The sequence below is a fragment of the Arachis stenosperma genome, chromosome 4, assembly GCF_014773155.1.
Source record: "Arachis stenosperma cultivar V10309 chromosome 4, arast.V10309.gnm1.PFL2, whole genome shotgun sequence".
NCBI lineage: Eukaryota > Viridiplantae > Streptophyta > Magnoliopsida > Fabales > Fabaceae > Arachis > Arachis stenosperma.
In genome coordinates, this window is record NC_080380.1 from 95,474,856 (window position 1) to 95,546,944 (window position 72,089).

At 37.4% G+C, this 72,089-nt stretch overlaps 1 protein-coding gene across 1 annotated transcript; it reads right to left on the reverse strand.

Moving 5' to 3' along the window:
- Positions 1-22,186: 22,186 nt before the first annotated feature.
- On the reverse strand, positions 22,187-25,868 carry LOC130973719 (uncharacterized). The gene is made up of 2 exons (XM_057898355.1): positions 24,852-25,868; positions 22,187-22,745 (listed from the first exon to the last, which is right to left on the reverse strand). The coding sequence occupies exons 1-2, from the start codon at positions 25,352-25,354 to the stop codon at positions 22,520-22,522; spliced, it is 729 nt and encodes a 242-aa protein (XP_057754338.1). The 5' UTR covers positions 25,355-25,868; the 3' UTR covers positions 22,187-22,519.
- Between the last annotated feature and the right edge of the window lie 46,221 nt (positions 25,869-72,089).

Below are 72,089 nucleotides of genomic sequence, written 5' to 3' on the forward strand. Positions count from 1 at the left end.
TGATCTACGCATGCGTGTTGCCTAACAGTATGGCAACTATAAAAATTTATATATCGTTGCGAAGCCCCGGACGTTATCTTTCTAACGCAACTAGAACCGCCTTATTTTGACCTTTGTAGCTCAAGTTATGACCATTTGAGTGCGAAGAGGTCAGGGCTAACAGCTTTGCAGTTCCTTCAGCTTCTTGTATTCCTTCCACTTTTGCGTGCTTCCTTTCCATCCTCTAATCCATTCCTGCCCTGTAATCTCTGAAAACACTTAACATACATATCAAGGCATCGAATGGTAACAAGAGAGGAATAAAGTTAGCAAAATTAAGGCCAAAGAAGCATGTTTCCAATCATAGCACAAAATCAGGAAGGAAAATGTAAAACATGCGATTTATATGAATAAGTGTGAGATTAGTGGATAAAATCCACTCAATTAAGCACAAGATGTACCACGAAATAGTGGTGCATCAATATGCCTTGATGTCTGTATGTATATCTTGTGCCTCGTTTAGTATAGGATCATGAGAACGTTTTGCGCTTTTTGAATTCTGTTTTTGAGCTTAAATCCTTTATCGGGCTTCTAGAATATATATTATTTACCTCTATATAATATGTATAAGCTTTAGACTTGTCGTAACCTTTGATTAACCTTTTCTTTACGACACGAGGTAAGGCTTAGGGTAATTAGGGTGTTACAACAGACACTCAAGGCATCTCGGAACTAACAATTCAGTAAACAACATAAGTTGATCCATATTGTATTTTTTATCAAATCATTCCAGCTAGAACAATGAACATCCTATGTGTTTTTAGCAAGGCAAGCCCAACAAATGTCTAACTATTCACACTAATGTAATCAAGTTGCAGAAATAAAAGAGATATGTATAAAGATAGGAGCATCAGACAGCAATAGCCACAAGTTAGTTGAGGCAGTTATTCGTTGATTAAAATTTAAATCACATCATGTTGTTCCCTAGAATGTGTCATCACAACTGGGAAACAATAGATGAAACAAGAGGCTATGATGACCGTACCTTCTTTTGCCAGAAGCTGGATCTTTTGTAAGTGACTCAATGTCGTCCACATGGATCAGATCATAAGTTCGAGGATACATTGAGAAAGGTTCGCACCTGAGAACAATAACAAAACGTCTCAGATCCAAAACACTAACCCGTTGAAAACTGCAATACATGTTAATGATAATGAAAATTTTTGCCAGAAAGAAGGGTCCTAATTAAAGAAACAAAACAAGTTAGAGTATATATGTACTTGAGTTATTTTTCAAAAAGATGAATAATAATAATTATCGTTAAGACATTTACTACGAAAGATTTGCAAATTTGTCACACTATAGAAGACAAAATATTGAACTCCAAAGGCTCTTTCCGATATCCCTTTTAAGTGAAAATACATGAAATTCTGAGCATAGAACTTACCAATCATGATAGACTCCTATAAAACCTCTGTCAAAGACCACATCAAGAGTTGATGACTTGCAGGTTGGTACTACATTCATAACCCACATAGGATCAGATTTTAGTGATGCCACAAAACCCCCAAATAATGCATTCATTACTATAAGAAAATGGAACATTTGTAACAAAAAATTTGTATCAAATTTAAAATTGTTATAAATTATAGTTTTTTTTGTAACAATAATTAGTTATTGTTACAAAATAAGAATATTTTGTAAGAACAAGAAATTTGTTACAAATTATGTTGGCTTTTGTATCGAATTGTTGTTTTGTTGCAAAATGTGATAATGTTTTATAACAAAAGATTATATTGTTGCAAAAATTCAAAATATTTTGTAACAAAATATCTATTTGTTGTAGAAGCTCTAAATATTTTGTAACAAAAAACTAATTTGTCATAAAATATAATATTTTTGTAACAAGTTATTTATTTGTCACAAAATTCAAAGATTTTTTGTAAATAATAAAAAAATTTGTTTCAACATATTAAATGTAAGACTTTGAATTTTTAAAAATTAACATAATATGTTATTTAAGATTTTATATTCAAAAATTTATTTTACTAAAAATATTTAAGTCAAATTAATGATAATTTGAGTTTAAAATTATTTTAAAAATTAAATAATAAATTATTTATGATTTATTATATTTACTCAAAATAAATTTTTAGAGATTTATATATTAAACATAGTATTTTCTTATTTATAATTTAAAGTTTTAGTAATTAAAAAAAATAGAAAAATTTTATATCATTTAATTTAAATATTTAAGATTTTTTAATTTAATATTTTAAATTTTATGAATAAAAAAATTAACTTGAGTATCTCCAATTTTATCTTAATTAATATTTGTTTAAAAATAATTATAACATAATAAAAAAATAATATTTCAAGAATAATTAATTTAATTACTCTAATTTTTAAAATTAAAATATTTATTTAAAATTTTATAATTAAATAATATTTTTATATAATTATTATTGAATTAAAATTAATTTCTAGTTATTATATTATCTTATTTTTATTAAAAATACTTAAGTTACCCAATCCCTAATCCTATCTTTTTTGAACACCCACAGCACACTACACACACAACCAATACAAGCGAATACACAGATTATATACACACACAGAGAGAGAGAGAGAGAGAGAGAGAGAGAGAGAGAGAGAGAGAGAGAGAGAGACCTGAGAAAGTGAGGGAGTCACGGGGAAGAAGAAGGGAAGGAAATGGGGGAGACCGTGCCGCCACTGGTGATCGTCGCGCCACCTCCGTCGCGCTTTACTACCGGTCACTACTGCTGAATCGCCATCAGAAATGGAACCGCAGAGAAAGGGTTGTCAAGACGCGAAGAGAGAGAGTCCGCGAGAAGAGGGAGGCATCCCGCGTCCTGTCGCCGCTGCTAGAGGGAGGCTGTTTGTGTCCAGCTTGCCGTAGCTGTTGCATTGCCATTATCGCGTGCCGCCGTCGAGCCTGAAGCTGCCGCCATCGCATAAAGCAGAGAGAGTAAAAATGCGATGGGAGGGTGAGGGAGGAGTTGCCGCTGCTATTGCCAGGGCAAGCCGCTAGATCCATTGTCATCGCAGCTGGAGCTAGCCAGTGCGGAGTGTTCTGTCATCGTGAAACTTGAAAGGGGATGTCACTGTCGTTGTTGCCGGTAGCACTGTTCCCGTTCTGGTTCCAATTCCTTCGTTTATGAGACCTGTAACATTTTCTTCCTTTCTTTGTTATCATTTTGTTCTTCTGTCATATTTCCGTCCTAATTATGTTAGCATATTTTATTCTAGTGTTGCTAATGTATCTTCTGAACAATTATGATTGGTGCTGAGATCACTGTTGCTGCTGCTCTAAGAGGAAAGTTGTTGCTACTAGGAATTAAAAACAAATGAAGAGATTTTTGCGTTTAATTACCAAGTTTCAGCTAATTGAGGTAAGGGATTTTATTTTGAAATTAACTGTTTTAATTTATGAATGCCATGGAAGTCGAGGGTTTAATTTATTAGAACTTCTGATTAGGGATGTTGTTTTTTATCAGAACTTGTGAATATTAGGGCGGTTGATTATTGTTTTGTGTAGTTTCTTTTTTCTGATTTTACTTGTTTTTTTTACTTGTTCTGATTAGTAATTTAGTATTATTGGAACTTCAAATTATTACTTGTTTTTGTTTTTTATTTGTTCTTAATTTAGTTGATGCTAGATTGATGCCCAACAAAATTCATTCATAATAATAATTATTTACATGTTCATACCATCGATTGAGTTGTTACTCTTGAGTTGTTACCCATGATTGAGTTCATACCACCATGAACTATTGATGAATTCTAACAAACAGCACAAAATAAAAACTGTTAGTGAAACCACCAAAGATATTTGCCTCTTTGTTGTCGGCATGGGACTTTATGCAGAGTCTAAAAAGGTATGTTCCGTCATCCAGCTTGCTTCATGATCCTTGCGTTTGTTTTTGGAATTCACTTTGAGAAGTTTATGAATTATAAAATTGTTTGAAGCTCATGAATGTATATTAACATGAACTTTCATATTCATCCAAATAAAGAGGAACTTTAGCTGGATTATGTATAAGAATTTTAACTATCATGAAAAACCACTTTCAAGTTATTCACTGAACTAAGCTATTACACATTTTTCCCCTCTTTTCTTTGGGTAAGTCAAGTCTTTCCCTTTAGAGAGTTCTATATTAGTATACATTCTATGGAGGTCATTGTTAGTTATTTAAGATCAATTTTATTCATTAATCATGTTGGATGGTGCTTATCAGTCCCCCCTTTAGAGGGTCGTACAAATGAAGTAGTTGAAATGATGTAAAGTTGGTACAATAAAAAGTTATGACAATAACAAATAGTATCTTATTGTTTAGTTATTCCATATATTACCTATGCAACAAACTGCATCAATGCAATCACTTAAGAAGTCCCCTCGTGGCAAGTGGTAGAGCAAACCTAAAAAACATAAAAATAAAAGATTCTTAAAGACTTGGCCTTATATGTATCCTTATATATTTTCAGAACTACTGCAATTGTTTCACATTATATTTGTCACTTTGCATTTCATTACATGATCATCACTCATTTGAACATCATTCAGTGTTGTATAAATATCATATTAACAACAATTTTATACTAACTATCTTTTTATTATCACATTCAATTATTTTATAATAGAAGGTATTTCACTGTTACCCTCTTTTTTTCCTCCTGTAGCTATTCTTTGAACTACTTGATTGTCTGCTAGAATACTACTCCTATGTATTGCTTTACTGGTAGTCCTGGCTTCACTAACTTCTATAACGTAATAAATAAAGGCAAAAAGCAAAGATGTTCCTAAACGTCTTGATTATTGTTCCATTGTTTTATACTTTATGATATTTAATAAATTTCTTAAACTAAAATGCATGTTTGGATCTGAGTCATGATTATTGTATCAACATGTCCTATTTATTGTACGTCTCTCCAAGAGTTATTCATGTTATAAAATATCATGGAAGATTTAATGTTTCATTGTTCAATTTTTATTTCTGAGATCTTATTTTAAATTTAGGTTTCTGGCCATAATTTGGTCTTTCAGTTCAAATTATGATTCTACCCTTTTTACTGATAGATCATAGAAGGATTATAATTATACAATTATACAATTATCATAGAAGGACATGGTAAGGATTTTAGAGTTTGTATTCATTGTTGAATAATACGAGTATAATTTTTTATTTTTTCTTGTGCATTTTTAAAGGAAAAATAAATCTTGTTTTTTAAGCTAGTGTTTTTTATTTGGTGGTCTTTTCAGGTGTGTGGCACTTATTAGAACTTCTCCATGAAAAAGGAGCTATATGAACATGATGGAGTTTGTAATTTGTAGTTTACATTTTGGAGATTTATAATTTCTTGTTTTTCTTGTCCTATGTATCTATCTAGTTCATTAGGGTTCTTCAATATGTCTTGTTAGTTTATACTTTAATGTTTATATGTTGAAGATTTATAAAACAATCTTAGTTAATGAAAGATATTTGAACTATCTATGTTATTATATATTATATAAATGTTGACTTGTTGAGTATATTAGTTAATATATTAATTAATTAAAAAAATAATATAATTCGGTAAATTATGTGTGTAATTTGTATTTAAAAAAAATTATTACAAAATAAATAGTGTTTTGTAACTAAAGAAAAAAATGTTACAAAATCAAGTTACATTTTGTAACAAACTTTTATGATAGGAAAAAATATATTGTCACCAAAAATATTTTGAACTTTAAAATTTGTTATCACTTTTGTAACGACTTTTGATTTTTTGTATCAGAAAAATTTGTTACAAAATATTACTTTGAGTTGTAACAGTTCTATTTTTTTACAAAAATGTTTTGTAACGGGACATACTGCAATGGCCATTTTTTTGTTACAAAATCCTTTTGTTTCAAAATTTTAATTTTTTGTAACAATTTTTTTGTTACAAATATTGCTTTTCTTGTAGTGCATGTCCATCACATTTCGTATGGCTGGAGTTCCCAACTTAATGTTCAGAAAATGTTTATAGTAAACAACCCTCCTCACCCACCATTTAGTGTCAGCCTCATAGACATCAGCACCATTCATCAAGAGTGTCAATTGGGAGGTTTTACACTAAATCCATTTGAAATAAGTTTATCATGTATGCAATATTCTAATTCTTTTCAATATATTCTAGTAAGTCGTGTTCACTGCTCAATAAAAGTGCAGTTCATTATTTAACTTATCAATTAATTCAATTTTCTAAGCGAAATGCACACAAAATAGGGAACGTTATGGAAAAGAATAGGAATACATCACGTACCTCTTCCACAGTCTTCCCTATAATTTCATATGGCAATTTGGGAGGAGGAGCAGCAACAACTGAAATGCTGACAGTTGAAGTAGTTCTAAGTGACAAAAAGATTAACATATTAGTAAAAGTTATGAATTAAATACTAAAAAAATCAAAAAGATAAAAAAGAAACACTTGGAATGCAAATAAGTTACAATTATGTCATACCTTGAGCAATTGGTCAACATGGCAAATATAGCTAATCAATAAAGTGTCGTTGTATTCCTAAAAGGGAAAGAAGATAACATAAACTTCATAAATTTACATAAGTAATTAATTATGCTACCTTACATAAATTTTTATAATATAGGTCCTTAAAAAGGGCAGCTCGGCGTACAAGCATTCCACGTTAACGTAAAGTCCAAAAAAAGATAACACCCCAAAAGAATAATGTAGGCAGTCTAACCTAATCCTGATAATTGCATCAGGTAAACTAGTGACTTTGAGGTCATGGAGATAACTCAACCATTGCTCCAAGGTTTTCTTCAAATTATAGGATCCTAATTGAAAACTTTTATACAATATAAGACTTCATTACAAACTTCTAAATTTTAAGGACCTAACTGAAAATACAATGGAACTATAATAAAATGACCCCAGAAGTATTTTAACCTTTTTTTTTTTTCCATCAATTACTATATTACTCTCTTCGTGAGTCAAGCAAGACTTTAAATTTAAGGCATAAAAGTTTATAGAATGAAATTTTTAGTATTGCTAACATTACCATTCTCTGTTTTCATGATACTTCGGAGCATTATTTCTATTTTTGTCTTTATATCATGACTATCATCCATATGGGCACTACAAGTGTAAGCTCCTTGTATATATCACGTGAAAATTTGCATATCTTCTAAGCGAATTCAAGCTCACCATCTGATATCCTACCAATAGCCAGACGCATCAGTTCTCCAGTCAAATCTACAAGCTGTAAGAAACTGTTTAGCACCTTCAAAAAATAGCGCGGGAAAAATCACAATTTGGTTTAAAGCATACTTCATGTTCTATAAAAATTATATAATTGTATTTGAAAAGAAGGCCAACATAATTGGTTATATTCATTACAAACAAATCAAGCACTTGTAATAATCTCTTTGAATGGCACCATATCATTATATGGTGTTAGTATATGTGTTATATCTACTAATATTCTATTAACAGCATAAATAACTTACTTTTTTAACTCGTCAAGCGTCAAAAGTATTCCATTTTTACAGAAACCGTAGAAAGTAGCTGCTTCAACATACTCTTGTTCACCAAAGGCATGTATCAAATGAAAGTATTTTTGTCCTCAACCAATAAAAAAAGTTACATTAATCATACCCCAGGTGATTATGCTCATCGTAGCTTCTAAAAATCAGTACCCTGCAATTCTTTAACTAATTGAGACATATGCTGATTTGTCACTACTGCTAGATCCTTTTCAGCTTTCTGAAGTACTTCCTCTTTATTATACTTACTCATCCTAGTTAAGACATTAAAATAAAGTATTGCCAATAATATTAGAAAGATCAACATTACATGAAAGAGTGAATTAGTAGCCATCACAAGTAGATTTTGGTTTCACATTATATATATATATATATATATATATATATATATATATATATATATATATATATATATATATATATATATATATATATATGTTTTAATAAAGATAGAGCATTTCCATACTCATGCTATTCACAGATTTATTAAAGAACAAAGGAAAGCAAGGGATATGTATAAAGTATGAAAATAAGGATAATGTGATTATTAAGATAAACTTACTGCTAATAGAAAATACACTCATAGTAGTAAATCCAAGGAAAAAAATGAGAAGTTGAGTCAGATGATTAATTGAAAGTATATATAATAAAGCATTTGCAAAAATAATCAAAACAAAGGCCGCATATCAATCATATTTATGTAATTTAGCTGATCTGAGTCAACCCTTAAATCAATTGAAGATCCTAAAATATCCACCCAATCATTCCACAAGGCACAAGAGAGAAACAAACAGAGAAGAATGGAAAAGCAAAAACTAACCTGTGAACTTGAAATATGACTTTTTTGCTGTTCATTATTACATCACAACTTGCTTTAACCACTCTTTCCCATTTCTCATTCTATAAACATAAGTTACAAACAATGAGCAGCATATACAGAACATGCACGGCTTCAAAGTATGAATAGTAAGAAATTCAAAACAATTTTAGCTACGAATCAACAATTATGAGTAATTATGAGTGGATTAAGCATCACATGATTAATATTTAAGTTCCTTTTATAGAAAATCCTTCTCCGAATGTCCAAAACCTAGAAATTTCAGATAAAATAAACTAATCGCTATGTCTTATTACCGATTGAAGTAAATGAAAGAAAACAGAGCATAGGAACTAGAACAAGAAAATAGCAATAGAAGAGAAAGAAGATTAGGGTTACCTGCACGGCTGAGGCGACATCAAAGAGAGAAACGCATCAACTGAGCAACACACAAGCGAGAAAGGCACTAGTAATTTCTGTGAGAATAACTTTGATTGAAAAATTAAAACAAGCAGCGCATAAATTTGAATAAGGGAAAGCAGAGCGCGAATCTCAGAAAGAAATAGAGAAATGGAAGACGTACGGTTTAAAAATCTCGATGGCGACACCGGGAAGGTAGAAAGAGTGAACGCAGGACTACAGGAGAAGGTGAAGGCGACGAAGATGGAGGCGACAAAGACGGTGGCGGGGAAATGCGCATTAGGGTTCGAAAGGGAAGGACGCGAGCAACACACAGAAAAGAGTCGGGAAGGGGTGTGACGGAGTTTTGGGGTGATGGAAGTTCAGTGCAATGGAGGTTGGGTGCGACGGCGGCGCAAGGTGCGACGGTGGCGCAAGGTGCGACGGGAGCGCAAGGCTGAGAGGCACCATCAATGGAGCACTTGGAGGGGATGGGTGTGGAGGCGCGGGGAAGATATATGTGAAATGAGGAGGAGCTTCTAAAGAAAAATCTTTATTTTAATAATTCCGACGGAATATTTTAAATTACAAACATATTTTTTGCCTGTAATAATGTAATAAAACGCAGCATTTTTGTTCATTTAATTACAGACAAATTTTTCGTCGATAACTATTTTCTATGAAAAAAATTAATTTTTCCGACAGAATTATCGACGGATTCTCTTTTCTGTCTGTAATTTATGCTAATTCATTTTTTTTGTTTCTGACAAAAAATTCCTCATAAATTCTGTCTGTATTTCCGTGGGATAAAATCTGTTGGAAATATTCGTCTATAATAACTAGTTTTCTAGTAGTGTCCTAGTTCGGCTGCCTTGTGCAATGCAATCTACATCCACTCTCCACCACAACATTGGTATAATTTTCACTATCTTTTCAAGTATTACATACACCAATTTCCAAGGATTTAACCTAATCCTATTAAGGACAAATCAAGCTTCAACACAAACTTGACTTGGTTAGGCAACTTTTTAGACTCTTAACACACACTATAAAAAAAAGCGGCAACATAGCGGCAGGCATTTAGAGGTTGGTGCGATGGATTGGGGAGGGGCTTCTTAAAGCTTCTTATTTTGCAGCAGTTTTGGTTTAAATGCCGCAAAAAATGTCGATTTTGCGGCGGTTAATGCAGTTGTCAATATTAGATACTTTGTTAGAGGCGGTTTTCTCCCAACCGGTACAATACGTTTTTATCTCAAATTTTTATGTTTAAACATTACCGTGTAAAATCTACTAGTTCTCACTATTTTTTTTTTTGAAAAATATGTTTCAAATACTGTTACTTAATGCATTATATACATTTTCATATTTGTTTTACGTAAAAAATAATTAGTGAATTAAAAAATATATATTGATTAATAATGTGCACAAATTTACGAATTAGGTTTTCTCGTGTACTATCAGCACATTTTAAGTTTCCATTTGAGCATAAATGTTAGAGAAAAAATCAAGTCAACGTCTAAATTTATAAAGTCAAAACAAAGTTCAATAGAGCATAAAGATCATAATTCTTAAAGTAGACAAATAAGTAATGAGCCAAAATTTCTCTTCAACATCGTATTGACCTGGCCAAAAATACTCTGTCACAAATCGACAGCTTTCACGTGATAACGGATCTGATAAGTCATCTCCAAACCATGAGTTTTTGTTCAAATTGAAGCTCCTTTTTGCAGTATGTACATCATCTCTTTATTGGGTGTATAAAATTTCATTGTATTCTTTCGGAACCTTATTGAGCTCAAACTGCCTGGAGATGTCAATTCCACCAGAGGAGATAGCATCTAAATCGTCTTACGAATCAGTATCTACCCCTTCTAGAGTATCATTAACTATTTTGCTTGAATATTCTGCTTACACTGAAAACATCAACATGCATACAACAAGCTAAGTCTACTCAAAAGAAAATGATAACTCCCAGGTCATTAGCTAGTAATTAAGAAAAAAAAGGTGTGTGAAAATGGTAAGGGAATTTTAAAACCAAACAAAAAATCTAACAACTACCATCTCTTTTGTCGGTAATTTGGATAAATTTCTTGGAAAGAAGCTCAGTAATAAAAAGTTCTATATACTTCATTTCCTCTTTTGAAGCAATATCCAACTCAACAACATGTGTGTTTCTAAAGCGCGTCTGCATCATAATAAAATGTATAGTTCATGGTCTTTTTTGTAAAGCATACTATTTCTATATGATGCACTTTCTATGCTAGTTATTTATTTTTAAACTTTAATTCAACAAGTATGTCTTCAGAGGTCCTACCAACTGCACATGTCATAAAAAAAATACCCAAATTTTTTCCCATACATTAATCTCCATTCATGAAGTTCCTACAAATTTGAACATTAACATAACAACTATTATTGCAGCAAATTTGTTAGCCTATATCAACTTAAAATATATATTATTCAAATATAGTTTAACTTAAGTTTTTAAGCGTGTGCCTAACGAACAAACGTACATAGTAACTTCGTTCGCCGTGTCCAAGTATTCGTTAGAACAAGATCATCCTGATATAGGCTCCAACCAAGACCTAACATTCAATTTACGGTATCATATGTCTCTAGTAACAGTAATTGCATGTTCTAATGAAGAGAATAGAGAGGTCATAGCCATTTCGTTAGCGAATGTTGTGCTTGCATAGCATGATGAGAAGTCCTCCTTTTTCATTTTTCCTGTTACACCACCATTTTATGTTGACTATATTGGTCAGTTGTAACAATATTGAAATTGATAATCATTTACTCGATATCATGATTTTTTTCATTGGAAATTAAGAACAACAACAATAATGATGACATTAATACTTATTTGTAAACAGATTTTTGCTGGCAACAAACATTGAAAGAAACGGAAAACTACTTTTATTCATGAAAACCAACAATTCAGTAAAGACTTAATTCAAATACGAAAATACAGATAGTAATGTAACCAGCAAACTACGTACATCATAAACACTATTAAACTTATTAATCACACACAGATCCTCTATAAATGACGTTTGCGTTTTCCATATTTCCACTATGCCAAATGTAACACCCTATTACCCTAAGCCTTACCTCATGCGTAAAGCAAAGGATAATAAAGTGCCACGACAATTCTAAAGCTCATAATAATATATGTAGAAAGAATTAATAATAAAGGTGCCCAATGAAGAAATAAAGCCCAAAACAGATATAGAAAAGCGCAAAGCGTTCACACGATATCTACAAGCGTAAAGGCACAAGATACAACATGTTGAAGATCCAAAAGATTACAAGGTATATATATATATATATATATATATATATATATATATATATATATGATAACCAAAAGAAAACTAGCCGCAGGCCGCGGAATTTAGGCCGACTAGTTATATACAGACAATTCAGAGTTTTTGAGTTAAAACAGCATACACAACCTGTCTCTCAAGTTTAGCCTCTAAGGCATGAAAGTCTAAGATATAAAAGAGAGAGTACTATAATAGAATAGCCAAAATACAAGGGATAATAAAAGATCCTTTGCTCCGTCACCATCTCGTAACTCACTGAGGTGGATTACGACCTGCATCTAAAAAATAACAACATATGGTATGAGAACCGGAGGTTCTCATTATGGTAACAGTGCTCAGTAATGTATGATATACGGTTTCGGGACGCCAAAGGCAATCCTAGAACTTCACATCAAGCATAAGATTCAAGCTTATAAAACAATTTAATAAAGTCTTTAAATGGGTTATCTATCTTAGGGGATTTCTAAACTAACAATAACACTTCTGTCTCACAACCTTCACCGGCCTAACCTCCATGCGATCCCATCGCCACCACCAACTGAACCTCCTCAGTCCCAGTAGAAAACACAAGTAATTGCATCCAAGTAATACACAAGTATATTCATGATAGCAAGTAAATCAAGAAGTAATTAAGCATGTTATACAGTTAGGCATAGGATGCAAGTATACAAAGCAAGCAAACACATAGAAAATGCACATGATGAATGTCTGTCCTATTGACAGTGATATCACTTGTCGGTTCAACTGCCAACCTGACACATCCCCTCTAGATGTTGCCTTCCAGTCACGTATATAAATATGGCCCCTGAGATATATTGCCCTAGCACACTCTTACGGGATGCGAGCGGGATATTCAGCCTCAGACCTCACATCTCAACGTAAGCAAGATTAACCACCTTCCTTACGCTAGCGCCACGACCTCAACAAGAGAGATTAACCACTGTCCTTGTCAGACGCATGGCGACTTAATAGTCTCAGCATAAAACAGTATACAACAATAGTTCTCAGTGATCGCTCTCAGTACTCAACAAATACCTCATTCAACTCCGAGTTCTAAACTTTTCTTAACCATCGATAGTTCTCAAGTCCTCAAATTCGTCATCAATATTGTACTCTGTCACAATACACAACTAGTCTGTCCTTAAAAACTTTAGAAACCTAAGGCTCCGTCTTCTAAACTCAAAATGGAAAATTACCAATTCAAATAAACTAACTCATCTTTACTAGTATTAGAGTCTAAATTACTAGCTAAGGGTCTTAATTAGTAGTTAAAGAAGTTTAGAAAGCTAGAGAACTCTTAAAAATGAAGAAAAAGTAATTTTCAACAAAATAAGGGTCTCGCATATGCGAACCTCTGCCCCACATACGCACATGATTCAAAAAGGGTGGTCGTGTATGCGACACCCTGCCCGTATATGCGAGTATCCAAAATAGAATGGAATCCTTGCATCGCGTGTTAAAAACTCACATACGCATGGGTTAAAATTGAGCTTCTGCGTACACATGCGGTGCCTGGTGCGAATTTTTGGAATGTCCACAACTGAACCGGTAAAGTGCACTGGATCGTCCAAGTAATACCTCAGGTGGGTGAGGGTCGATCCCACGAGGATTGATGGAGTAAGCAACAATGGTCGAATGATTGGTTTGGTTAGGCAGGCAAAAAAGTTGGTTTGGTAATTTGAAATCGCATTAAACAATAATTCAAGAGTAAAGAAAGCAAATAAGCGACTTGGTAAGAAATCAATAAGAGAAAGTTGTTAAGATATCGAAGATGTTTACTTTTTCGGATTAAGTTTTCTTACCAACTATTTTAATCATGCAAGATTCATTTCATGGCAAACTGTAATTGAATAAACCCTAATGTCTTAGTGATTTAGTCTCCTCTAACCTTCATCAACCAGTAATGTCTTGGTCACCTGATTCCGATTAGAGGGTTAAGTTTAATTCTAGTTTATGGCCACAAAAACCTTAATTGTCCAAAGCTAAGAGAATTATATGTCATGTATTCCGATTAGTTCTAATTAAGAACTCAATTAGAGTAATCGGTTCGTTACTCTCTAGCCCAATATATAATCCATTAATATCCTCTTTGTGCATATAATAAATTTCTTAAAACATAATACAATGTTTGTCAAATCTCCACTGATATATGATTCACCCAAGAACTAGCTACAAGTAGGAGGAGTAAGAAGACAAAAATGGCCTAGATTTTGGGATCACAAAAACTTTACACTTTTGGTAACAAATTTATATATAGGTCAATTTAATTTGAGTGGATTTCTCTTGAAAAAGTTCTTTCTTATTCTGATAATGTATTTAACGTACAATTGCATATATATCGTATCAACTACATTATAAAAAAGTATAGGCTTATAGGATTAATAATCTTTGCACATTTTTTCGTCATAAAATAAGAAAAACTACAAGGGAAGAAATTCATTTTAAGAAAATGAGACTCTCATCTAAATCGACACAAAATGTTTTATCCTAAAGCCTCGAGTGAAAAAATATTAAAAATAGAAAGACACATAGAGCTGATGAAAGAATATTTTTGGGAGGGGGAGGAGGGGTGCTAGCTTACTATCAATTAATTTCTTAAATAGCGCAACGACAATGTGATCAGTTTATGTGTTGGTCTCCAACAATGCACAGGTAAAGCAATAGTTTTCATATAAGGTGAGTGCTCACAAACATATTCATATGATACATAAATCTTGTGGTATCAAAAAAAAAAAGAAACATGTTATCTTTTCCTTCGTCTGTAGCTCTTCATTCTTTGAATCTTTATTAGAGTATCTCCATTCCTATAATTCAGGGAGCACTCAAACCTCAAGTATGTAAAATTGTTGTCCAATGCCCAATTAGTCTCATCCTCCTGAGCATCAAATGATATGATGAATAATGTCATAATCTAGCAGTTACACATTGAACTAATGGTTCATATTATGAATTTTAAAAAACTATTATCAATAATTTTCTCAATCGAACCATCTATCTTTCTGTTTATCTATCTATTTTATAACATATAAAAGTTGATATCAACCTTTTTCGCAATGAGTTTAAACTGTCTTTTCTTTGCTAATGATGTCACGTAAACAGTTCTAATGTTTTGGCAAAAGATAAGAATCAACCAATCATCCTTTAATAAAAAATTTTAAAAAAGTTAAAAGAAAAATATCTTATTTATTATTATTCATTTAAAATGTAAAGTACTAATTAAATATAATGCAATAAACATACACTAAAAATGTCATAATAATAATTATAAAAAAATTTAATTACAAATATTTAAATTCTACAACTTATACATCTTAAGACCCCTTACTATTACCCTATTTGCTCTATTTATACATGCAACATAAGATTCTTACTACTATTTGTTTCTTAATCTCTCATACCAATTGTCAAATATTCTTCTAAGTAGGTTTAAATTTGGAACATCTCCTCACCAAGTACATTCAAATATATCATAATTATAAACTTAATTCATAATTTTACATTATATTTTTTGTGTTTTTCATTCTCATTCATTTTTTTCTAACTTTTTCTTTAATTATTTACAAACTAAAGAACACCACGTGAGAACACAAAGTATGACAACTAAGATAAATTTGAAAAAAATAAAAAACAAATAAAGATGTAGCTTTGTACAGTACAACTCTAATATAAAAAATCTATATTTTTTTAATAAAGAAATTCAAATTTTTTTTAAATAATAAACTATATTTTAATTTATATTACATTTTAGTTGAATAATTATATAGAATTATATATCCATTGTAAAATAACACTACAAGAAAAACGTTGAATACCGTTAGATTTACTGTCAGAAAATATCAGCTGGTATAAACCTCGTCGGTAAATATTTCTTGTCAGATTTTTCTGGTCTGACAGTAGTTACCGTCGATTTTTCTGACGGAATTTAGAGAATACAAAAATATATCGTGGTCATGTTACCGTCGGTATAATCTGACAGTAACATTTTGGTGCCACTTTGTTCGTTTTCCTGCCATATTACCGACGGATTTATCCGACGATAATACCAAGGGAAATGTTATATAAATTTTTTAAAAAAATAATGTTACCATCAGAATAGTCCGACGGTAATTCCAATAGTAGCATTTTTATTTTATTTTTTAAATTATCGTTTTACGTCCATTTCTAGTGTACCTTGATAATTAACAATTGAAATAATGCTTCAAACATGATGTGAAGTACAAAAAATTTAAATTACAAATACCAAGTGATAGTAACTGAAATATCTAAATAATGCTAACTATATTACATTCACAGAACTATGTTTATATTCACTAAAACATATATTACAGATACTTATTATTTCTTAAAGAAATACATATCACAAAACTATGTTTATATTAACACTCAGATTCATCATCTTCTTCCTCTGGTTCACCATCCTCCTCTTCCGATGTAGTTTCTTGATTATCATCGAACTCGTCTTCCTCTTCTTTATCGTCATCGACCCTGTCTTCTTCTTGAAGATCATCGTTCTCTGGTAGAAGTGCGTCAGCATCTAGTCCAAGGTCAATGATGTCATCATTCATATCAGCAGATCTAAGGGAGACCGGCCCACCACTATCAAGCACCATTTTTGAAGGAGTTGGATTGTCAATCTGGTAAGGTTATTGACCCTCTATCATATCATCAGATACGATACAACCTCTTGGCTTAGTCTTAACCACAACCACCTAACTAGACTTCCATGAACCCAGATAAGGCAAATAGTATGATTCATGTCGAGAAATCTTCGATGGCAATCAAACCATGAATTCTTGTTGCCATTTGTCAGCCAAAATGCCTTTGTATATAGTCCATACAAACGGGAAAATCAATTTTCACTACATTTAGAGCCAATTTTCAAACTAGCTTCTTTGCTTCGTAGTGGTTTCGGGGGATGCTAGATGACCCTATAGGTACTTGTTCGTTGCAAAGGGTGGCCCACTTATGAAAAGACTTTTGGGTATGATTTGACTCCGACTTAATACTCGTCATTCTAACACACGTAGACAACTCCGAATGAACGGATCCATCGTACAAAGGTTTCGCAACAGCATCTAACAGATGATAAAACCTCTTCGCTTCTGGGTTAGTCTCTTCTTCAGGCTCTTCCAATTTCCTCTCATCTATTGAATCACACACCATCTCATTGTATCTCTCCTGTTTAGCCTCCCAAGTTATTTCATCGATGTTTAGGTCTCTCACCACCAGAACTCTCGTTGATTGACAATCGGACCTATTCAAATTAAAGGCAGACCGGTTAATTTTCTGCTCGTCCACTTCTCCATATTCTGTCCGCACCCAATACCCATCCTTGAACCCATTACGATAGAAGTGAAGTGTTATGTCTGCAGATCCTAACCACTTAGTCAGTCAACACTTTTGACATAGACACCTAGAAACCCTTTCAAATATAAACAGTTCTATGTTGAAAACATGCGCGACAAATGCATCAATCCCCTCAGAATTCGGGTTTTAGACACCCCGGTCCATCGTTATCCTTATCATACATCTACAAATGATGACTTGGAATCATATCGAAATACACACCCTAGAATTCAACGAACAACAGAAATTATTTAAGTTTCTAGAAAATTTGGCAGAATATCCCCTATAATTAGAAGCTCATGCCGCATACAATTATTATTTTCTGACAAACCAAACTTGTTTTAAACAATTTAAACAATAATTTGGCAGAACATCTCCTTAATTCAGCGACTTCCATGAAATAAATACAACAGCTTTCATATAGGAAACAACTGCAGGCATAAATCATTAACATATAGGCATTCAATAAAACATCAAATCCTAACCGTTCTAGAGTGCAACCCTATATAACTCCACCATTTTCCAGCAAACAAGGGTTTCGATATGGCGCCACTAGGCGATCTTCTCCAACTTCTGTTCTAAAACTCTATCCTAGGAAAAGTAAGTGCAACATAAAATTTAAACAATGAGTAAAGTATCGTTTTTGTCCCCAACGTTTGGGGTAAGTCCTATTTATGTCCCTAACATTTAAATCGTCCTATTTGTATCCCTAACGTTTATAAAAGTGATTCAATGTTATCCTACTATCAATTATACAAACAAATTAGATTATATTTTTCAATTATTCTCACTTAGATGTATTCATTCTCAATTAGGTCTCACTTGGATGTGTTCAATTTTAATATTATACTCACTATTTGTGTTTATATTCAATTATGTCCCTATAAAAGTGAATTATGTAAATGATGTAAGAATTAGTTTCAACTTTTGATGAGCTATTTTTCAGAGTGGATCATCAATTCTATCCCAGACATTTGTATTCTAACTTTAAGAAGAGATTTTTAAAACTCAAACTAAAGCGTTCATGATGTGTAATTGACGGCAGGATAACATTGAATCACTTTTACAAACGTTAGGGATACAAATAGGACGATTTAAACGTTAGGGACCCCAAACGTTGGGAACAAAAATGATACTTTACTCTTAAACAATTCATTATATTCAGAGATAGAAAATGAACCTGGAATATTATTGCACAGACAAACAAAGAAGAAAAGTCCTAATACCAAGGTACTCCTAATAAAGACAATGTACATATATGTATATAGACATGAGTATAATAGCCACTAGTCACGACTTGCGAAATTTAGGCCGACTAGGATACAGTAATAAAATTAGTTGACAACAGTAATTTTCTTATCTCTCCCAAAATATACATCAAAGACTCTTTAGGCAAGTTTTCAAAAGGAAATAAATACATAATAAAAGGTTTTCAAAATAAGTTCAGAGAGATTCTAACAAAAGTAAAACAGAATCCAATGATCTTCGCTATCTCGCAGATAAATCACAATTCATTGTTGAGTACTTGGACCTGCATCTGAAAAACAGAGAATATATACAGAATGAGAACCCCCGACCCATGGGTTTCCAGCACGGTAAAAGTGCCAAATAAATACAAGGCACTATAATAAGAACTTATTAAGCGTCCTAATCTTCCTTTCATCAATTGTCCACCCTAGGTTCTCACTACTTAGGCAACTGTCCTAGAGGTTACTAAGTCTAATTCAATTTATCATCTTTTCCAACTTTTCAACTTTCCAATTTCTCAATTAGAATAGAACCAGCACTAACTAATTTGACTCAGTAATTCCATATCAGCCATCTCGTATATTCACTTGGAGCAAGTGAAATCACTGAACTGCGTCTACCCAGGGAGCTCAATTTATCTTATTTAATATTCATCATTATTAATCAATCATTTTATCATCTCGTTTCAACAAAGACAGCCCTCGGCGTCAACCAACACTAGCATAAGGGACCTCTCAGTTGTACAAACACAAACAATGCAAATAAGTAATACACAAGTAAGACAGTTAATGCAAGTAAGCAAGTAGGAGTTAAGCATATAACATATTCAATTAGGCAAATTCATATAATTAAGCAAACCCAAACAAATCAAATATATGTGAATGATGTAGTGAGAGAATCAAACATCAAGCCAGAGAATCCTCAATCTCAACTTGCCTATACGTGAGCGGGATAACACCACCGTCCTCACAACACAAAACTTATTGCCTGCTTAATCATAATCACAACACAAGAGTGGAAATCCTCTACCTCAACTCGCCTATTCATTTCGGCATATAGGCTGTGTTTGTTTACAGAGACAGGACACTAAGACATGGACACAGAAACACAAAATCATGTTTGGTAGAGGAGACATGGACAGAGACAGTGTGTCCAGAGACACTGAATTAATGTATTTTGTATCCATCTTGACAGGAAGGACACAGGGACACTAACAAGGGACACAACTTATTTTTCATTATTTTTGTTAATTTTTCATAATTATATTTTTTATTATTATATTTTTCATCTCAAATTTTTTGAATGAAAAAAAAATGAGAATAAATTAGATTTTCATAATTTGTTCTAGTTTATCACCAAACAGAATACAAGAATACAAAATTTTGTGTTTCTGTCCATCAGTGTTTTGTCCTGTCTTGTTCTCAGTGTTTTGTCCTGTCCTGTTCTCAGTGTCTTGTCATGTCCTGTTCTCAGAAACAAATGCAGCCATAGTGCCTGTCATACTTCACCATCATCCTCATTATCAATCTTGTGATAATCATTATTCTCATTATCAATCTCATCTCAATTCATATTCAATCTTAATTAAGTTCATTCATCATTATCCATTCACTCTCATCATCAATTATCTCATTCATAATCATCATATATCACTTAACATCTTGTTCATTTCTCTCAATTTTACTAACTCAATTCATTTGACTTTATCCCTAACTTGTCCATCCTTAATTCCACCGGATCTAGACTCATATCAAAGTTTATAAAAGTTTAGAAGGCCAAAAGAATGGTTGAAAGCCATAAAAAACATATTTTTCCAAATTCTGGGAGGTTGTGCGTACGCATGCAAGTGGTGTGCATACGCATGGGCTGAAAATTTGGGTGTCCACGTATGCATGCAAAGGTCCGCGTATGTATAAGGTGAAAATTTAGTAAGTCGCATACGCATGCATGGTGCCGCGTACGCATGACCCTAATTTTGGACCATTCCGCGTATGCATGCAGTGTCCGCATACGCAAAGACACTTGGCAGAGGCCAATGCACGTGTACACATGTCAAAGGCCACGTACGCATCCATATCAGAAAACAGAAAATCTGATATGTTGCAGAAATTAGTTTTTCAGTCCAATTTTCAAAACCTCGTAATTTTTTCCACAAAATTTCTTTTTCAACCATTCTTGAACCGTTGGAAAGATCGATAAATGAATTTTCATAAAAATCTAATGTTGAAAGTTTTCCAACTCCGAGGGCCAAGTTACGGCCTGTTAAAGTTGGTCAAAAATCTTTTTTATACCAAAAAGTAGAATTTACCAATTTTTCCAAAGATTCATAAGCCTCTACTAAATTCAATCAACAATTTTACCACAAACCAACCCATTTCATATTCTTACACTTAACCAAATTCAAACCTACTTCATTTAATCTTTTTCACTCATAAATTATTTTTTCAGCCGCAATATTAGACAGCTCTCAGCCCGTATTGCTAGTCAAATTTTCAGTGTGCGTTTCCACACAGAAAACTATGTTTTTCAATGTGCGTTTTAAACTATTCTTTCTTTATCCAAAATTTTGAAAGTTAAAAAATATAGAATATTATGTTTTGTGATAGTAAAAATTTCTATTGAGTGTTTATATTGCTAACAAAAAAAAATTTCAAAAAATAGTAATTTTAAATAAGTTTTTAAAAAATTAAAAAACATAACAAAGATATATATATATATTCTTAGGGTTAGTTTAAATTGACTTTTGAAAAAAAGTACTTATTTTTTTATTTTTTCAAAAAAGATATATTTTTACATACAAAAATTATTTTACAATTGGATAGACTTTTTAAAAATAGTTTTTAAGTATTAAAAATATATTTTACTTCTGCTTTTTTTAAAGTAAAGTATTATTAGCTTTTAGAAAAAGCAAATAATTTGCTTTTTTTAATAAAAGTACTTTTTTTTAAAGACGTATTCAAATAAGTTTTAAATTGAATAAAAATACTTTATTTTTTAAGAAAATGACTTTTTTTATTCAAAACACCCAATCCAAACTAATATAATTAGAAAAATAAAATATTTTCGTTCCTTAAAATTTAAAAATCTTACGCCTAGTGAATTGTTATTGTAATTTTTTTTGTGATCCACATAAAACTTAAAAATACATGAAAAAGAAGTCTAGTGATTGAATTTTGCTTCGACTTTTGGTATGTACCTTCTAAATACTTATCCAAATGTTACTTACAAAAAAGTTCAAATCAAACACACCAAGCATTGCCAAATAACTTAGATATATCTTTTGGAGTTATTTTGTATCCTACATAAACTTACAGGTATTGTTTTGGTAATTTATCATACTATTTTATTTTATTCTGATTTTTTTCTTTAAATCTCAGTTATTGTGTAAAAGGGCAGCCTGAAGGCGCAAAGACACTAGTTCAGTCATTGTTCCCTGATGTTAACCTCGAAGCGCATACTTTAAGTAAACAACGAAAATAATCTATAACAACCACAAAAGTAGCTTTCACCAATATCATTTATAACCATGTACCAAAAACAGAACCAATAATTAAATTTATATAATGTACATTTGAATATACATTCTAGTACTTTGTCCAAAAATTAAATTGATCCTGAAAAGATGGAACAAGAAAGCCTTCTAAGGCTCTCACTACTAATTTAAGAAGAATTCACAACAGAAAATTCTTCATGGGAGGAAAAGATGTTATACACTGTCATCTTATTGATTCTTGTGTTGAATTTTCTTGTTTTCTTCCCAACTTTTCATCCCTTCTCCATTTTTCTCTTGTCTGCTAAATTATTTCCTAATCAACTTTTTTAATTTACAATGAACTATGAATAAAAACCGCCTCAGGTATCTATGATGACGGCACATTGAAATGGAAAAGCCATGATATGACGAATGCGAAAACCATACAAGCAAGAAGAAAGTTTAGGAAGCGATGACCATGCCAAAATCTTCGAGCTTCTGCTGGAGTTGCATGTGTTGAAAGTGCAGCTATTGCAGCAGGGTTGTTCCCGTCACTAGAATGGTCAGTTGTGCCATGAACATTCCGTGCAACGTAATGACAAATTTCGCAGGTCCTACTCAAAAACACACAAAATTAGAGAAACATACAAATTTTTAAAGTGAAATGAAAGGTCCACCAAGGCAAACCACTACTATCACTGCAATTATTGCTGATACCCAGACCAAAATTCAGTAACACTGATGCAATTCAAAGAGGTCTGCTTCTAATAATCCTTTTTTTTTCAGTGTCCGCTTCTAATAATATGATAATCAGAATATCACAAAAAATATCTGATTTCAGCTTCTTTGTAGAAAAAATCTTCATTTAGCTTTTTCAATTATAAAGAAGATTTGAGTTGTAAAGTCACTTTTTCCAAAAACAAATCGGGGAAATTATGTATAACAACAAGAATGAAGTCTTATCCCACTAGGTGGGGTCGACTATATAGATCAAATGATGCCATTGAACTTTGTATGTATCATGTTTACAGTATCACTATTTACACATAGATCTTCTTTGACTACCTCATGTATGGTTGGTCTTGGGGAAAAACGTAGGGAAAAAAAAAAAGAAGGGAATAGGGTTAGTGTGCTTGAACTTAAAAGCATCATAACAAAACCCTGGAAACTTTTTACAGTTCTCAAACTCCAACATACTTTGCAATAAAAGAACTTGATCAAAATCTAACAAAGTTGATCATCATAACTTTCTATACTAAGTGTTCATGGCATAAAGATATGACACTAATCGGAATAATTCTCAATCTTATAGTAAATAGTTTATTAACACTAGTTAGCTCATCTTGCATCATCTTCTGTGTACAAGAGAATAAATTACCTTCAAACAAACTAACAACTTTCTTTGCAGAGCATGTTGCACTTTACCCCCAAAACCAAGGAAAAGAAGACAGTATCATGAATTATATGGCACAGATTAAGGCATCAAATACATCCATTAAAAATTATTCTGAAATGGGATAGATTCATATTCTGTTCCATTAACGGATTTTAAATTAGCCATGGAAAAATATCGCACTCGGATGGATTTAGATAAGACAATAAATCTTTTCTTACACAAATTGCTTTCCAATTTGACATTAAGGCATTGAAAACCACCAATCCATAGATAAAGTATGCCCTACCATGTATTCATAGAAAGTACAGAAAACTTAAAACTCAAAAAAACTTTGATTTAGAGTTCGAGAACTATAATTAAAATCAAGGATTGGCATGTGGCACTGAGAAAAAGGTTTTCAACTGTCATATTAATATATTATCTGCAAGTAAAACAACATGGAATATTTTACTTCATAAGATTGGAACAAGGATCTTGTCAATTTTTACTGATAATGTAGTAGTGCTCACAAGTCACAACAATTATGCAATACAGAAAGTTGATCATTATCAACCATCTTAAATGATCAGATAATTAGGACCAGTGATTTATTGATTTAAATATTCTAAGGTGGCACATCACTAATCAACAAGCATCAAACTAAGATATTTAGATACAGGAATATGAGGCCACAAGGCACAAGGGTCAAATCTCCACTTTGAAAGAGATTAAAAACAATAAGAAAGAATATGAAGTTTCCTAAATTTCAGAAAAGGGACAAGAAAAAAATTCCAGTGGTGCTTTAGACATGTCAGCTTAATGAGTGTGGGACAGAGTTATGCTTTTACGTATGCCATTTCTCTTTTTCATCACATTCTTTAAAATATCTTAATCTTCTTCTAAACAACTTTCCCTTTGTTTAAGAAATCATAGAGAGACATAGCATGTTACCAATTTGTGTCTTTAAAACACTATAAAATATATGTTTTCAAGCACTTTTGTCATCATCATCTTCAGCTTTACACTCATCACTCAGTTAAACAATCCACAACCCTAATCCTCTATGATTTCTTTTGGAAAAATAAAATCCCCTTCAACAAGGAAACCATAGCTGTAAGTAATTGAGAATATTTGTCAGAATCAGCACCAAGACATAGAACAAGTATACATATAGAGCAGTACCAAACAATCCAATTCTCAATTCCATGAATCATAAACAAGATGGTGTCCAAAATATCCACAGAATCAATCAAATTCAGCATTACAAAAACATAAAAAAAAAAAAAAAAAAAAACCAGATTTTGCAGTTAAAAAGAGTGAAGTAAAGATGGGATTTTATACTCACAAATTCCCCTTAATCTTGAACCATGTCTCAGCACATATTTTGTGAGCAGCAGCAAGATCATCTTTACAAGCACAACCCAATTCAATTGGAACACCAGACTCAGAACTATCACTCTCCAAACCCATGTGACAAATTCTACAATCCCTCTCCACTTTGTGATTATTATTAATAATATTATTATCCAAATGCACTTTGATTTCAGGAATCGCAGCTGCATTTCCCAGCTCCACAGAGAAATCAGAAGCAAAAGAAGCCCTCCCAGAATCATGAACAACAGCAGCAGCTTCAAGATCAGAGACACATGAAAAGCTGCAATCATCAAATGCTGAGCCACCATCACCATGTGTTGAATAGAAATGAGAGTGGCTTGAACCACCCTCTTCTGCATCAGATAAATACACGCTACCATCATCATCACCACTCCCAACACCTCCAACAACAGCATCATCCTCATGATTTCCTTGCTCTAAATCAATAACATGGGACATCTGCAAAGTTGACATTTTTCTGACCAAGAAGAAAAATAAAAGAAAGAAAAACAACAATGTTTCTCCTTTTTTTCTCAGACGGTGGAAAGAAAAATATATGCAATGCCTCAAATTCTAGAACTTTGGGCTTTGTGTTCAACAAGAAATGTCCTTATGTCCATATATAAAATATATTTATAAATTTATAATATGCGCAAAAAGACAAAAACACACGAATAAAATGGGGGTTAAGGAGGTGAGAAACTAGATTAGGTGTCAATTGCATTCAACCCCATTCGAGTAAAGTTCCTAAAGTTTAAGTTTTGGAAGAAGCTGAGGTAAATTGCATCAATTTACTACTGAGTTAGAAAAAAATGGGATAAGGGTATATGAGAAAGTGAACGGGTGTGTTTGTGTGGCGAAACAGGGACAGAAAGTATTGGAATGGTTGAAGAAGAAGAAGAAGGAGGAGGAGGAGGAAAAAGAAGACGACAAGGACTGAAAGGCTACAAGGGACACAAGACGTACAAGACTAGAGAAAGAGAGAGCACACATCGGAAAAAGGTTGAGAAACTAATTAATATATATATATATATATATATATATATATATATATATATATTTTTTTTTTTTACGAAAGATAAAGAGACTCAAATCCGCAATTTTTTTAAATAAATAAGAAGCGACTATGTCATTTGAACTATAGTTTATTGGCTACTTTATAATATCTTTCAATTTTATTACATTTTTAGTTTTTAATTTTAAAATTAAAAAAATATTACTAAATATTGAAAAAGTATAACTTTAATTTTGATTAAATTTTTTAAATATTATCATAATTTCATAGTCTCTGTAAACACTAGAAAATGCATATAACGTGTGAAATTAAATTCGTACTAATCACCTAATTACCAATTTGGAAAATAATTATCTAATATATAAAATAAAATAATAAAAAATCAAAGCATTTAAATTATATATTTAAAGTTTTAAGGTAAGTCATCACAAATAATAATACTAATAACAATAACAATAGAAATAATAAAATAAATAAATAATAATTAGGCGAGATAACAATAATAATAATAATATCTACACAATCAAATCAAATTTAATACCAATAATATTTACATGTGATTTTTTTTAAAAAAATATTCATTATATAATCTTAATTTTTTTTTTCGTCGAATGAAATTGTCAAATCCAAATAAAATTTTTGACGGTGATAGAAAAGATAATTTTTTACAAGATGATATCATGATTTCACCAAAACAGTTTAAACATTTTTCTTGTTATTAATTAATTAGGGTTAAATACGATTTTGATTCTTAAGATATAAGTCAAAAATTTTATTCATTTTTAATTTTTTTTTTGATATAAAATTATCTCTAAAGTTCAATTTGGTTTTAAAATTATCTTTTTAGACAAAAATACCCTTCTACCCTAATTTATCTCAATCCCTCATCTTCCCCATTCACTGCAACAAAAAGAGAGAAGAGAGACAGAGACGCTGGCGGCAGCAACATGGGAGAGTAGAGATGCAGGCGACAGCGACGCTGGCGAAAGTACACACTGGCAATAGCCATCCGGACGAGAAGAGACGCATCCGACAGCGACGTAGGAGGGCAGACACGCAGACAGTAGCGACGCGGACGAAAAAAGACGCAGGCAGCAACAACTCGGACGGGCACAGGCGGTCGTGGCAACGATGCGGGTGGGCACAGATAGTCGCGGCAGTAACGCGAGCAGGCACAGGCGCTCACGGTGGTCTGAGTCATCCTCTTCTCATCACAGTGGTCACCCCCCATTCGTGCTCCCTCAAGCTCTGTCCTTCAGCCTCTCTTCAGATAATTTTCTGAGTATCTGGTGATGATTTTTGTTGTTACTTGTTGCTGATTTTTTTTTTCATTCTCTGTTAGTTTTTTGTTTTTGTTGTTGCTGATTCTCTTCGTTCATCTCTCCCCTTTTCTGGTTCGATCTCTAAAAAATTGTGAGATTTGTGTGAGAAATTGGTGTTGTTGATTGTAAAATTCCGATAAATTAATTTATAAATTAACTATAAACAAAAAGATTATGAATTTAATATTTATAATTTGGAGAATTACCGATGAGAATTTAATTTAAAACATAAAATCAAGTACTTATCTTAAAGATTTTGACTCTAAGTGTGACCAAACGGAAAAAACTCAAAAAGGGCCCATGTTGGGCCCAAGCCCACACATATATAAGATCATAACTTAGTGATTTCAACACTCATTCTCCCCTTTCTTTGAGAGAGCCACGGACAAAAAGAAAAAAGTGGAGAGAACTTGCCCTAAATAGTAAATACTATTTATTACCACCTTCAATCCTACATACCTTTTAATTCGTAACTCTGATTAGCGACCCTTTTACGGCCACGCCTCGGATCCCTCTTGTAACACTCTCACTATCAGAATGTCACGCTTCCAACTGTGCCACTCTGATAGCTTGGATATTACAACGACTCTAAACATATTTAATACTAAAATAGGAGCCCGTTTAAAACTTAAAACTGCATAACCTTTCAAAAATACCTTTTCCTGAAAACATATATATATATATATATATATATATATATATATATATATATATATATATATAGAGCAGATACAATATTTTAGAATTATATATCTACATAACAATAACTTACAAACATACATATCACAAATTCCTATCCCTCTTACAAAATTGGTAAAGATAAAGGCGAGGGAAAAATAATAATAACTAAGATAATACAAAAATTTTGAATAAACAGAAAATAAAATAAACTTTTTCGAATTTCGTCACCCACATCCTGAAAAGGAAAAACCTGTAGGGGAGTGAGAACATCGTCCTTGTTGGTTCTCACTATAGGGTTACATAATTGCTATAATAAGATATGTAAAATAAAACTTTTTTTTTAAAGTACAATGATCATTGCTCGTCTTATGTATCTTTTTAAAAATCCAAAGGTTCACATTCAAAATCCAAAAATCCTTTTTAAAGAGAACTCGGTTAATTCCTCAAAATCAAAAACCTTTTTTTCTTTCTTGTAAAATCTTAAAAGTTTTTCCTAGACAGTATGAATGACCAACCTACTCTAAATATAGGTCCATTAAGTCTATGTTGAACCAGTTTAATTTTTCATACCTTACTAGACCATAAACATAAAGGAAGTGACCTAAGTTGTATAAATGATCATTCTGTTCCAAGCATAGGTTCATTAAGTCTATGTTGAACCAGTCTGATATTTTACACAGAACTAGACCTCAAACACATACCAGCCACGGTCTCAGGCCCATCACATCATCAAACACGACCCCCTACCCAAACAACTCAATCATCAACCAATCACCACAATCCAAATAATTTCAGTCACAAACACAAGTAAAGAGGTTCAAACACAATCAAAGCAGTTACATCAAGTATAGCAATTAGCAGTTAAATATAATTATTCACATAGGCAAACCAATTACAAGATGCACATCCAAACAATGTCACATAGATGCATATGATGAATGCCTATCCTACTGGCTCTAATATCACATTGTTAGTTCAATTGCCAATCCGACACATTCTCATGGGAATGTCGTCTTTCGGTCATGAATATGAATGGGATCCCCCATGGATATAGTTCCGGGCAAACTACCCACAAACATAGTGCCGGACACACTCTTTTGATCCGAAAGGATGTGAGTAGGATACTCTACCTCCGACCTCACATTTACATGTAAGCGGGATTAACCACCATCCTTACACCAGTGCCGCAACCTTAACAAGTGGGATTAACCACCGTCCTTGCCAAGTGCAAGTGACTTATCAACAATCTTAGTAATATCCACAATCAATCAGGCTTAAAATCTTATTTCGAAAAAATCATTCTTGACCCATTTACTTTCAATAACAAACAAATTCAAGGACCACTTTTTCTCAATTCGATTCCCTTTCAAAACAGAGCCACTTCCTACAACATCTTTCCAAAACTCCTAAATGAATTCAAAACCAAGCCAATTTAAAATCTCTTCTGAAAAACTCAAAATCATTCATTCTAAATCAGGATTTACTCATAAAATTTCTCAGCAGAGACTCAAGATTTTAGGGGAGAATAACCTAACTCATTTTCTTAAATTCATTGACAACCTCTAGAACCTTAGCTTCTTGATTTGAATAAAGAAAATAGAATTTATACCAAAATCAAGTCATGTATGCAAATATTTCAAACCAATTTCAAAACCAACTTACTTAAACCAAAACCAAATCATCTAAACTGAAAACCAATTTCAATTTCATTCTTAAATCTGAAGCGTTTCCAAAGGCTTGGAAATTATTTTAGTTTTGCTAAATTAAAATTTCAAAGAATACTTCAAACTTTTCCTGAAAAGTCGTAAAGTGAAATTAGTCAATCGAAATTCAAGTTTCTTTTAAATCCACTGAAACTCCTCCAAATCTGCTTACTTAAACAAATTCCAAAACATAAGTATTTTCATCTTTAAACCGACTTTAATACATAATTCTTTTCTTAAATAAATCACATTCTAAATATAATAATTTTCTTAATAAAATAAGTTCAAACGTAATTCATTTATCAATAATTTAATTCAAAGCATAATTCATTATTTTCAAAATAACGTTTCAAACAAAGCTTCAGATTTTATAGAAATTTCGGCAGCACCTCTCCTAAAACTTGGACTTTACCACCCTTTTCAGGTCCCAACCAAGCCAATCCTCTATCCTTTCTAAGAGGTTCAAGACCAAATCAGTTTTCAATAAAACAAAATTCAGACTTTCAAATATTAAAAATCATTTCAAATCAACCTAATCAGAAATCTCCAACTTTACTAAATCAGACAATATTTCAACAGACAACCATATTCATCCTAGACAAATCAGAGAATTCATAAGACTTACATAATCACCAGAAATGTGTTTCGCACATCATATCAATTTATAACAATTCTAATTTAAAATAAATTAGTTTTTAGAAAAAGCCCCTACCACGACAAGCCAAAATCATAAACCACATGCGTCAACAGAACTCTTTTCTCTCAGCCCAAAACCTCAGTCCCTGATCACTTTCGCAGCAATCATGGCAACTTAAAAGCGACATGCAACACTCAGAACACGATCCTACATTACCAAAACTTCAGAGTTTATGACCAAACATAACAGAATACTAACGCATGAGTTTTTGAAATATAAACACTTAATATAATAAGAAAACAAAACAGCAGCAATCGCTGAACTGGTTTGGCGGTAGCCCCGGCAGCCATCCCAAGTGACAGCGGCGAACAAAACTCTGGCGATGGCGACTGAGACAGACATGCAGAAATGATAAGGCTCCTAGAAACTCAAAAGAACGTAAACCAAACTCAAAACCCTTACAGGCGGTGGGTTTTAGTGGTGGCAGAGGCTCGGCCTGAAGCTTCGGCAGTGGCGGATTTGGCGGCGGTTCAGACGAAGATGGCACCGATGACACAAACGGCGACTGGGTGCGGTGGCTGGACTAGTCGCGGCCCTCCCTTCCTCGCGAACATCTTCCTCTGCTTCACTCATGGACGATGGCGATGCTAGCTCCCCTCGGAGAGAACGACGGCGCAGATAGCTGCAGCAGTGACGACAGGCTTCACGACGAGCAGGAAGGCGGTGACAGGGACCCCGCGAAGATGACGACGGACGCAAGGCAGCGACGGTTTGCATGGATGGCGCGAGCTCCTCCTTCCTCCCTCCTCCACCGGCGCTCTTCTTCTCTCTCGGATCTCCTCTGCTCCTCTGTCAACAGCAGCGGCGATGGTGGCAGTGACACCCATTGCGCCGCCTCCATCTTCTTCCCCATTCTACCTTTCCCGCGGCTCCCTTATCCTCTCTTCCCTTTCTTTCCTTCTTTCTTTCTTTTCTATTTTAGTCTGTGTGGGTGCGTTGTGTGTGTGTTGTGTGAGTGTGGGTGGGTGAGAGAGATGAGTTGGTTAGGGTTAGGTCAATTTAGGGTTTCAATTTGAGAATTTTAGGTGTAATTAGAGTAAGGTGATTTTAATAAAATTGGGGCATAGAATATTAATTTGAAATCTAAATTAACTTACTAAAAATTACTTTAAAATATTATTTGTTGTATTAAAATACTAATTGGTTCTCAATCAATTACTCTAATTGAAAACACATGGTAATATAATTAATTTTCTTTATTCTTAAAACTTAAAATATTAAATTATATAAATATAAATTATTTAAATCAATTCAATATAAAATTCTTATTAATTCCTAACTACCAACTTTAAAATTTAAATATAAAAAGTAATTCAATCATTATTAAATTTGATAAAATTCTAATATAAATAGCCAAATATCATTATTTTTAAATTTCTAAGACTTTAAATTGTAAATAGAAAAATAATCCATAATTATAGAGTTTGGATAAAAATCTTAACAAATTTCAAATCTAATTAATCAAAATTGCCTTTAATTTTTTTAATAAAATAATTTCTGAACTTAAAACTGTAAATAAATATATAATTTAAAATTAGTTCATAATAAGACTTTTCAAAAGTTCTGGGTCTTACACCTCTTCAATTCTATCTAAGTATTGTGGTAAGAAACTTTGAAATCCTTGTCCAGTTTTTCATTCTCTTCGGTTTCGCAATTTTGGAGTATGTGTGAGTTAAAATCTTACGATTTTGGTTATTAGAGGTACTCTAACATGAATTCCAAGTGGGTTCCATCTCAATTTCGAGTGGGTTAAGGTAAGAAAGTGTAATTCCTTCATTATTCCTAATTTTAAGTAAGAACCTTAGTATGAATGTTGAAATAGTTATTGTGATTAGATGGAATAAAACCTGTTTGGATTGAATTTGAGGTGAAACAGAACTAGCTTGGTGCAATTTAGTGTGGGATTAAATTCAAGGATCACTTTGGTGTGGATTTTTGGTGGTGCTTGGATCGGTGGATGTTGGAATTGTCGGAGAAGAGTTTTTCTGAGGTTGAGACCGCCATGAACAAAGGTACGAATTTTAATTTCGGATAGACATTGTGTAACACTATGTACCTAGGTTAATTATCCTAGGATAGCATTGAATGTTATATGTGTTGATGATGAATTGTGATTTTGTATGATTATGTGAATTGAGTGTTTAGTGAGTGCAATATGATGGTGAGATAGAAATTGGATATGAATATTATGGTATAGTTGTTATTATATTGGTTGCTGTGAAATTGGCCGAAGGCCGTGATAGGGTGAGATATCCCCTATGAGATAAGCTATGGTAAGTTGTAAAATTGCCATGTTGAGATTGATTAAGGAATGATATGGTTTGGCTGAGAAATTACATTGTTGATATTGGTTTATTGATGAAAACTTGAAAAGTTGGTAGTTGTGTTGGAACTTGTTTGATTAGGTATTGAATGGATAGAACTTGATAAATGAATGTTGAGATGCTTAGAAATGGTTTGGAATGAGAATTAGTAAAAACTTGACAATTGGGTAATTTTAGTAAAAATAGAATTTTAACCAACTTCGACGGGACTAACTTGGCACTCGGAGTTTGGTGTTGGATGAAATTTATATTGAATTAAAATTGGAAAAGAGAACTTTAAAATTGTTCGTTACTTAAGTACCTCAGGTGATCGACGGGTCGGGTGACTCTTGGAAGGTGGACGGGTGAGACCCTGAGCGGGTGTGGAGCGAAGACCAAGGAGAGCAGGGGGCGCCGGAGGTGATGTGACAAGGGGGTGGCCACCTACAAGGACACTCCAACGATCAGGTCAGAGTTCGTACAGAAGGGTGGTCGAATTTGGTAAGAATAATGACATACCTTGGGGGGAGTGCTGACTTCTCCCTTATATATGGTGTTGGGTGGGCCCGTGAAATGACCTAGCCCACTGTCCAGGAAGCTTCTATGAGCTGTCTTGGTTCACGTGAGCGGGTCAGGTCGTGTTGGACTTCAGGTCGGGGCTTTGGATGCTGCCTGAGGGTATCGACCCGGCTGATGGTCTGCCGTGCGGGTGATTAGTTGGGCGTAGCCCAGGTCGGGTACCGGGACCCGACCCGTCGAGTTTTTCTAGCTGTGTGGGAAGGTCTGGGCCTGGGTCAGGGGTTGTGCCCCGACCCGTCGACTAGTTGGGTTGGGCTTGGTCCGTAACAGTGCCACCAACGCGTTAGCCTAGAGCTAAACGCGTTTGTCTTTCTCTTTGTAACGGGAAGCGTTCTCCTTCTCGGGGGCTCGTTGGCTGTGTTTCGTGCTTCACACGCGTGGTTGCCTCAATTTTTATGTTGCCTTCTTGGCTTTCGCGCAAGGCATTAAATGCCCCATCGTTTTATTATTTGAAGTTTGTGTGAAATGACAGGCATGCCCTCGTCTTTCGGCGCTTCCTTGACGGTTACATTCTTCTTCCTTTATTTTCACAAATTTCCTCATTTCTTTACTTTCCTTTTCTCCTTCCCTTATTTCTCGAACTGCTGCTGCTTTTACTCTCAGCCCTGCTTTCCTCGCTGCTGTTTTGCTCTTTTGGATTTCTCCTTTGTCCTTCCAGATTCTGCATTTCTCTGGTACGTTGTTACGCCTTTTAATCTTGTTTTCCTCTTTTTCTGGGTTTTTCTGGTTTTGGTGAGTCTTTTTTTTGTGCATTCCTGGGTTTCTGCTTGTTCTTGTTGTTTTTCCTCCTTTAGAGGGGGCACCATAGGGTTTTTCTTTAGATTTTACTTGGGTTTCTGGGTTAGAGTTGATGGTAGGGGGATTTTGTTTTTACTGCTTCCTAGGGTTCCCGACCTCTCATTCTGACCAGGTGGTGCCCCAACTGTAGGTATGACTTATCGTCCTATGCTCCCAAACCAGGCTCAGCGTCCACTAGCCGATTTTGTGGACCATTACGCGTGGGTTACTTCCGACGTGAGGGATACCCCGTCCACAGTTACTTGGGAGAGCCTTCAGGAGCTTCGGCAAGCTGGGCTTTTGTGTGGTGGTGGTCCCGAGGAGGCGCATTACCAGGCCTATGTTCTTGTCGACCGGGAACGTATTTGCCAAAAGAATTTGGCGGCCCCACGGGTGGTTGATTGGCTGTGGGTTTTTTATGAACGGATAATTTATACGCTTTTTGGCATTGTTTTTAGGTAGTTTTTAGTAAGTTCAAGCTACTTTTAGGGATGTTTTCATTAGTTTTTATGTTAAATCCACATTTCTGGACTTTACTATGAGTTTGTGTGTTTTTCTGTGATTTCAAGTAATTTCTGGCTGAAATTGAGGGACTTGAGCAAAACTCTGAAAGAGGCTGACAAAAGGACTGCTGATGCTGTTGGAATCTGACCTCCCTGCACTCGAAACGGATTTTTTGGAGCTACAGAACTCCAATTGGCGCGCTCTCAACGGCGTTGGAAAGTAGACATCCAGGGATTTCCAGCAATATATAATAGTCCATACTTTATTCGGAAATTGACGACGTAACTTGGCGTTGAACGCCAAGTACATGCTGCTGTCTGGAGTTAAACGCCAGAAAAATGTCATGATCCGGAGTTGAATGCCCAAAACACGTCATAACTTGGAGTTCAACTCCAAGAGAAGTCTCAGCTCGTGGATAGATCAAGCTCAGCCCAAACATACACCAAGTGGGCCCCGGAAGTGGATTTATGCATCAATTACTTACTCATGTAAACCCTAGGAGCTAGTTTATTATAAATAGAACATTTAACTAGTGTATTAGGCATCTCTTGACCATTCGGTCTTTTGATCACTTTGGAGGAGGCTGGCCTCTCGGCCATGCTTGAACCTTTCACTTATGTATTTTCAACGGTGGAGTTTCTGCACACCATAGATTAAGGGTGTGGAGCTCTGCTGTACCTCAAGTTTCAATACAATTACTATTACTTTCTATCCAATTCTCTTTTATTCTTATTCCAAGATATACGTTGCACTTAACTTTGATGAATGTGATGATCCATGACACTCATCATCATTCTCACTTATGAACGCGCGTGACTGACAACCACTTCCGTTCTACCTTAGGCCGGACGCATATCTCTTAGATTCTCCAACAGAATCTTCGTGGTATAAGCTAGATGGATGGCGGCATTCATGAGGATCCGGAAAGTCTAACCTTGTCTGTGGTATTCTGAGTAGGATCCTGGGAATCCGGAAAGTCTAACCTTGTCTGTGGTATTCCGAGTAGGATTCCGGTATTGAATGACTGTGACGAGCTTCAAACTCCTGAAGGCTGGGCGTTAGTGACAGACGCAAAAGAATCAATGGATTCTATTCCAACCTGATTGAGAACCGACAGATGATTAGCCGTGCTGTGACAGAGCATTTGGACCATTTTCACTGAGAGGATGGGATGTAGCTATCAACCAAGGGTGATGCCTCCAGACGATTAGCCGTGCAGTGACAGCGCATAGGACCATTTTCCCGAGAGGATTGAAAGTAGCCATTGATGATAGTGATGCCCTACATACAGCTTGCCATGGAAAGGAGTAAGAAGGATTGGAAGAGAGAGTAGTGAAGTAGAGTTTCAAGAGGAGCACAGCATCTCCGTACGTCTATCTGAAATTCCCACTCTTGATTTACATAAGTATTTCTATCCCTTTTATTTTCTGTTTATTATTTATTTTAGAAAATCCATAATCAATTGATTTAATCCGCCTGACTGAGATTTACAAGGTGACCATAGCTTGCTTCATACCAACAATCTCTGTGGGATCGACCCTTACTCACGTAAGGTATTACTTGGATGACCCAGTACACTTGCTGGTTAGTTGAACGGAGTTGTGATCACACGTGCCAATTTCAAATTCCATATAAGTACAAGGAGACCAACTTTAAGGATCACAATTTCGTCCACCAAGTTTTTGGCGCCGTTGCCGGGGATTGTTCGAGTATGGACAACTGACGGTTCATCTTGTTGCTCAGATTAGGTAATTTTCTTTTCAAAAATCTTTTTCAAAATTTTTCTTTTTATTTTTCGTTTTTCTAATAATGTTTTTCGAAAAAAATAATAAAAATACAAAAAAATTAGAAAATCATAAAAAATCAAAAATATTTTGTGTTTCTTGTTTGAGTCTTGAGTCAATTTTTAAGTTTGGTGTCAATTGCATGTTTTAAAAATTTTTCTTGCATTTTTCGAAAAATACATGCATTCATAGTGTTCTTCATGATCTTCAAGTTGTTCTTGATAAGTCCTCTTGTTTGATCTTGATGTTTTCTTGTTTTGTGTTGTTTGTTGTTTTTTATGTGCATCTTTGCATTCATATTTTCCATGCATTAAAGATTTCTAAGTTTGGTGTTTTGCATGCTTTCTTTGCATCAAAAATTTTTCAAAATTATGTTCTTGATGTTCATCATGATCTTCAAAGTGTTCTTGGTGTTCATCTTGACATTCATAGCATTCTTGCATGCATTCATTGTTTTGATCTAAAAATTTCATGCATTGAGTATTTTTGTTGTTTTTCTCTCTCATAATTAAAAATTCAAAAATAAAAAAATATCTTCTCCTTATTTCCCTCCAAATTTTCGAAATTTTGGGTTGACTTGGTCAAAAATTTTCAAAATTAGTTGTTTCTTACAAGTCAAGTCAAAATTTTAATTTTAAAAATCTTATCTTTTCAAAATCTTTTTCAAAAATCATATCTTTTTCATTTTTTATTTTTTGAAAAGTTCAAAAACATTTTTCAATTTATTTTCAAAATCTTTTCCTTATCTTTACATCATATTTTCGAAAATTCACTAATAATTAATGTGATTGGTTCAAAAATTTGAAGTTTGTTACTTTCTTGTTAAGAAAGGTTCAATCTTTAAGTTCTAGAATCTTATCTTGGAGTTTTTTGTTAGTGAAGTAAACAATTTCAAAATTTTTGAATTAAATCTTTTTATCTTTTATTTGATCTTTTTCAAAAATTTTATCTTTTTCAAAATTTGATTTCAAAATATCTTATCTAACTTATTATCTTCTTATCTTTTTCAATTTTGATTTCAAATCTTTTTCAATCAACTAACTAACTTCTTGTTTGTTTCTTATCTCTTTCAAAAACACCTAACTACTTTTCCCTCTCTAATTTTCGAAAATATCTCATCCCTTTTTCAAAAATTCTTTTTAATTGTTTTAAATTTTAATTGTAATCTTATTTTATATTTAATTTTCGAAAATTACTAATCCTTTTTCAAAATTATTTTCGAAATCTCCCTTCTCTTTTCTTCTTCTATTTAATTATTTAATTACTAACACTTCTCTTCACCTCTCTTCATCCAAAAATCCGAATCTCCTTCTTCATTCTTCTACCCCTTTCTTCTTCTACTAAAGGAATCTCTATACTGTGACATAGAGGATTCCTCTTTCTTTTCTTGTTTTCGTCTCTTTCATATGAGCAGGAACAGGGAAAAAGGCACTCTTGTTGAAATTGATCCAGAACCTGAAAGGACTTTGAAGAGAAAATTAAGAGAAGTTAAATTACAACAATCCAGAAACAACCTTTCAGAAATTTTCGAACAAGAGAAGGAGATGGCAGGCAAAAATAATAACAATGCAAGGAGAATGCTTGGTGACTTCACAAAGCCAACATCCAAATTTGATGGAAGAAGCATCTCCATTCCTGCCATTGGAGCCAACAACTTTGAGCTGAAACCTTAGCTAGTTGCCTTAATGCAACAAAACTACAAGTTTTATGGACTTTCATCTGAAGATCCTTATCAGTTTTTAACTGAGTTCTTGCAGATCTGTGAGACTATAAAGACGAATGGAGTTAATCCTGAAGTCTACAGACTCATGCTTTTCCCTTTTACTGTAAGAGACAGAGCTAGAATATGGTTAGATTCACAACCCAAGGATAGCCTGGACTCCTGGGATAAGCTGGTCACTGCCTTCTTGGATAAATTCTTTCCTCCTCAAAAGCTGAGCAAGCTGAGAGTGGATGTTCAAACCTTCAAACAAAAAGATGGTGAATCCCTCTATGAAGCTTGGGAAAGATACAAGCAGCTGACCAAAAGGTGTCCATCTGACATGTTTTCAGAATGGACAATATTAGATATATTCTATTATGGCCTATCTGAATTTTCGAAAATGTCATTGGACCATTCTGCAGGTGGATCTATTCACCTAAAGAAAACGTCTGAAGAGCCTCAAGAACTCATTGACATGGTTGCAAACAACCAGTTTATGTACACCTCTGAGAGGAATTCCGTGAATAATGGGATACCTCAGAAGAAATGAGTTCTTGAAATTGATGCTCTGAATGCCATATTGGCTCAGAACAAAGTGTTGACTCAACAGGTCAACATGATCTCTCAAAATCTGAATGGATGGCAACATGCATCCAACAGTACTAGAGAGGCAGCTTCTGAAGAAGCTTATGATCCTGAGAACCCTGCCATGGCAGAGGTTAATTACATGGGTGAACCTTATGGAAACACCTGTAACTCATCATGGAGAAATCATCCAAATTTCTCATGGAAGGATCAACAAAAACCTCAACAAGGTTTTAACAATAGTGGACGCAATAGGCTGAGTAATAGTAAGCCATATCCATCATCTTCTCAGCAACAGACAGAGAATTTTGAACAAAACACTTCTAATTTAGCCAATATAGTCTCTGATCTGTCAAAGGCCACTTTCAGTTTCATGAATGAAACAAGATCCTCCATTAGAAATTTGGAGGCACAAGTGGGCCAGCTGAATAAGAAAGTCATTGAAACTCCTCCCAGTATTCTCCCAAGTAATACAGAAGAGAATCCAAAAGGAGAGTGCAAGGCCATTGATGTGATCAATGTGGCCAAATGCACAAGGGAGGAAAAGGACGAAAATCCTAGTGAGGAAGACCTCCTGGGACGTCCCTCAAGCAAGAAGGAGTTTCCTATTAAGGATCCAAAGGAATCTGAGGCTCATATAGAGACCATAGAGATTCCATTAAATCTCCTTCTGCCATTCATGAGCTCTGAAGACTATTCTTCCTCTGAAGAGGATGAAGATGTGACTGGAGAGCAAGTTGCTCAATACTTAGGAGCTATCATGAAGCTGAATGCCAAGTTGTTTGGTAATGAGACTTGGGAAAGTGAACCTCCCTTGCTCATTAGTGAACTAGATACTTGGATTCAGAAAACTCTACCTCAAAAGAAACAAGATCCTGGCAAGTTCCTAATACCTTGTACCATAGGCACCATGACCTTTGCAAAAGCTCTGTGTGATCTAGGGTCAGGGATAAATCTTATGCCACTCTCTGTAATGGAGAAGCTGGGGATCATTGAGGTACAACCTGCCTTGTTATCATTGCAATTGGCAGATAAGTCATTGAGACAAGCTTATGGGTTAGTAGAGGACGTGCTAGTAAAGGTTGAAGGCCTTTACATCCCTGCTGATTTCATAATCCTAGACACTAGGAAGGAAGATGATGAATGCATCATCCTTGGAAGACCTTTCCTAGCCACAGCAGAAGCTGTGATAGATGTCAACAGAGGAGAATTAGTCCTTCAATTGAATGGGGACTACCTTGTGTTTAAGGCACATGGCCATCCCTCTGTGACAATAGAGAGTAAGCATGAAGAGCTTCTCTCAGTTCAGAGTCAAGAAGAGCCCCCACAGTCAAACTCTAAGTTTGGTGTTGGAAGGCCACAACCAAACTCTAAGTTTGGTGTTAAGACCCCATATCCAAACTCTAAGTTTGGTGTGGGCAACTATACAACATTGACCTGATCACCTTGTGGCTCCATGAGAGCCACTGTCAAGCTATTGACATTAAAGAAGCGCTTGTTGGGAGGCAACCCAATTTTATCTAATTTTATTTTATTATGTTTTATTGTTATTTTATGTTTTATTAGGTACATGATCATGAGGAGTCACGAAAAAATCATAAAAATTAAAAACAGAATCAAAAACAGCAGAAGAAAAATTTTCACCCTGGAGGACGCACAGGCTGGCGTTCAACGCCAGTAAGATGCATCTGGCCGGCGTTCAATGCCAGAAACATGCTTTACATGGGCGTTGAACGCCCAGAATGTGCACCAATGGGCGTTTAAACGCCAGAATGGTGTGCAAAGGCATTTTACATGCCTATTTGGTGCAGGGATGGAATTCCTTGACACCTCAGGATCTGTGGAACCTCACAGGATCCCCACCTACCTCGCCCTCTCTCTCTCCATTCATGGTCATCCCTTCTGTTTTTCATTCACCACTCACTTCTATCCACTCTTCCCCACTCACCTTCAAAATTCAAAACTCTTTCCCACCCAAACCCACCCATATAGCCGAATACAAACATCCCTCTACCTCTTCTTCTTCTTCTTCATCTTTTCTTTCTTCTCTTGCCCGAGGGCGAGCAATTTTCTAAGTTTGGTGTGGTAAAAGCATAGCTTTTTGCTTTTCCATAACCATTAATGGCACCTAAGGCCAGAGACATTCAAAAAAAAAAAAGAGAAGACAACAGCTTCCACCTCTGAGTCATGGGAGATAGAAAGACTCATGTAAAGGGTTTATTGCTCAGTGGTAGAACATGTGGCTGCAAATCAAGAGATCCCTGAGATACCTCAGGGGATAAACTGTCCTCCACACAAATATTGGAAGCAACTAAGGGTAGGAACACCAAAATTACTAGGAATCATTCAACAGAAGCAAGGAAGAGACATAGAGGAGCTCAAAGAGCACCATTGGACCTTCAAGAAGGCGCCACCCTCATTCAGGTGGATTCATTCCTTGTTTTTATTTCTTTCTGCTTTTCGGTTTTTAATGTTGTGTTTATCTATGTTTTGTGTCTTTACTTCATGATCATTAGTATGTAGTAACTATGCCTTAAAGCAATGAATAAATTCCATTAATCCTTCACCTCTCTTAAATGAAAAAATGTTTTAATTCAAAAGAACAAGAAGTACATGAATTTTGAATTGATCCTTGAATTTAATTTAATTATATTGATGTGGTGACAATACTTTTTGTTTTCTGAATGAATGCTTGAATAGTGCATATGTCTTTTGATCTTGTTGTTTATGAATGTTAAAATTGTTGGCTCTTGAAAGAATGATGAACAAAGAGAAATGTTATTGATGATCTGAAAAATCATGAAATTGATTCTTGAAGCAAGAAAAAGCAGTGAAAAAGAAAGCTTGCAGAAAAAAAAATGGCGAAAAAAAATAGAAAGAAAAAGAAAAAGCAAGCAGAAAAAGCCAATAGCCCTTAAAACCAAAAGGCAAGGGTAAAAAGGATCCAAGGCTTTGAGCATCAATGGATAGGAGGGACCAAGGAAATAAAATCCAGGCCTAAGCGGCTAAATCAAGCTGTCCCTAACCATGTGCTTGTGTCATGAAGGTCCAAGTGAAAAGCTTGAGACTGAGTGGTTAAAATCGTGATCCAAAGCAAAAGAGTGTGCTTAAGAGCTCTGGACACCACTAACTGGGGACTCGAGCAAAGCTGAGTCACAATCTGAAAAGGTTCACCCAGTTATGTGTCTGTGGCATTTATGTATCCGGTGGTAATACTGGAAAACAAAGTGCTTAGGGCCACGGCCAAGACTCATAAGTAGCTGTGTTCAAGAATCAACATGCTTAACTAGGAAAGTCAATAACACTATCTGAAATTCTAAGTTCCTAGAGAAGCCAATCATTCTAAACTTCAAAGGAAAAAGTGAGATGCCAAAACTGTTCAGAAGCAAAAAGCTACAAGTCCCGCTCATCTAATTATAATTAATATTCATTGATGTTCTGGAATTTATAGTATATTCTCTTCTTTTTATCCTATTTAATTTTCAGTTGCTTGGGGACAAGCAACAATTTAAGTTTGGTGTTGTGATGAGCGGATAATTTATACGCTTTTTGGCATTGTTTTTAGGTAGTTTTTAGTAAGTTTAAGCTACTTTTAGGGATGTTTTCATTAGTTTTTATGTTAAATTCACATTTCTGGACTTTACTATGAGTTTGTGTGTTTTTCTGTGATTTCAGGTAATTTCTGCCTGAAATTGAGGGACTTGAGCAAAACTCTGAAAGAGGCTGACAAAAGGACTGCTGATGCTGTTGCAATCTGACCTCCCTGCACTCAAAGTGGATTTTCTGGAGCTACAGAACTCCAATTGGCGCGCTCTCGACGGCGTTGGAAAGTAGACATCCAGGGCTTTCCAGCAATATATAATAGTCCATACTTTATTCGGAAATTGACGACGTAACTTGGCGTTGAACGCCAAGTACATGCTGCTGTCTGGAGTTAAACGCCAGAAAAACGTCATGATCCGGAGTTGAACGCCCAAAACACGTCATAACTTGGAGTTCAACTCCAAGAGAAGCCTCAGCTCGTGGATAGATCAAGCTCAGCCCAAACATACACCAAGTGGGCCCCGGAAGTGGATTTATGCTTCAATTACTTACTCATGTAAACCCTAGGAGCTAGTTTATTATAAATAGAACTTTTTACTAGTGTATTAGACATCTTGGGGGACGATTAGTTCTCAGATCATGGGGGCTGGCCATTCGGCCATGCCTGAACCTTTCACTTATGTATTTTCAACAGTGGAGTTTCTGCACACCATAGATTAAGGGTGTGGAGCTCTGCTGTACCTCAAGTTTCAATACAATTATTATTCCTTTCTATTCAATTCTCTTTTATTCTTATTCCAAGATATACGTTGCACAACACTTTGATGAATGTGATGATCCGTGACACTCATCATCATTCTCACCTATGAACGCGCGTGATTGACAACCACTTCCGTTCTACCTTAGGCCGGGCGCATATCTCTTAGATTCCCCAACAGAATCTTCGTGGTATAAGCTAGATAGATGGCGGCATTCATGAGGATCCGGAAAGTCTAACCTTGTCTGTGGTATTCCGAGTAGGATCCTGGGAATCCGAAAAGTCTAACCTTGTCTGTGGTATTCCGAGTAGGATTCCGGTATTGAATGACTGTGACGAGCTTCAAACTCCTGAAGGCTGGGCGTTAGTGACAGACGCAAAAGAATCAATGGATTCTATTCCAACCTGATTGAGAATCGACAGATGATTAGCCGTGCTGTGACAGAGCATTTGGAACGTTTTCATTGAGAGGATGGGATGTAGCTATCAACCAAGGGTGATGCCTCCAGACGATTAGCCGTGCAGTGACAGCGCATAGGACCATTTTCCCGAGAGGATTGAAAGTAGCCATTGATGATAGTGAAGCCCTACATACAGCTTGCCATGGAAAGGAGTAAGAAGGATTGGAAGAGAGAGTAGTGAAGTAGAGTTTCAAGAGGAGCACATCATCTCCATGCACTTATCTGAAATTCCCACTATGGAATTACATAAGTATTTCTATCCCTTTTATTTTCTTTTTATATTTGATTTTCTAAATTCCATAATTTTATCCTCCTGACTGGGATTTACAAGATGACCATAGCTTGCTTCATACCAACAATCTATGTGGGATCGACCCTTACTTGGACGATCCAGTACACTTGCTGGTTAGTTGAACGGAGTTGTGAATTCAACTGGTGCCATAATAATGATTTCATACAAATACAAAAGAATATGGAACACAATTTCGTCGCCCATGTTTGCTACCTTGGGGGTTCACTTATCCTTCTCCCCTTTGTCATGGGCTTGCTGAATCGTTGTGACATTACTCCTTCGCAGCTTCACCCAAATAGCTGGGCTGCGATTCGCTGTTTTGAAATGGTTTGCGAGTATCTGGAGATCCCGGTCTCCGTGAATATCTTCCTCTATCTCTTCCTCCTTACCAACCCTTCTCGGGAAGGAAAGACCAAGAAAGGTTATATGTCTTTCCGGGCCCAACAAGGTCGGAGGATCTTCGGCCTCTTTGAGGACTCCTTTCATGGTTTCAAACATACCTTTTTCAAGGTCAGACCGATTGAGGGCCATCAACCTTTCTAGCTTACGGCGGAAGGGGAAAGGCGGATTCCGACCTATTAGAGTTTTGTAGCGGGGTCTAATTACTTGATTAAAGTTACTTACGATTGGTTAAGCCCAGAAAAGCGTAACATTGCTAACATCTTGTTGGCCATCTTTGGTGAGAAAAATCTTAATCCTCATTTGATTATGGGGGACTGGGAGACCGGTCGTTCGCATGTTGGTGAGCCCTTTGATGAGCGGATAATTTATACGCTTTTTGGCATTGTTTTTAGGTAGTTTTTAGTATGATCTAGTTACTTTTAGGGATGTTTTCATTGGCTTTTATGCTAAATTCACATTTTTGGACTTTACTATGAGTTTGTATGTTTTTCTGTGATTTCAGGTATTTTCTGGCTGAAATTGAGGGACCTGAGCAAAATTGTGATAAGAAGGCTGACAAAGGACTGCTGATGCTGTTGGATTCTGACCTCCCTGCACTCGAAATGGATTTTCTGGAGCTACAGAACTTCAAATGGCGCGTTCTTAACGGCTTTGGAAAGTAGACATCCAGAGCTTTCCATCAATATATAATAGTCTATACTTTATTCAAAGATTAGATGACGTAAACTGGCGCTCAACGCCAGTTCCATGCTGCATTCTAGAGTCAAACGCCAGAAACACGTCACGAACAAGATTTGAACACCAAAAACACGTTACAACTTGGAGTTCAACTCCAAAAGAAGCCTCTACACGTGTAAAGCTCAAGCTCAGCCCAAGCACACACCAAAGTGGGTCCCGAAAGTGGATTTCTGCACTTAGACTTATTTCTGTAAACCCTAGTAGCTAGTCTAGTATAAATAGGACTTTTTACTATTGTATTTTCATCTTTGATCAGTTTATGCGATCTTAGACACTGGGGGCTGGCCTCACGGCCATGCCTGGACCTTCATCACTTATGTATTTTCAACGATGGAGTTTCTACACACCATAGATTAAGGGTGTGGAGCTCTGCTGTACCTCAAGTTTTAATGCAATTACTACTATTTTCTATTCAATTCGATTTATTCCCGTTCTAAGATGCCATCCTTAGGTGAGTGCGGAAGCCGAGATTCCCTTAGGATGGGACGATGGTATCCGAAGATTCATTTACTGCCAGGTCGAGCGATAACTCTGAGAACAGCGTCCCAGTCAAAGGTGTATGCCTGGCGCTTGATCGTGGCTTTCTGAAAAGCGTCCAATCCTTCTGGAGCAGGGGGGAGATCTAAGGCTTGCTGAATGGCCTCTTCTGTAATGGGGACTTGCTTCTGGTGTAAATAAACGGACTGCAAAGTCGGCAGGTGGAAGTTGGAGTAGAACTCAACAACCCAAGAAAGATTAACCTGTCGTGGCTGTCTCTGTAAGAATCCCCAATGTCTTTGTGCAATTTGTGGCTCAACAAATTCAGCAATACGAGGCGGAAGGATAAGAAGGTGTTTATTGTTGTAATTTCAAGCTGCCAGAATAGGAAACATCTGCTCACAGTAGCGATTTGGGAATCGTGCAGTGTCCTTTGCTGGGAATGCTCTTTCCTTTTCATCAACCTTGATAATCCTTTTAATTCTTTTTGTTGAGGGCTTGACTGCAGTTGAAGAAGGCTCTGCCACTAATGATCTCTTCGTTCCTTTCCTTGCGGTGGGTTTAGGGGTAGCTTTCTCTTTGCCTTTCTTGGTGGCCATTCTGAAAAAGGGAAGAGAAAGTAAGTTAAATCTAAAGCGATAAAGCAAGAAAGGGGATTGAGTGAGTGATAATCAGTGCACGGTAAAGATGAATGAAATAAACACATGGTTATGACAACATGTGAAGAGATCAATAAATGGAAAAGAATAAGTACACGATAGGGAAGTAGATGCAAGATGTTTATTGGCATGCCAGCAAGGACATGAGTAGCATAGATCAAGTATCACTTCGTAACAAACTATCACGTTTGTATTGGTAATTAAATGCAATTAATAAAATAGTAAAGGGAATTTGTGAAAAGCATACATTGAATAGTAGGATATGATAATGTAGAAAAGTGCATAATGTCATACGGGCTATTTCACAAACACATAGCATGCATGGTAAATAATCCAATGAAAATAATAAATTGAACATGCAAGCAACCCCTTTAAAAAATATAATTGCCAAACAATTATGAAACAATCCACAATGATCAAATAAATTCCAACACCAATAAAAAGGGAAAAGAAAGAAAAAGAAAACATATGCAAAGAAATTAAAAAGAAAGAGGAAGGAAGAAGAAAACATAAATAAAGAAGAAGAATAGAAAAGTTAAGAGGGAAGAAGAGAAGAAAAACCTTGATAATGGTGGGAAGAGAGAGAGAAAGTAGAAAGTGAGAAGGAGGGAAGAAGGAAGAAGGGAGAAGGAAGAAATAAGGAGGGAAAAGAAAAATTAGGATTTGGAGAAGAGAAAGATAAGATATTTTGGCAATTTGGGATGAGCTGTGCGGCGCAAGCTACGCGGTCGCGTAGGGCACGCGTTCGCGTGATTGCGCTTTAATTCAATTGACGCGGTCGCGTCGGTCACGCGATCACGTGACCCATGTTATGCTTCTGGCGCGACTGCAGCGTCGCGCCTGCACAACTCTCTGTTCGAATTTATATATTTGCCAAATTTGGGGTGACGCGATCGCGTAAGGCATGCGATCGCGTGAGTGGGCTTCAGAAAGGAATGACACGGACGTGTAGGTGACGCGGTCATGTGATAGGGATTGTGCGTCCAGCACCAATCCAGCACCACTCTCACACAATAATTCGTTGTGCACCCTTTTTACGTCGAAAATCAGGGCACGCGGCCGCGTGGGGCACGCGGTCGCGTGGGAGGCCATTATTCCCATGTGACGTGAACGCGTCAGCGACGCGGTCGCGTGGGACAATTTATGCCACTGGCACGCCTCCAGCCACACTCCAGCGTAACTCTCTGTTCGTTTTTATTTTCTCCCATCCCCTTTCGACACGGACGCGTCGCTGATGCGGTCGCGTCGCATGGCTTTTTTTTTTTTAGAATTAAAAGTATGTAAATGCAGATGCACGAAAGTACTGATAAAGAGAAGAGTTATTGAATAGGAAAAACTAAAAATAGAGAAAAGAACAATCATACCATGGTGGGTTGTCTCTCACCTAGCACTTTGCTTTAACGTCCGTAAGTTGGACGCTCCACTAGCTCAATCTTCTGCTGAGTGGGGATCTTCCAAGAGGAAGATCTCAAGTTCCTTGTTTTTCTGCATCTTCTCGCCATGGTACAACTTCAGACGTTGTCCATTAACTTTGATAAGTTCAGAGCTTGAAGGATGGCTTAGGTGATAAACTCCGTATGGTTCGGCTTTCTCTACTCTGTATGGACCTTCCCATCTTGATCTCAACTTGCCTGGCATGAGCCTCAGTCGAGATTTGTAAAGGAGGACTAAATCCCCAGGTTGGAACTCTTTTCTCTTGATGTGCTGATCATGTACAGCCTTCATCTTCTTCTTGTATAGTCTTGAGTTCTCATAAGCTTCTAGGCGAAGGCCCTCCAGTTTTTGCAGTTGCAACTTCCTTTCAGCTCCGGCTTTCTCAATTCCCATGTTGCACTCCTTGACTGCCCAAAAGGCTCTGTGCTCTACTTTAACTGGGAGATGACAAGCTTTTCCATAAACTAAGCGGAAAGGATTCATCCCAATGGGTGTTTTATATGCTGTCCTATATGCCCATAGTGCATCTTGTAGCTTAGTGCTCCAGTCTTTTCTATGAGGTTTGACTATCTTCTGCAAGATACGCTTTATCTCTCTGTTTGACACCTCGGCTTGCCCATTGGTCTGAGGATGGTATGCTGTTGCAACCTTATGAATTATCCCATGCTTCTTCATTAATCCTGTTAGTCTCCTGTTACAAAAATGGGTGCCTTGATCGCTCACGATTGCTCGTGGTGATCCAAAGCGGCAAATAATATGGTTTCTCACAAAGGAAACAACAGTGTTAGCATCATCAGTACAGGTAGGAATTGCTTCCACCCATTTGAAAACGTAATCCACAGCTAACAATATATAAAAATAACCATTAGAATTTGGAAATGGACCCATGAAGTCAATGCCCCAAACATAAAAAATTTCATAGAAAAGCATAATTTGTTGAGGCATCTCATCTCTCCTGGATATATTACCAAATTTTTGGCATAGGAGACAAGATTTACAAAACTCAGCAGCGTTTCTAAAAAGAGTAGGCTACTAGAATCCACAGTCTAAGATCTTTCTAGCTGTTCTTTGAGGGCCAAAATGTCCTCCACTCTCAGATGAGTGACATGCCTCTAAAATGGGCTGGAATTCTGATTGAGGCACACAACGTCTAATTACCTGATCAGCGCTATATCTCCATAAATATGGGTCATCCCATATATAATATTTAGACTCGCTTTTCAACTTGTCCCTTTGATGTTTAGAAAAGTATGGAGGAAATGTGCGGCTAACTAGATAATTAGCTACAGGTGCGTACCAAGGGACTACCTCAGATACTGCTTGCAGGTTATCAAATGGAAAATTATCATCTATAGGAGTAGAATCATCCTTAATGTGCTCAAGGCGACTCAAGTGGTCTGCCACTAGATTCTGGTTACCACTCCTATCCTTTATTTCTAAATCAAATTCTTATAATAGCAGTATCCAACATATGAGCCTTGGTTTGAACTCCTTTTTAGCTAATAGATACTTTAAAGTTGCATGGTCCGAATACACTACTACTCTAGTACCAAGTAAATAAGCTCGGAATTTATCCAGAGCAAAAACAATAGCAAGAAGCTCTTTCTCAGTAGTAGTATAATTGGACTGGCCAGTGTCTAAAGTCTTAGACGCATAAGCAATAACAAAAGGATCCTTACCTTCACGCTGAGCCAACGCTGCTCCTACTGCATGGTTGGAAGCATCGCACATGATTTCAAACGGCTGGCTCCAGTCTGGTCCTCTCACAATTGGAGCTTGAGTCAGGGCGGTTTTCAGCTTGTCAAACGCTTGTTTGCAATCCTCACTGAACTCGAACTCAATATCTTTCTACAGTAATCTGGATAGGAGAAGTGCTACCTTACTAAAGTCCTTAATGAATCTTCGGTAAAAACCTGCATGTCCAAGGAACGAACGGACTTCCCTTACAGAAGAGGGGTAAGGCAAACTAGAAATAACATCCACCTTTGCTAGATCTACAGAAATGCTAGTATTAGATACAACATGTCCCAGTACGATTCCTTGTTTAACCATAAAATGACATTTTTCAAAATTCAATACAAGGTTTGTACTGACACATCTATCTAATACTCTAGATAAACTATCCAAGCAAAGGTTAAAAGAATCACCATAAACGCTAAAATTGTCCATAAAAACCTCCATACAGTCCTTAATAAGATCAGATGAAAGACTCATCATGCACCTCTGGAAGGTAGCTGGTGCATTGCACAGGCCAAAGGGCATTCTCTTGTAAGCATAAGTCCCAAAGGGACATGTAAAGGTAGTCTTTTCCTGATCCTTAGGAGTTATATGAATCTGGAAATAGCCTGTGTAACCATCTAAAAAGCAATAATGTGATTTACCTGACAGGCGATCCAGTATTTGATCAATGAATGGAAGAGGGTAGTGATCCTTACGAGTAGCTTGGTTGAGATGTCTGTAATCAATGCAGACGCTCCAGGCGTTCTGTACTCTGGTTGCTATGAGCTTTCCATGCTCATTCTTCACTATAGTGACTCCAGACTTCTTGGGCACCACTTGTACTGGGCTCACCCATTCACTGTCTGAGATGGGGTAGATAATACCTGCCTCTAATAGTCTGGTCACTTCATTCTTGACAACCTCTAAAATAGTGGGGTTCAATCTTCTTTGGGGTTGACGAACAGGTCTTGCTCCTTCTTCTAAAAATATCCTGTGCTCACAAACTTGAGGGTTGATGCCTACTATGTCTGCTAAACTCCACCCAATTGCTTTCTTGTACTTCCTCAGCACACTAAGTAACTGCTCTTCTTGCTGAGAAGTGAGGTTCTGTGCAATGATAACTGGAAACTTCTGCTTGTCCTCGAGGTAAGCATATTTGAGGTGTGGAGGGAGGGGTTTCAATTCTAACTTCTGATCATGGTTTGGCTCTGGATTATCTGGAACTGGTGGCAGTGGTAGAGTGCCTGCATTGTCCTCGGAATTCCCCACACTTGGACCTTGTCCTATGTACTTATCTTCAAACTCTTCCTGGTGAACATCAACTACGGGTTCATCTATGATGTCACACTGGAAGATAAAACGATCTTCTGGAGGGTGCTTCATAACTCCATTTAGATTGAAGCTTACTACTTGGCCGTCTATTTCAAAAGAGTATGTGCCTGCAAAAGCATCTAATTTGAACTTCGAGGTCTTCTAGAAAGGTCGTCCGAGTAGGATAGACAATGGCTTCTCTGAGTCATTTTGGGGCATCTCCAGGATGTAAAAATCAATGGGGAAAGTGAGACCTTTAATGTCCAGTAATACATCTTCAGCAACTCCAGCCACTGTAATAATACTTTTATTTGCTAACACAAAATGAGCTGCCGACCTTTTTAAGGGAGGAAGCCTCAAAATATCATATACAGATAAAGGCATTATACTAACACATGCTCCTAAATCACACATGTAGTCAGAAAATATCACACCTCTAATTGTACAGTTAACCATGCATGGACCTGGATCACTACATTTTTCAGGTATATTTCCCATTAAAGCAGATATAGAACTTCCTAAAGGGATAGTTTCTAATTCATTAATTTTGTCTTTATGTATGCACAAATCTTTTAGAAACTTTGCATATTTAGGTACCTGTTGAATGACATCAAAAAGGGGAACAGTTACCTCAACCTTTTTGAATATTTCTACCATTTTGGGATCAGGTTCCAACTGCTTCCTAGGCTTCCTTGCAAGTTGTGGAAATGGAATAGGAATGGTGTCCTCTATAGTGTCTGTGCCCTTTGGTGCTTCTTCCTGTGATTTGGTGTCTTCTTCTTCAGCCATGTCTTGCATGCTCTTTTCTTCTTCAATATCTTCTATTTCCACTACCTCTTCAGCTGAGGTGTGTTCAGATGGAGTTGGCTCTTCCTGATTCCTCTCTTGTAATGTGGTTTCGGACCTTAGGGTGATGGCATTAATACCACCCTTTGGGTTGGGTAATGGTTGAGAGGGAGTCCACCAGAGCTTGAGGACTGGTTGTTGGAGTTGTTCATTGATCCAATCTGCGAGACAAGGGCTTGCAAAGTACAATTCAAACCATTCCGAGTAGAAGTAAGGTTATTTTCCATGGCCTGCTGTCTCCGATCAATGGCTTGTAGTAATTCATCATTAGGAGATGAAGAGGGGTAAGTGATCTGAGAGGTCTGCTGAGATGCTTGAGGCTATCTTAAATGAGGTGCTCTGTAGGACTGATTCTAATTCTGCTACCTGATGTTGTTATTGTTATTTCACCTCTGATTTCCATTATTATCTCTGCCTCCTCTGTTATAATTGTCCCTCCAACCCTGGTTAGAATTGTCTCTCCAACATTGGTTAGAGTTATCCTGCCATCCTTGGTTATAGTTGCCACCTTGATTGTACCCTTGATTGGGGCGGTCATGAAAGTTATGAATGGCTGCTACAGTGTTGTCTTCTGGTTGGAGTTGTGGACATTTAGTGACTGTAATCTGCACAGATTCCTCATACTCTTTGTGGAACCAACTGCTGGCTGTGCTGTGGTGGAGAATGCTAAACTTGCTGAGGCTGTTGTTGATTCAGTTATATCTGCTTCAGCAAGTTAGTCATTTCACATAAGTTCTGAGCTATAGCAGCAGTCTCTTTACTAGTGGATACCTCTGCAATAGCTCTTGACCGACTTTGTCTCTGCCTATGATTCCTAGTGGAGTCAGCTAAGTCACTGATCAATTGCCATGCTTCTTCCGTAGTCTTGTACTTTTTTATAGAACCATTGCTAGCACCTTCCAGTGTGGTCTTATCTTGAGATTTCAAACCCTGTGTAAAGTAGCCGAGAAACACTATCTTGTCAATCATATGATGGGGGCATGCGTCTCGAAGATTATTGAAGCATTCCAAGTATTCATAGAGGGTCTCAGATTCATCCTGAACGATCATAGACATATCCTTCCTCAGCTTATCGGCAACTTCAGCTGGAAAAAATTTATCCAGAAACTCTCTCCTAAGTGTATCCCAGTTGGAAACAGTTATTACGGGTTGAGTGTAGTACCACTCTCTTGCCTTTCCCTCCAGAGAAAACGGGAAGGCTTTCAACAGAATGGAGATTTCATCAGTGCCATCACGCTTAACAGTAGAACAAGCAGTCTGGAAATCCCTAAGATGCTTGATAGGCTCTTGAGCAGGTAAGCTATGAAACTTGGGCATCAAGTTGAGTAGTGAAGACTATATTTCAAAATCTACAGCTACTGCTGGGTGGTGTGCCTGGAATGGTTGGAGCGTAAAATCAGGGGCTCATTCCTCCTGGATAGTGACTCTTCTGGGCGCTGCCATGTCACCTGCACGTAAATGAACTGGATCAGTAGAGAGGGAGCTTGTTTCTTCCTTAGATGACGGTTCAGGTTCGTCCTCAAAGAGGAGCCGCCGACGCCGAGCTTGCCTTATACGTGAAAGAGTTCTTTCAATTTCAGGGTCAAATACTGGCAAGCTTGGATCAGGAACTGAACGCGTCATTTAACGAAAGAAACGTACAGCTCATAGTGATAGAATGAAAAGAAAAATTACAATAAAAATAAATACCAACCAATAAATTAGCACACTGTTGCAACTCCCTGACAACGGCGCCAAAAATTGATGCGAGCAGAAATTAGCGAATTAAAAATTATTAAAATATATACGTTGCAAGTATAGTTCTGAACTCACCAGAAATCCACTTATCAATTTAGAAAGGTGTCACAGAAATTTAAAATTAAAATACTGGGAGTATGAATCACAGGTCGTCTCCCAACGAGTTGCAGAAAAGTGTGCTATTTTATTAATCAGATGTTTTCAAAAAGGTTTGAGTTGAGTAAACAGGAATTTAAATTGGAGAATTTGAATAATGTAAATAAAAGCCTTGACTGGGAGTTGATTAGTTGGAAGCCCCATTATTGTTGGATTACTCTCTAGATTAATTGATAATTAAAGGTTATCCTGTTTAGTTATCTCTTACTAGGTAAGGGAAAGTCAAACAAGTTGGAATGCTACGTTCGTTCACAAGTTGCAACCCACTTAATTAAAAGGGACTGGTGTTGGTGACTAGAGGGCAATCCAACAATAAACCCAATTACAATCTTTGTTTTAAGCCTTCCAACTTAAGGGCTCCTTTCAATCAACTCCCCATTAAGTTAGGGAACAACTCGCTCATTGTGAATGTAAAATTCATAACATATGAAAAGGAATTAAAGAAAGACATTGTAAATAAAAATTAAAATAATCAATTAAAAATAAAAGTAATCCTTATATTAAATAATCTTAAAAATATTCCAATAGTAAAATTAAACAAAGCAAAGGACATGGAAGAGTAAAGCCAAGTAAAGAAAACGAACTAGAATGACGAAGTCTTGATGAGGTAATAACTCTTCTCAGTATCCCAATGCAAAAAGTGGTAGAAAAATAAAATCCTAAGAACTATGAATGTGTAGAGAGAAAAACCTAGAGGAGGAGTAAAAACTAGATCTCAAACTAAAAAAACTGTGTAGAATGAATGTTGTCCCTGGTTTCTGCATGTTCTCCGGCTCTAGTCTGCTGTTCTGGGCCAAAAACTGGGTCAAAATAGGGTCCAAAATTGCCCCCCAGTGAATTCTGCAGATTATGCAGATCGCGCATGTCACGCGATCGCGTCATCCATGCGGACGTGTCATTCGCGTTTTTTTCCTGCCACGCGTTCGCATTGTCCACGCTTTCGCGTCACTTGTGCTTTTCCAATCCGCGCGGTCGCGTGAGCCATGCAGCCGCGTCACTTCTCGTTGGTTATCTCCTCAATTTCTCGTGTTCCTTCCATTTTTGCTAGCTTCCTTTCCAATCTCCAACTCATTCATGCCCTATAAAGCCTGAAACACTTAACACACAGATTACGGCATCGAATGGAATAAAGGAGAATTAAAATGCATAATTAAAAGTCACTAGGAAGCAGTTTTCAATCATGTAATAATTTCAGGAAGGAAATATAAATGCATGCTAAATTAATGAATAAGTGGGTAAAGATCATGATAAAACCACACAATTAAACACAATATAAACCATAAAATAGTGGTTTATCAGCCTCTCCTGTGACCTCTACCAAAAAATCCGCCATTGCCTGAGCTTTGATTGCCTGTCTGGGCTCGTATCGCAAGTCATACTGGGATAGTTCGACTGCCCATGCCATCATTCTTCCCGTGAGGTCTAGTTTCTGGAGGACTTGTCGAATGGCCTGGTCAGTTCTTAGGATGATCACATGCCCTTGGAAGTATTACTTGAGCCTTCTCGATGAGATTAGCAAAGCATAAGCCAGTTTCTCCAGCTTGGTATATTTCAACTCCGCTCCTTGGAGTACTTTGCTGATGAAGTATATCGGGTGTTGGGTCTTGTCTTCTTCTCGGACAAGGACTACCGCCATGGCTTGTGAGGTCACCGCTAGGTATAGGTACAAGGGTTCCCCTTCTTTGGGCTTACTGAGCACGGGTGGTTCTGAGAGTACCTTTTTGAAGTGGCTGAACGCCTCCTCACATGCTGGGGTCCACTCGAAAGCAATTCCTTTCTTCATTAGGTTGAAGAATGGGAGGGCCTTTTGTGCCGAGGCTCCGAAGAATCGGGATAGGGCTGTAAGCTTACCGGTAAGTCGCTGCACATCTTTGATGCACCCTGGGCTTGTCATTTTGAGGACGGCTTCACACTTATCCGGGTTGGCCTCCACCCTGAATTGTGTTATCATGAAGCCTAGGAACTTTCTGGCTTCCATGGCAAACGCACACTTGAGTGGGTTGAGTCTCATATTGAACTTTCTTAGTGCTTTGAAGACAACTTGGAGGTCGTCTATGAGGTTACTTGGTTCTGCCGTTTTCACCAAGATGTCATCGACGTACACTTCTACCGTGCTACCGATGAGATCGTGGAAGACTTTGCTCATTAGCCTTTGGTAGGTGGCCCCTACATTCTTGAGTCCAAACGGCATTACCTTGTAGCAATAGGTGCCTCCTGGTGTTATGAACGCTGTTTTTTCATGGTCAAGTCGGTGCATCAGGATCTGGTTATACCCAGAGTATACGCCCATGAAGCTGAGGAAACAATACCCTGCCGCTGAATCTACCAGGGCATCGATGTTAGGGAGAGGAAAGGAGTCTTTGGGGCATGCTTTGTTTAGGTCGGAATAGCCGACACACATTCTCCATTTTCCGTTAGCTTTTTTTACTAGGATGACGTTGGATAGCCATGTCGAGTACTCGAGTTCTTTGATGAACTTGGCTTCAAGTAGCCCGACTGTTTGCTTGGCGACCTCATAGGACCTTTCTTGGGACATTTTCCTTCGTCGTTATGCCACTGGCTTTGCGTCTGGTTTGACGGCTAGTCGGTGGGCCATGACTTCAGGATCTAGCCCCGGCATGTCTGATGGCATCCAAGCGAAGAGGACGCCGTTCGCCCTTACAACCTCCATGACGGGGCCCTTGAGCTCATGGGGCAAATTTTTGTTTACAAAGGTGAACTGTTCTGCCGACTTTCCTATCTGGAATTTCTGCATGTCCCCTTCCGATTCGGGTATCAGTTTGTCTTCCATCCTAACATCCAGGTCTGCCAGGAACACGCCTGCTGCCTTCTTAGACTCTTTCCTCAGGGAGAGACTGGCGTTGTCGCAGGCAACTGCTGCTTCCAAGTCTCCCTTAATGGAGCCGACGGTTCCTCTGTCCGTCACGAACTTCATTGTTAGGAATTTGGTGCATATCACGGCTGAGAACTCGTTGATGGTCTTTCCCCCTAAGATGATATTGTAGGCTGTGGAGTCTCTGAGGACTACAAAGTCCGCTATAACCGATTTCCAATCGACACAGGTTCTCAGGCAGATTGGGAGAGAGATCGTCCCGTCGGGATTTATATAGTTGTCGCCTAGCCCTATGACCCCGGGCTAGTGACTCTTGAGGTTGGATTCCTTTAGTCCCATGGCGTCGAACACATTCCTGAATAGGACGTTGGAGTCAGCTCCAGTGTCGACGAGGATTCGCCTGACCAACCCAGTTCCAACCATTGCCGTGATTACCATGGGGGTTCTCGAGGAAGTCGTGAAACCACTGATCTTCGGGGCCGAAGGACATCATTGCGGGTCTTCCACTTGAAGCTGTATAACCTCCCGCTGAGATAGAAAGGATCCGGGCATCCTTCTTCGCTGCTGATTTGGACTTGGAGGAGTGTCGCGTCTGACCACAACATTAACCACAAAAGTTGGGAGGTTGTCTGCATTCCCTGTGGGTTCTTGCCAAGCCTTGACGGCTCGAGTGCGATCTTCTTCTGAGTGCTCCCGTTCCCGCCTTCTCGGTTCTCGGATAAGTCAGGAGAACTCACTCAATTTTCCTTCTCGGGTGGCCTGCTCCAAGGCATCTTTGAGGTCGAAACAATATTGTGTCTTGTGGCTAAATCCTTTGTGATAATCGCAATACAGGCTCTTGTTGCCTCCCGTTCTCTCTTTCAACAGCCTGGGCCTGGACAGGATTCCCTTGTCCGCAATTTGCTGGTAAACTTCTACTATGGGCGCCATGAGTGGCGTGTAGTTTGTGAACCTTCTCGCCTGTGGGGGTTGTTTGTGCTATTTAGCTGGGGTTCCATCCCTGGGGGCCTCCTTATATCTATCGCCCTGGGGAGTCTGCCGAGCTGGGGGGTTAGGGAGCTGCCACTTATTGGCTGCTACAACCTGAGTGACTTCCTCATCGTTTATGTATTTTTTGGTGGTGTGCGAAATTGTGATCACTACTTTTCACAACTCAAATAATCCCTAGTAATGGCCCCAAGGACTTGGTGCTCAATACCATGGCATAAACACAACTTTGCACAACTAACCAGCAAGTGCACTGGGTCGTCCAAGTAATAAACCTTACGCGAGTAAGGGTCGATCCCACGGAGATTGTTGGTATGAAGCAAGCTATGGTCACCTTGTAAATCTTAGTCAGGCAGACTCAAATGGGTATAGTGATATACGAATAAAACATAAAGATAAAGATAGAGGTACTTATGTAATTCATTGGTAGGAACTTCAGATAAGCGTATGACGATGCCTTCCCTTCCGTCTCTCTGCTTTCCTACTGTCTTCATCCAATCCTTCTTACTCCTTTCCATGGCAAGCTTATGCAAGGGTTTCACCGTTGTCAGTGGCTACCTCCCATCCTCTCAGTGAAAATGTTCCTATGCTCTGTCACAGCATATGGCTAATCAGCTGTCGGTTCTCCGTCAGGCCGGAATAGAATCTAGTGATTCTTTTGCGTCTGTCACTAACGCCCCGCCTGCTAGGAGTTTGAAGCACGTCACAGTCATTCAATCATTGAATCCTACTCAGAATACCACAGACAAGGTTAGACCTTCCGGATTCTCTTGAATGCCGCCATCAGTTCTCGCCTATACCACGAAGACTCTGATCTCACGGAATGGCTGGCTCGTTTGTCAGGCGAGCACTCGGTTGTCAGGCGATCAACCATGCATCGTGTATCAGGAATCCAAGAGATAAACACTAGAGCCTTGTTTGCTTGTAGAACATAAGTGGTTGTCAGTCACCTTGTTCATAGGTGAGAATGATGATGAGTGTCACGGATCATCACATTCATCAAGTTGAAGAACAAGTGATATCTTGGACAAAGAACAAGCGGAATTGAATAGAAGAACAATAGTAATTGCATTAATACTCGAGGTACAGCAGAGCTCCACACCTTAATCTATGGTGTGTAGAAACTCCACCGTTGAAAATACATAAGAACAAGGTCTAGGCATGGCCGAATGGCCAGCCTCCCAAAGTGAGTTCAATCATAAAAACATGATCAAAAGCTCTCTAATACAATAGTAAAAGGTCCTATATATAGAGAACTAGTAGCCTAGGGTGTACAGAGATGAGTAAATGTCATAGAAATCCACTTCCGGGCCCACTTGGTGTGTTCTTGGGCTGAGCAATGAAGCATTTTCGTGTAGAGACTCTCCTTGGAGTTAAACGCCAGCTTTTATGCCAGTTTGGGCGTTTAACTCCCATTTTGGTGCCAGTTCCGGCGTTTAACGCTGGAATTTCTGAGGGTGACTTTGAACGTCGGTTTGGGCCATCAAATCTTGGGCAAAGTATGGATTATCATATATTGCTGGAAAGCCCAGGATGTCTACTTTCCAACGCCGTTGAGAGCGCGCCAATTGGGCTTCTGTAGCTCCAGAAAATCCACTTCGAGTGCAGGGAGGTCAGAATCCAACAGCATCTGCAGTCCTTTTCAGTCTCTGAATTAGATTTTTGCTCAGGTCCCTCAATTTCAGCCAGAAAATACCTGAAATCACAGAAAAACACACAAACTCATAGTAAAGTCCAGAAAAGTGAATTTTAACTAAAAACTAATAAAAATATACTAAGAACTCAACTAAAACTACTAAAAACATACTAAAAACAATGCCAAAAAGGGTACAAATTATCCGCTCATCACAACACCAAACTTAAATTGTTGCTTGTCCCCAAGCAACTAAAAATCAAATAAGATAAAAAGAAGAGAATATGCAATGAATTCCAAAAACATCTATGAAGATCAGTATTAATTAGATGAGCGGGGCTTTTAGCTTTTTGCCTCTGAACAGTTTTGGCATCTCACTCTATCCTTTGCAACTCAGAATGATTGGCTTCTTTAGGAACTCAGAATCCAGATAGTGTTATTGATTCTCCTAGTTAAGTATGATGATTCTTGAACACAGCTACTTTATGAGTCTTGGCTGTGGCCCAAAGCACTCTGTCTTCCAGTATTACCACCGGATACATACATGCCACAGACACATAATTGGGTGAACCTTTTCAGATTGTGACTCAGCTTTGCTAGAGTCCCCAATTAGAGGTGTCCAGGGTTCTTAAGCACACTCTTTTTGCCTTGGATCACAACTTTATTCTTTCTTTTTCTCTTCCTTTTTTTTTCGTTTTTTTTCGCTTGCTTCTCTTTTTTTTTTTTGTATTCACTGCTTTTTCTTGCTTCAAGAATCATTTTTATGATTTTTCAGATCCTCAGTAACATGTCTCCTTTTTCATCATTCTTTCAAGAGCCAATATTCATGAACCACAAATTCAAAAGACATATGCACTGTTCAAGCATACATTCAGAGAACAAAAGTGTTGCCACCACATCAAAATAATCAAACTGTTATAAAATTCAAAATTCATGCAATTCTTATCTTTTTCAATTAAGAACATTGTTTATTTAAGAAAGGTGATGGATTCATAGGACATTCATAACTTTAAGGCATAGACACTAAGACACTAATGATCATAAGACACAAACATAGACAAACATAAGCATTAATTTTCGAAAAAAAGGAAATAAAGAACAAGGAGATTAAAGAACGGGTCCACCTTAGTGATGGCGGCTCTTTCTTCCTCTTGAAGATCCTATGGAGTGTTTGAGCTCCTCAACGTCTCTTCCTTGTCTTTGTTGCTCCTCTCTCATGATCCTTTGATCTTCTCTAATTTCATGGAGGATGATGGATTGTTCTTGATGCTCCACCCTTAGTTGTCCCATGTTGGAACTCAGTTCTCCTAGGGAGGTGTTCAGTTGCTCCCAATAGTTTTGTGGAGGAAAGTGCATCCCTTGAGGTATCTCAGGGATCTCATGATGAGTGGGGTCTCTTGTGTGCTCCATCCTCTTCTTAGTAATGGGCTTGTCCTCATCAATAGGGGTGTCTCCTGTCAACTCCAACTGAATAACAGAGGTGACAAATGAGGTGAGGAAAGGCTAACCTTGCTAAGGTAGAGGACTTGTCCGCCACCTTATAAAGTTCTTGGGCTATAACCTCATGAACTTCCACTTCTTCTCCAATCATGATGCTATGAATCATGATGGCCCGGTCTAGAGTAACTTCGGACCGGTTGCTAGTGGGAATGATTGAGCGTTGGATGAACTCCAACCATCCTCTAGCCACGGGTTTGAGGTCATGCCTTCTCAATTGAACCGGCTTGCCTCTTGAATCTCTCTTCCATTGGGCGCCCTCTTCACAAATGTCAGTGAGGACTTGGTCCAACCTTTGATCAAAGTTGACCCTTCTAGTGTAAGGATGTTCATCTCCTTGCATCATAGGCAAGTTGAATGCCAACCTTACATTTTCCGGACTAAAATCCAAGTATTTCCCCCGAACCATAGTAAGATAATTCTTTGTATCCGGGTTCACACTTTGATCATGGTTCTTGGTGATCCATGCATTGGCATAGAACTCTTGAACCATTAAGATTCCGACTTGTTGAATGGGGTTGGTAAGAATTTCCCAACCTCTTCTTCGGATCTCATGTCGAATCTCTGGATATTCACCTTTTTTGAGTGAAAAAGGGACCTCGGGGATCACCTTCTTCAAGGCCACAACTTCATAGAAGTGGTCTTGATGCACCCTTGAGATGAATCTTTCCATCTCCCATGACTCGGAGGTGAAAGCTTTTACCTTCCCTTTTCTCTTTCTAGAGGTTTCTCCGGCCTTGGATGCCATAAATGGTTATGGAAAAATGAAAAAGCAACGCTTTTACCACACCAAACTTAAAAGGTTTGCTCATCCTCGAGCAAAAGAAGAAAGAAGAGAGTAGAAGAAGAAGAAATGAGGAAGAAGGGAATGGCTTTTGTGTTCGACCAAAGAGGGGGAGAAGGGGTGTTTAGGTTGTGTGAAAATGAAGGGGTGAAGAAGGGTTTATATGGGGGAGGGGGGGTCATGGTTCGGCCATTGATGGGTGGGTTTGGGAGGGAAAGTGGTTTGAATTTGAATGGTGAGGTAGGTGGGGTTTTATGAAGGATGGATGTGAGTGGTGAAGAGAAAGATGGGATTTGATAGGTGAAGGGTTTTTGGGGAAGAGGAGTTGAGGTGATTGGTGAATGGGTGAAGAAGAGAGAGAGAGTGGTGGGGTTGGTGGGGATCCTGTGGGGTCCACAGATCCTGTGTTGTCAAGGAAAAGTCATCCCTGCACCAAATGGCATTCAAAATCACGTTTTGAGCCATTTCTGGCGTTAAACACCGGGCTGGTGCCCATTCCTGGCGTTTAACGCCAGATTCTTGCCCTTTTCTGGCATTTAACGCCAGTCTGGTGCCCCTTTCTGGCGTTAAACGCCCAGAATGGTGCCAGACTGGGCGTTAAACGCCCAACTGCTAGCCTCACTGGCGTTTAAACGCCAGTGGGTTCTTCCTCCAGGGTGTGCTGTTTTTCTTCCTGTTTTTCATTCTGTTTTTGCTTTTTCAATTGATTTTGTGTCTTCTTATGATCATCAACCTACAAAAAACATAAAATAACAAAAGAAATAGATAAAATATAACATTGGGTTGCCTCCCAACAAGCGCTTCTTTAATGTCAGTAGCTTGACAGATGGCTCTCATGGAGCCTCACATTTTCTCAGAGCAATGTTGGAACCTCCCAACACCAAACTTAGAGTTTGAATGTGGGTTCAACACCAAACTTAGAGTTTGGTTGTGGCCTCCCAACACCAAACTTAGAGTTTGACTGTGGGGGCTCTGTTTGACTCTGATTTGAGAGAAGCTCTTCATGCTTCCTCTCCATGGTGACAGAGGGATATCCTTGAGCCTTAAACACAAAGGATTCTTCATTCACTTGAATGATCAGTTCGCCTCTATCAACATCAATCACAGCCTTTGCTGTGGCTAGGAAGGGTCTGCCAAGGATGATGGTTTCATCCATGCACTTCCCAGTCTCTAGGACTATGAAATCAGCAGGGATGTAATGGTTTTCAATCTTCACCAAAACATCCTCTACAAGTCCATGAGCTTGTTTTCTTGAGTTGTCTGCCATCTCTAATGAGATTCTTGCAGCTTGCACCTCAAGGATCCCTAGCTTCTCCATTACAGAGAGAGGCATGAGGTTTACACTTGACCCTAGGTCACACAGAGCCTTCTTGAAGGTCATGGTGCCTATGGTACAAGGTATTGAAAACATCCCAGGATCTTGTCTCTTTTGAGGTAATTTCTGCCTAGACAAGTCATCCAGTTCTTTGGTGAGCAAAGGAGGTTCATTCTCCCAAGTCTCATTTCCAAATAACTTGTCATTTAGCTTCATGATTGCTCCAAGGTATTTAGCAACTTGCTCTTCAGTGACATACTCATCCTCTTCAGAGGAAGAATACTCATCAGAGCTCATGAAAGGCAGAAGTAAGTCCAATGGAATCTCTATGGTCTCATTTTGAGCCTCAGATTCCCATGGTTCCTCATTGGGGAACTCAGTGGAGGTTAGTGCACGCCCACTGAGGTCTTCCTCAGTGGCGTTCACTTCCTCTCCTTCCTCTCCAAATTCGGCCAAGTTGATGGCCTTGCACTCTCCTTTTGGATTTTCTTCTGTGTTGCTTGGAAGAGTACTTGGAGGGAGTTCAGTAACTTTCTTGCTCAGCTGTCCCACTTGTGCCTCCAAGTTTCTAATGGAGGACCTTGTTTCAGTCATGAAACTTTGAGTGGTTTTGATTAGATCAGAGACCATGGTTGCTAAGTCAGAGGGGTTCTGCTTAGAATTCTCTGTCTGTTGCTGAGAAGATGATGGAAAAGGCTTGCCATTGCTAAACCTGTTTCTTCCACCATTATTGTTGTTGAAACCTTGTTGAGGTCTCTCTTGATTCTTCCATGAGAAATTTGGGTGATTTCTCCATGAAGAATTATAGGTGTTTCCATAGGGTTCTCCTAGGTAATTCACCTCTTCCATTGAAGGGTTCTCAGGATCATAGGCTTCTTCTTCAGATGAAGCATCCTTAGTACTGCTTGGTGCATTTTGCATTCCAGACAGACTTTGAGAAATCAAATTGACTTGTTGAGTCAATATCTTGTTCTGAGCCAAAATGGCATTCAGAGTATCAATCTCAAGAACTCCTTTCTTCTGATTAGTCCCATTGTTCACAGGATTCCTTTCAGAAGTGTACATGAATTGGTTATTTGCAACCATTTCAATTAGCTCTTGAGCCTCTGTAGGCGTCTTCTTCAGATGAAGAGATCCTCCAGCAGAGCTATCCAAAGACATCTTGGATAGTTCAGAGAGACCATCATAGAAAATACCTATGATGCTCCATTCAGAAAGCATGTCGGATGGACACTTTCTGATCAATTGTTTGTATCTTTCCAAGCTTCATAGAGGGATTCTCCATCCTTCTATCTGAAGGTTTGGACTTCCACTCTAAGCTTACTCAATTTTTGAGGTGGAAAGAACTTTGCCAAGAAGGCATTGACTAGCTTTTCCCATGAGTCCAGGCTTTCTTTAGGTTGTGAGTCCAACCATGTCCTAGCTCTGTCTCTTACAGCAAAAGGGAATAGCATAAGTCTGTAGACCTCAGGGTCAACCCTATTAGTCTTGACAGTGTCACAGATTTGCAAGAATTCAGCTAAAAACTGATGAGGATCTTCCAGTGGAAGTCCATGGAACTTGCAATTCTGTTGCATTAGAGAAACTAATTGAGGCTTGAGCTCAAAGTTGTTTGCTCCAATGGCAGGGATAGAGATGCTTCTCCCATAGAAGTCGGGAGTAGGTGCAGTAAAGTCACCCAGCACCTTCCTTGCATTGTTGGCATTGTTGTTGTTTTCGGCTGCCATGTCTTCTTCTTCTTTGAAGAATTCGGTTAGGTCCTCTATAGAGAATTGTGCCTTAGCTTCTCTTAGCTTTCGCTTCAAGGTCCTTTCAGGTTCAGGGTCAGCTTCAACAAGAATGCCTTTGTCTCTGCTCCTGCTCATATGAAAGAGAAGAGAACAAGAAAATGTGGAATCCTCTATGTCACAGTATAGAGATTCCTTGAGGTGTCAGAAGAACAGAAAAATAGAAGAAAGAGGTAGAAGAATTCGAACTTAATCAGAGAGAGTTCGAATTGTGCATTGAGAGGGAGTGATACTCCATAAATAGAAGGATGTGAGAGGAGGGAAGATAATTTTCGAAAATCAAGTAAAAGAATTTGAAAACATTTTGAAAAACATTAATTAATTTTCGAAAATAAGAGTGGGAAAGAAATCAAGTAATTTTTGAAAAAGATTTTGAAATTAGAAGTCAAAAAGATTTGATTGAAAACTATTTTGAAAAAGATGAGGTTAAGAAGATATGATTGGTTTTAAAAACATGTGATTGAGAAGATATGATTTGAAAACAATTTTAAAAAGATTTGATTTTAAAAATTAATAACTTGGCTATCAAGAAAAGATATGATTCAAACATTAAACCTCTCTCAGCAGAAAAGGCAACATACTTGAAATGTTCAATCAAATCATTAATTGTTAGCAAGTATCTTTGAAAAAGGAAAGAAATTGATTTTGAAAACATTTGATTGAAAAGATATGATTTGAAAAAGATTTGATTTTGAAAAACTTTGAAAACTTGAAAAAAAAAAATTGATTTGAAAACAAAATCCTCCCCCTTGTGCCATCCTGGCGTTAAACGCCCAGAATGGTATCCATTCTGGCGTTTAACGCCCAAAATGCTACCTTTTTGGGCGTTAAACGCCCAACCAGGTACACTGGCTGGCGTTTAAACGCCAGTCTGTCCTTCTTCACTGGGCGTTTTGAACGCCCAGCTTTTTCTGTGTAATTCCTCTGCTGCATGTTCTGAATCTTCAGTTCCCTGTACTATTGACTTGAAAACAGAACCAAGATCAAATAAACAATGCATTGCAAGACACCAAACTTAAAATTAGACACTAGACTCAAACAAGAAACATAAAATATTTTTGGTTTTTATGATTTTGAAATTTTTTTGTGCTTTTTTCGAAAATTATATGAAAATAGAAAATAAAAGTTCAGAATTCTCAGTTTGGATTCCAGGAATCATTGCAATGCTAGTCTAAGACTCCGGTCCAGGAATTAGACATGGCTTCACAGCCAGCCAAGCTTTCAAAGAAAGCTTCGGTCCAAAACACTAGACATGGCCAATGGCCAGCCAAGCCTTAGCAGATCATTGCTCCAATAGCAAGATTGATAGAGATCAACAAGCTCTTGTGATGATCAGTTGAAACCTCGGTCCAATAAGTTTAGACATGGCTTCTCAGCCTGCTAGACTTCAACAGATCATCATGAAACACTAGAATTCATTCTTAAGAACTCTGAAGAAAAAAAATACCTAATCTAAGCAACAAGATGAACCGTCAGTTGTCCATACACAAACAATCCCCGGCAACGGCGCCAAAAACTTGGTGTGCAAAATTGTGATCACTACTTTTCACAACTCAAATAATCCCTAGTAATGGCCCCAAGGACTTGGTGCTCAATACCATGGCATAAACACAACTTTGCACAACTAACCAGCAAGTGCACTGGGTCGTCCAAGTAATAAACCTTACGCGAGTAAGGGTCGATCCCACGGAGATTGTTGGTATGAAGCAAGCTATGGTCACCTTGTAAATCTTAGTCAGGCAGACTCAAATGGGTATAGTGATATACGAATAAAACATAAAGATAAAGATAGAGGTACTTATGTAATTCATTGGTAGGAACTTCAGATAAGCGTATGACGATGCCTTCCCTTCCGTCTCTCTGCTTTCCTACTGTCTTCATCCAATCCTTCTTACTCCTTTCCATGGCAAGCTTATGCAAGGGTTTCACCGTTGTCAGTGGCTACCTCCCATCCTCTCAGTGAAAATGTTCCTATGCTCTGTCACAGCATATGGCTAATCAGCTGTCAGTTCTCGGTCAGGCCGGAATAGAATCCAGTGATTCTTTTGCGTCTGTCACTAACGCCCCGCCTGCTAGGAGTTTGAAGCACGTCATAGTCATTCAATCATTGAATCCTACTCAGAATACCACAGACAAGGTTAGACCTTCTGGATTCTCTTGAATGCCGCCATCAGTTCTCGCCTATACCACGAAGACTCTGATCTCACGGAATGGCTGGCTCGTTTGTCAGGCGAGCACTCGGTTGTCAGGCGATCAACCATGCATCGTGTATCAGGAATCCAAGAGATAAACACTAGAGCCTTGTTTGCTTGTAGAACAGAAGTGGTTGTCAGTCACCTTGTTCATAGGTGAGAATGATGATGAGTGTCACGGATCATCACATTCATCAAGTTGAAGAACAAGTGATATCTTGGACAAAGAACAAGCGGAATTGAATAGAAGAACAATAGTAATTGCATTAATACTCGAGGTACAGCAGAGCTCCACACCTTAATCTATGGTGTGTAGAAACTCCACCGTTGAAAATACATAAGAACAAGGTCTAGGCATGGCCGAATGGCCAGCCTCCCAAAGTGAGTTCAATCATAAAAACATGATCAAAAGCTCTCTAATACAATAGTAAAAGGTCCTATATATAGAGAACTAGTAGCCTAGGGTGTACAAAGATGAGTAAATGTCATAGAAATCCACTTCCGGGCCCACTTGGTGTGTGCTTGGGCTGAGCAATGAAGCATTTTCGTGTAGAGACTCTCCTTGGAGTTAAACGCCAGCTTTTATGCCAGTTTGGGCGTTTAACTCCCATTTTGGTGCCAGTTCCGGCGTTTAACGCTGGAATTTCTGAGGGTGACTTTGAACGCCGGTTTGGGCCATCAAATCTTGAGCAAAGTATGAACTATCATATATTGCTGGAAAGCCCAGGATGTCTACTTTCCAACGCCGTTGAGAGCGCGCCAATTGGGCTTCTGTAGCTCCAGAAAATCCACTTCGAGTGCAGGGAGGTCAGAATCCAACAGCATCTGCAGTCCTTTTCAGTCTCTGAATTAGATTTTTGCTCAGGTCCCTCAATTTCAGCCAGAAAATACCTGAAATCACAGAAAAACACACAAACTCATAGTAAAGTCCAGAAAAGTGAATTTTAACTAAAAACTAATAAAAATATACTAAGAACTCAACTAAAACTACTAAAAACATACTAAAAACAATGCCAAAAAGGGTACAAATTATCCGCTCATCATTTGGCCACGCTTTGAATTTCCTGCACAGTCCATACAGGCTTAGTTGTGAGGTGCTTCCTAAGTCCTTGTTTAGCAGGCCGTTTGTTAGGCAAAGACTAGCGACCGAGTCCGTGAGGCCGTCAATTTCCAAGCATTCATTGTTAAACCTGTCTAAAAACTTTCTGGTCGGTTCCCCTGGTTTCTGGGTGACCCCCAGCAAGTTAATTGGGTGTTTTACCTTGGCTATGCGTGTCGTGAATCGAGCTAGAAAGCTTTAGGAGATGTCCGCGAAGGTTGTTGAACCATCGGATCGCCGAGCCGGCTAGCGTCACCGGGAATGCTCGGCATCTGACCGCATCGCCTACTCCTTCCAAGTTCATCCTTGCTTCAAAAGCTGTTATGTGCTCATGGGGATCCTTGGTCCCGTCGTACCTCATGTCCATTGGCTTGTCGAAATTCTTCGAAAGCCAGACCTTGAGGATTGAGGGATGGAAGGGGGTGGCCCCATGATTATGGGTTCTTACTATTTCTTGGCCTTCTCTCTTTGGGATTCCCCGCGGCCCTCGGACCTGCCTTGGTAAGGTCGGGAAGTCACATGTGTGTGTGCCTCGTCGTGCTGTGTTGGTCTTCTTTCTCGGCTCTCTAATCTTCGGGAGGGAGAGCGTGTGTGGGTTCGAGATCGACTGGCATCGCCGCGGAAGTGGCTGACGTCTCCATGGGATCAGCTCCTCGCTGCCAGCTCCCATTCTAGGTTTTACACACTATGTCTGAGTTCCTGCATGATCTTGGCGCTATCGGCTCCTGTCCCCCCGAAGGGGCGCCTTTCGGAGGTTTTGGTGTAAATCTGCTGGTTAGGCTGAACGAAGGAACAGGGGTGTTCGACAGTACGGGCCGACGAACTTGCCCTACTCAGGCGAGCCCCTCCTCCTTCACGAAGCTCCTCTGACGTAGGAAGTCGCTCCATGTCTACAGGTCCCACAGACGGCGCCAATGTTTGTTATCTGAGTACCTCAGGTGGTCGATGGGTCGGGTGATTCTTGGAAGGTGGACGGGTGAAATCCTGAGCGGGCATAGAGGGAAGACCAAGGAGAGCGGGGGGCGCCGGAGGTGATGTGACAAGGGGGTGGCCACCTACAAGGACACTCCAATGATCAACTCAGAGTCCGTATAGAAGGGTGGCCGAATTTGGTAAGAATGGTGACATACCTTGGGGGAGTGCTGATATCTCCCTTATATATGGTGTTGGGTGGGCCCGTGAAATGACCTAGCCCACTGTCCAGGAAGCTTCTATGAGCTGTCATGGTTCATGTGGGCGGGTCAGGTCGTGTTGGACCTCGGGTCAGGGCTTTGGATGCTGCCCGAGGGCATCGACCCGGCTGATGGTCTGTCATACGGGTGATTAATTGGGCGTGGCCCGGGTCGATTACCAGGACCCGACCCGTCGGGTTCTTCCAGCTTGCGGGAAGGTCTGGATCTGGGTCAGGGGTGGTGTCCCAACCCGTCGACTAGTTGGGCTGGACTTGGTCCCTAACAAAAACTATCCAAAAATGGGTGAAAACTGAATTTGGTAGAAAAAGTTATGCATGTTTAAAATATGGTGTCAAAAATTAAATTCTGCAGATTTTGTTGAAAGCTGGGGTCATGCGTACGCATGACATGCAAAAGAATTGAAACCATGCATATGCACGATCCTTGCGTATGCATGACACCTTGTTTTTCAAAAATGATGACTTTGGATTGTTTAGCCTTCCCAGTCTGTTTATAACTAGGGATGGCAAAGGGTCCCCATTGGGGCGAGGACATGCCCCCGTCACCACAATCCAACCCCGTCCTTGCCCCATCTCTGCCACGGGTAACGGGGACCCCGTATCTGTCGAGGACTTGGATATCCATGGATATCCGCGGATTTTACAAATTAACAATCTCAAACACAAAAGCTTAATAATTTCAAGCACAGAACATTAACAATTGAACAAATCCTAAATTTTTAAATAAAAATTCAACGACGATTGCCCAAACAAAAATAAAACTCAGAAGATTAGCAATTTTAAACTATTTTAAATACCCAAAATTAGCAATTGAACAAATCTTGAATTCCCAAATTAAAATTCGACAACAATTGCAGAAATAAAGATACAAACATAGAAGATAAATAATTTGAAACATTGAACAAACCCTAAATATCAAATTTTGAAAAAAAAACTAGAAAGAAACTAATCAGAGAGAAAGGGACTTATTGAAGCGGCGACGACGATTCTGCTTGAGGAGGTGATGAGCGGATAATTTATACGCTTTTTGGCATTGTTTTTAGGTAGTTTTTAGTAGGATCTAGCTACTTTTAGGGATGTTTTTATTAGTTTTTATACAAAATTCACATTTCTGGACTTTACTATGAGTTTGTTTGTTTTTCTGTGATTTCAGGTATTTTCTGGCTGAAATTGAGGGATCAGAGCAAAAATCTGATAGGAGGCTGAAAAAGGACTACAGATGTTGTTGGATTCTGACCTCCCTACACTCGAAATGGATTTTCTGGAGTCACAAAACTCTAAATGGCGCGCTCTCAATTGCGTTGGAAAGTAGACATCCAGGGCTTTTCAGCAATATATAATAGTTTATACTTTATTCGAGTTTAGATAACGCAAACTGGCGTTCAACGCCAGCTCCATGCTGCATTCTGGAGTAAAACGCCAGAAACACGTCACAAACTAGAGTTAAACACCAAAAACATGTTACAACTTGGCGTTTAACCCCAAGAGAACCTCTTCACGTGTAAAGCTCAAGCTCAGCCCAAGCACACACCAAAGTGGGCCCCAAAAGTGGATTTCTGCACTTAGATTTATTTCTGTAAACCCTAGTAACTAGTTTAGTATAAGTAGAACTTTTTACTATTGTATTGAGAGTCTTGGTTATCCTGGTTCCCTCTCTGGGGCCAGAACCAATGAATACCTTTATCACTTATGTATTTTTAATGGTGGAGTTTCTACACACCATAGATTAAGGGTGTGGAGCTCTGCTGTTCCTCGAGTATTAATGCAATTACTACTGTTTTCTATTCAATTCACGCTTATTCTTATTGTAAGATATCCATTCGCACCCAAGAACCTGATGAATGTGATAATTATGTGACGCTCATCACTATTCTCACTTATGAACATGTGCCTGACAACCACTTTCATTCTACATGCAAATAAACTTGAATGAATATCTCTTGGATTCTTTAATCAAAATCTTCGTGGTATAAGCTAGAATCCATTGGTAGCATTCTTGAGAATCTGGAAAGTCTAAACCTTATCTGTGGTATTCCGAGTAGGATTCAGGGATTGAATGACTGTGACGAGCTTCAAACTCGTGACTGTAAGGCGCGGTGACAACGCAAAAGGATATTAAATCCTATTCTAACATGATCGAGAACCGACAGATGATTAGCCGTGCGGTGACAGCGCACCTGGACCATTTTTACTGAGAGGATGGACGGTAGCCATTGACAACGGTGATCCCCCAATATACAGCTTGCCATGGAAATGAGTAAGAATGATTGGATGAAAGCAGTAGGAAAGCAGAGATTCAGAAGGAACACAATATCTTGATGCGCTTATCTGAAATTCCCACCAATGAATTACATAAGTATCTCTATCTCTATTTTATGCTTTATTTATCTTTATATTCGAAAACCATTATAACCATTAGAATCCGCCTGACTGAGATTTACAAGATGACCATAGCTTGCTTCATACCAACAATCTCCGTGGGATCGACCCTTACTCACGTAAGGTTTATTACTTGGACGACCCAGTGCACTTGCTGGTTAGTTGTGCGAAGTTGTGAAGAATGTGTGTGAACCATAGTATTGTGCACCAAGTTTTTGGAGCCATTGCTAGGAATTGTTCGAGTTGTGAAAAAGTATGAGTCACAATTTTGCCTATCAAGTTTTTGGCGCCATTGCCGGGGATTGTTTGAGTTTAGACAACTGACGGTTCATCTTGTTGCTCAGATTAGGTAATTTTCTTTTCAAAAAGTTTTCAAAAATCTTTCAAAAATTTTTTATTTGTGTTTGTTTTTCCAAAAAAAAAATATAATTTTTGAAAAATCCAAAAAATTTTTAAAATCATAAAAACCAAAAATATTTTGTTTCTTGTTTGAATCTAGTGTCAATTTTTAAGTTTGGTGTCAATTGCATGTTTTTAAAATTTGTGCATTTTTTTCGAAAAAATTTATGCATTGCATTCTTCATGATCTTCAAGTTGTTCTTGACAAGTCTTCTTGTTTGATCTTTAAATTTTCTTGTTTTGTGTTTTTTGTTGTTTTTCATATGCATTTTTGCATTCATAGTGTGTAAGCATTGAAAATTTCTAAGTTTGGTGTCTTGCATGTTTTTCTTTTCTTGAAAATTTTCAAAAATAAGTCTGGATGTTCATCATAATCCTCAAAGTGTTCTTGGTGTTCATCTTGACATTCATAGTGTTCTTGCATGCATCATGTGTTTTGATTCATAATTTTTATGTTTTGAGTCATTTAGTTATTTTTCTCTCTCTTCATTAAAAATTCAAAAAATTCAAAAAAAATATCTTTTCCTCATTTTACTCATAAATTTTGAAATCTTTGGGTTGACTTAGTCAAAAATTTTTAAAATAAGTTGTTTCTTGTTAGTCAAGTCAAGATTTCAATTTTAAAAATCTTATCTTTTCAAAATTTTTTCAAAAATCAAATCTTTTTCATTTTCTTTTGTATTTTCGAAATTTTTTTTTAAAAATTGATTTTCAAAATCTTTTTCTTAATTTTATTTCATAATTTTCAAAAACTTTACTAACAATTAATATGATTGATTCAAAAATTTGAAGTTTGTTACTTTCTTGTTAAGAAAGGTTCAATCTTTAAATTCTACAATCATATCTTTTAGTTTTCTTGTTAGTCAAGTAATCCATTTTAATTTTAAAAATCAAATCTTTTTAATTTCCTTTTCAAATCTTTTTCAAA

Coding starts and splice junctions, on each gene's coding strand:
- LOC130973719 (XM_057898355.1), bottom strand. CDS start 25,354: ATGTCAACTTTGCAGATGTCCCATGTTATTGATTTAGAGCAAGGAAAT. Junction 22,746..24,851: donor TTCAAGATTAAGGGGAATTT/GTGAGTATAAAA, acceptor GTTTTTGAGTAG/GACCTGCGAAATTTGTCATT.